This window comes from Durio zibethinus, chromosome 11 (assembly GCF_047325235.1).
Source record: "Durio zibethinus cultivar Kanyao isolate XHJ-2024 chromosome 11, ASM4732523v1, whole genome shotgun sequence".
NCBI classification, from domain to species: Eukaryota; Viridiplantae; Streptophyta; class Magnoliopsida; order Malvales; family Malvaceae; genus Durio; species Durio zibethinus.
This window is the reverse complement of record NC_143172.1, coordinates 20,243,517-20,312,104: the sequence shown is the minus strand read 5'-3', so window position 1 is coordinate 20,312,104 and position 68,588 is coordinate 20,243,517. Positions and strand designations below refer to the sequence as shown.

Below are 68,588 nucleotides of genomic sequence, written 5' to 3'. Positions count from 1 at the left end.
AGTCATTTCTCCTTATCAGAGGCAGTCAATATATAGTTAGGACATTTTTTTTATTTTTTGATCAAATTGACGTATCAAAATAACATATATAATTTCACGGTATCATGTCAGTTTGATCATCTCATTAGTTTACTTATTAGACCCTTAAATGTTGACTTGTCATTTTTTAATTGGATAGTCAATGTTCAACTTAACTCTATCTATTAAGTCATCTTTAACCCTGAGATTGATCTTGGGCAACCTAGATTGCTCAAAACCTCCTATAGTATAGATATAAATAGCATCATCCATATACCATATACCATTTGATTCATTTTGTTTTTCTATACTTTTCCATATTCTCTTTCTTATATACTTCTTTGATTGATTTTTGATTTAAGTGTCGGAATACATACGTTGAGACCACTCCTAACCTTTATCTTTAACCGTTCTCTTTTTTCTTTTCTAATTTCAGGATTTTATCTTTATGAGACAGCTAGGTATAAACATTTAACACACTAGGTAGGAGAAATTATTTTCAGCAATGCTCGCAACAATATGCCACCCAAAAAAAAGGTCACCAAGAAGGAGAACTAGTCGCTGCAGCTAGAACAGAACAGAAACCCAATTTAGCTAAACCAATATAGGCCATGCCAACATGGTGTTGATCATGCTGACATGGCATTTATCATGCTGACATGTCATTGACTTGTTGACGTGTCAATTCGGAATGATGAAATCAATTGTTAAATTATACAAATAGACTCTATACTCATACGAAATTTGAAATTTAATCTCTTTAATAAAAAATATTTTTATTTTTTTGAATTTTTAAATTTTTTAAAAATAATAAATTTTAAAAATATTTTAGTTCCTTTAATATATTAGTTTTTATTATATATAATTAATTATTAATAATATCATATTAATAATATTATTATCATTTATATTAATCTATTATAATATTAGTAATTTAAATTAATATATCAAAGTAATATTATTTTAATTAATATAAATATATAATATAACAAAATTTATAATGAACCAAACCATTGAATATAGTTGTATTTATAATGAATCTGAAATAGACAATGAATGAAATTATCATTTCATCCAACCAAACAAAATAAAATGATTTATTTGATAGAAGGATGAGCTCCAATTGAAGAACAAATTTTGAATCCTAATAAATCGAAAAAAGAAAATAATTTATTTGATAAACCAAAACATTAATATCGTGTATCATAATAAGAACCTACAATTTTTTGGGTCTTCACAAAAAAAAATTTTATTTAAGTAATTATGTTAAACTAAATAATAAGATTAATTTTAAAACCAATACACATTAAATTAATTTAGTAAATTACTTTAATGTATTTAAAATCTTGAACTACATTTGATTATAAAAAAAATTATTTAAATAGGGTTCAATTTAAAAGAATAGAAACATTGTTTTATGGATAATTTTACTCTTATGAGAAGTAATTATAATTCTAATTTATTAGATAAATTAATAAAAAATAATAGTTTTATAAAGTTAGATAGTGACAAATTTGTATCTTATAGTAACAAATTTGTGATTGATTTTTAATAGATAGGTTTAAAATTTTCTTTTTATATGACCATAATATACTATAATTGTGACAGAAAAATGTGATAAAATTAATAACAGATTTATATTTTATGACAAAATATAACAAGAAATAATGACAAAACTAGTAATAGTATTTCATATGAGTGACAAAAAATTATGACAGATTTAGTGACAATATATGAAAATTGTGACTAAATATTATAATAGTTTTTTCAATATTGTAGCAGAATATTATGAGAAAATATTATATCAATTTTTAAAATTTAGTTTTAAAAAACTAAAAAATTTCTAAAAATTCAAAATATTTTTTGTATTAAAAGAATTGAATTTTAAATTTTGTGTGAGTACAGGAATTAAATTTCAAATTTTGTATAAATATTGTGACCATTTGTATAATTTAATAATTAATTTCATCAATCTCAATTGACATGTTAACAAGTTAATATCTCATCATTAAAGTTAATGCCACATCAATATAGTTAATGGTCACGTCAATTAATTTAACGAAAATCAATTAATACTATTATCAATTAGATAAATATTATTAAATTAAATTAGTACGAGGATATGATTTCCTTGATTATATATATACCCAAGTCTTCCAAACTTGCTTGCTTGCCTACAAAATGAGGTCTGAAGCCTGATTTTCTCTTGTCTTCCAACAACCAAGGAAAAATGCCCCTAGATTTTATGGTCATATAATTGACTATATCTTCATGTATTTGGTACGTTAGGAGCTGGCATTAGTTTTTGTTGGATGATCCATATAGCCTGCTAGCTGCTCATGAAAGCGCTACTTAAATGTTAGCTAGCTTTAGGTTGGATGGCTACACATGGACAATGTCCACCATTTTTGCTTTAGTGTCGACGTTTTAACTGCTTAAATAAATTTGTCATATAATTTGCCTTAACTTGGATGCTCCATGTTTCTTTTTTATTTTTTTTATAAAAAAATTCGTAATTTAAAAATAAATTAAAATTTTGTATATATTAAAATTAAAATTTTAAAAGTAATTGTATGAATTGAATTAATCCTCAAGTTTTATTACATTGTTATTTCATAATATATCCCTTGTAAGTTTGAAATAAAAACTTTGGTTTTTTTTTTTTTTTTTGAAGTGATGCATTGTTTTATACTTTTGCTCACAAGTGAATCAATAAAGAAAAGCATTTACTATTTTGGAGAAAAAAAGAATGAAAAAATTGGGATGGATGAAACGTGGGGATCCGTTAAATGTATTAAGTTTTTGCGTGTAAAGATGTATGTATTAGGAAGTTGAAATCACATGGGATGCTGACCTTGAAATTGCAAAGCCTCATCTTCCTTTTTTTTTTTTTTTCTTCCAATTTATTTCCTTTGCTTCCTTTTTAGGTTTTGAAAAGGCTCTTATAACTCAAGCTACCTTTTTTTTTCCATTTACTTGTTCGCTTCCATGGCAGCCCCAATGAAGAAACTTTGTTTTTTCCCATTATACATTTTTCATCACCTAATTACCAAACTTTACCTACAAAGGGGTGATTGATCTAGTATACATAGGATTGGCATCGGGTCGGGTTCGGGGCGGGTTTTGCTCGCCCCAAACCCGACCCGATTTAATATTTTATTAAACTCGAACTCGATTCTACTCGAAAATTTTTTTGATTTTTCATATCCAAACCCGACTCGACCCTGATACCATATAAATCGTATCCGATCCGACTCGACCCGAAATTAATAAAATATTATTTTTTAAATATAAAATATTATTTTTTTAAATATAAATATTTAAAAATATCATTATATAAATATATATAATAAAAAATTAAATAATTAATTAAAAAATAATTTTTTATATAATATCAAGTCGGATCGAATCGAATTTTAAGTAAACCTGACCCTGAATGTTTCCTTATTTTACCCGACCTCGAAATTCGAATTTCAAAAAAAAAAATTGATCCCGTGAGATCGAGTCGGGTCGAAATCCATCGGGACGGGTTAGCTCGCCATTCCTAAGTATACATTTTGGTTTGGTCTTCCAAATTTTGATTGAGAAATTAACTTTTGGACCGAAAGGAAGGATTGGGTTTTCACCAATGTAGAAAGTGAAGGCCCAATTTACTTTTGTGGTTACACGTGGGAATGACTCACCAATATTGGGACAGCAAAAACCAGTAAAATTCGAGAATTGATAGCTTTCTAAGGCAAAACCATTCCACCAAACGACATATCTTGTGACAGATGCAATGTTGAACTAATGAAAATTTTAAAAAAAAAAAGAAAGAAAAATATTGTCTAGATTTTGAAAAGAAGGCAACCGCTAGAGAATCGAGGTTGACCCCATTGAAATTCTTTTTCCCTTAAAAAAATGGGAAATAATAGTAATTGAGTATAATTTGAACTTTGGATGTGTTGATTAAGGGAGTGTTTGTTGCCACAACTAAAGTTATCATGGGCGGTTAGTAGAATCTGAATGATTGATTAATAATAAAGCAATCATTCTCAACCACCCATTACTTTCTTTTCCAAATCCATATGCTTCCAAATTCTAATCCAATATACCCCATCTTCATAATTGCATTAGCACTTTTTTTTTAATAATTAAATCATTATTCTTTTTTATAATATGTAATTTTTGAAAGGAAAACCCAATAATATGAATTACGAAATCGCTTGTTTCGTAGCAATGTGAATTTTTTTTTTTTTTCTAAAGAAAGAAAAGGAGGGAGTAATTAATGGCGTGATTAGCTCTTTGAAGAATATTAAAAAAAAATAAATGGGAAAATAAAAAAATTTGTTACATGTAAGAAAGATATAATAAAGAGAAATAACAAACGTTAGGTCGTCAAATCTAAAAAATAAAATGAATGAAAATTTATTTTTTAAATTTCATAAAATTGTGTGTGGGAGAATCAATGGGGATCACATAAATGGTTAAAAGAAGCACATGATGAGTTATTTGACATTATTAATGCTTCACTACCTGCTGCTACCGAATCCTGTGATCGGCTAATCATCTTCATCATAAACATGGATGCCACTCTCCTGATCTCTTAACACAAACAAAAAAACAAAAGAATAAGATCAGAATCGGTGGACCCATATATGAAATGGGGTCTTACAGAATGAACTTGGACCATCAAATCTGTAATACATGCATTGATAAGAAAAGGTTCTTTTTTTCCCTTTTCTTGGGGTTGAATTTTGAATATATTGGCTACATCAGGGGCCACAAGTTGCCCCCACTTTCACGTGCTTTTGCTTTTGCTCTCTCATTCCACTCTGCAAAGTAGTGATTTTCTTACAAGCTGCCTGGCTGACTGATTTATGTGTTTCTGAACTATCTTGATATATTTTGTACATAGCATACGATTGTTAGCCTTATGCTGACCATTCTGCAATGCAATTCATGGATTCATTCGAGGGTTGGGGATTAGGGAGGCGGTTCGAGAGAAGATGCTGTGGCTGGCTATTCATTTGTTTGTAATCAAATTAGTTCTAAATTTGTGCCATAGCAGCGACAACCATTATGATCAAAATAATGGAGAGGGCTTGAAACTAAAACCGTTAGTAAATGTATTTAGTGACGAATCCATAATTTTTTTTTTGAAAGTGTTTATTTATAATAAAAAATTATAAACAAAATTTTTAAATAATATATTATTATATTATTTCAATTGTTTACAACGAATTCTTATATTAAAAAGAAAAAGACAATTGCACCATTATTAATGCTATCAAATACATTCTCTCACTAAACAATCATTCAACAAGAATAAAAAAAATTATTTCTTAAATCACTCTTTATTAACTTCATCACTTAAAATTTTGAAAATATCCAAAAAATAAAACTTAAAAGTGCGGTGAAAATTTTTCTTTAAAAATTTTTTATTTTTCAATTTTGAGTGTGTCAGCACAAAAGAATTTATCATTACTTTTGGAGCACTTAAAATGTTTGATGTAAAATGGAATGTTTGTGCTCAATATTCAGGTATAGTTCTGCAAGAGCAGTATTTAAGGCTGCCCCAATTGGAAGGACATCCTCGTCAATACAGAAATAAGGGGAGTGTAGTGGATGAATTGAGCCAACTTCCTCATTTCTTATTCCAATGCCTAGCATGAATCCAGGGATTAATTCTTGATAGAAGGCAAAGTCCTCTCCTTCGATACCTTTGTTGCCCCCTCTTGACATTCTCAGGACCAAGCAAAAGGCTACCAGCCTTCTGAACATGTTGATGCAAGACATCATCATTTACAATGGCAGGATACGGCGGGTACTCTTCTTCTGTCATGTCAATTGAAGCATTTCATCTATGTATGGCTGCTTGTCCTTTTATGACCTACAACAAGTTACGATTACATAATCATGCCTAGGCTGAAAAAAAAAAGGGAACATCTTTCACTCGGTTCTTAAGAGCGTTCTTAAGAGCAAACCAATTGACAGACAGCGAAGATCTTAAAAAATTAAGTTGATCAATATAACATAACCTGAAGCACAGACAGTATAGAGAAAAACTAAAGTAACAAACAACATAAAATAAATAATTCCCAGAGCCGAGATCACCAATACATCAGACCAACCAGGAGTAATCTTTTCTTTCTTTCTTTTTTTTTTTTTTAAATAAACAGGGATTAATCTTAATAGACAAGAAATAATTGACTTGAAACAGAGGAACAAGGAGCTTGTACTCTCAATATAAGATATTTTATTTATGGGAATATCATCTCAGCAAAGAAGGAAGAAAAGAAAATAAACCACGAGGGTTACAAGAATCTGTCCACTCCATAATGAAATAAGATATATGCATTATGTTAGTAAGAAAGTTGCCTCAAAGGGTAGGAAAAGCTAAGGACAGAGGACATACGAGGAGTTTTCTTAATCTCAACTGGAAAATCATGATGAACCATCACGGTATCAATCACTAAAACCAAAAGGTAAAAAGACTAAATAAGTCTGTGTACCTCTTTCAACCTCTGTTGGAGTTTATGCAAGCCTTAAGTGGTGAGACTCCTCAAAGTGCCCCCAAATTCAACATATGGCAGAATCACGTTGAATGCAGATCCATCTCTGATAAAAGTAATGGACAACACCTTACAGAAGGCGAAAAAAAAAAAAGCATCAGCATTAGGTTGCATTGGATGCTCTATGTTTTTTAGCCACTACATAGGTATCATTGTTGTATATCGAAATAAATGATAGATGTCAAATTTATCAAAGAATAGGCATGGACCATTCCTCTATAAGTTACTATAAGTCACTATAAGTCACAAACAAACTTGACAATGGATATCCAGGAAAGAAAATGGGAATATTCTTGACTATAGAGAGGATCAGCTTCTCTAGCGGTTAGCTGTTGCAATGCCAAAATTGCAAAGGATGCAGCAAGTATTGGATCTACAGTAGAATGAGGCACTGCAGGATGCCCGCCGACTCCTTCTATTTTGGCTTCAAAGACGCATGTAGCAGCTAACAGCGGCCCTGGAACCAGCGCTACACTTCCTGTGGGTTTTTCATAAATGATGTGCATTCCAAATATTGCTTCAGCATCACCTAGAGCTCCTTCCTTTATCATGCGAGATGCACCTGCACCTCCCTCCTCTGCAGGTTGGAAAAGTAGTCTGACAGTTCCCTTCAGTGGCATATAACGGAAAACTTGAAATTGAATAAGTATTGTGAACTTTAAACACTAATAGTTACATAAGCAAATGGATTTGAAATGTTAAACAAAGACAAATGTGATAAGCGTGCATGATTCTTACAACAAATCTATTCAATTTTTTTAGATGAATTTTTCATTAGCAGTCCTGCAGCATTTAAGATGGGCCATTTCTTCAAATACATATAGAACTTTATCTGATGGACACAGCTCTTATATGTCATATATGTATATATATGTACATGTGTTTTCATGGGAAGGGATGAAAATCAATAATAAGTACGAGTCAACTAGTACGGTATGATGTTGTAAGAAAATTGACTACTTATAACTTTTTTCCTCTTGTAAGTCTCTAGTTAAACCATATTTCTCAAATGGAACCTGTATAACATGGAATTGTATTAAAATGAAACTTGTACGGTATAATATAAACAAGTAGAAACTGTTAAGGATAATAGGAAGAAAAGCTTGTAATAATGAATGACCTAGTATTTGCCATCTTGAGCACATGGATTGGAATTCCCCTTTTGCAGATCAGGAGAAACAAACAAATTAGTCTACCCTGCCTTACCTCTAGCCTGAGGTGATTTACAACCTGGCCAAGTATCATTAATCATTTAAAACCTAACTTCAGTCAGTAAGTGGTTCATTCTTCCATGGTGGTACGTAATTGCCCTTCTTCAAGGCTTTCCTTTGTAATCTTGAGAAAACATAGCTAAGTCAACTACACATCCAATCAGTCGAGAATATAACAAAACAGCGATGAAGATTTCAAATCAAAGCTAACCTTAAGCCTATCTTAGCGTTGATTAAGCAACTTGGCAGCTCCAAGAAGCATGGTGGTGTGAGCATCGTGCCCACATGCGTGCATTTTTCCATCTATTTTGCTCTTATGCTTCCATTCCACAAGCTCCTATAGAAATAATCATGGTAAACAAAACAAAACAGTTGTGATGATCACCTAAATATGGTAAAAAGAAGAAAAGGATTACTTACGGTAGGATCACCTGAATGGGAAGAGCGCCCATGTCAGCCCGAAGAGCAACAACGGGTTTAGACCCAAAGCGAATTTGGGCGACAATGCCGGTTTCGGCAACCGGGCCTGAGTAAGGGATGCCAAGTTGATCAAGTTGTTTGCGGATAAGAGAACTAGTGTTGTGTTCTTGGAAGCGGAGTTCCGGATTTTCATGGATTTGCCTCCTGATTGAAACCAACCAGTCTTTGTCTTGCTGTGCTGAACTTAAGAGTTGATCTCTGTAATCACGGTCATGTCTAAAGTGTATAGCCGACGGGTAGGTAAGGCAGAAAAGCACAGAGACCAAAACATGTGGGACGAAAGCTGTTTGACCCATCTAAGTTGTCTGACTGTCGACTTTCTACAAACAGTCATTCATTTCTGAAAAACAGAAAACCAAAAAAAAAAAAGGTTGTTTCCGCGCTTTGAAGGGAAGGAGAGAAGCCACCTGAAACAATCTCCGTCGAGTTGTTTGTTTTTCGATCGAGAGTTCACCAAGGGGTGGTGGCGCAGTTGGCTAGCGCGTAGGTCTCATAGCTTTAAGAGTTATCCTGAGGTCGAGAGTTCGAGCCTCTCTCACCCCATCGTAAAGATTTTATAGCTGATACGAGTGATCCAGCACCAGCACTGCATTTTCTCCAACGTTGGCTTTAAAGCCTTTTTTGGGGCCTTTACATGGAAACTGCAGTGGTAATTGGGTGTAAATTGTATATGTTGGGTCAATATCTGTTCTATTTGTAGGGTTGATAAAGTGTTGAATTTTTAATTTTGATAATTATAATTCAATTTTTGATAATTTCACTTTAAAAAAATACACGTTGGAGAAGTTCCTCCTGAAGGTCGTACTCGCCATTCTACTTTGGACCATTGAGATTAATTAAAACGTTCTGGTCCATGCTTAGCAGATTTTGTTAAAGAGCTCTTCAGACTAAAATTATTGGTCCTACTTCCGACAGCTCATATTTAAAACTTAGGGTACTTCTAGTTTTCATAATCTCAACACGAGACCCTCACTCTTCTTCTAAGGCGCCATTTGGGAGCCCAATGAAAATGCTCCACCGCATCCGAAAGTACGTTTTACAATTGGGCTCCATGCAGCAGGAGCACTCCCGCACTCACACTGGGTTACCAAATAGAGCCTTAGTGACATTATCACAAGGAATAACAATAGGCTCAAGCTGAACAAAATAATAAGAATGAAACCAGACTAAGGCCAAACCCTTGTAGAGAAACGGAATGGTAATCGCTTATCAGTATGCCCCAATGGCAAAGCTTTCGTGAAGCAACATGCAAAAACCAGAGAGAAAAGCAGTTATATATACTGCATAAACAGATGCTCTGTATCACTAACTAAATAGATCATATACATAAATGTTAGTACTCAAAATCATTGCCGCAGTCCTAACTAGTACAGAGCCTTATATGAGACGAGTCTAATATACGCAACCAAATAAGCAGCATCAAATTACAAGACATTCAATGTGTGAAACAAAACTATAAACAAGATTAACATTACAGCTACCCAAAACATAACAGCAAACTGCTTGTGCAAGCGACCAGCTGAAAACTTCTTCGAGCATCGAGATGGAACCTCTTCACAAACTGAAACAGTGCTCTTTGACCTCAAAACATTGTTTTTGCTTGACTCAGAAAGGGGTTCGTCCATGGTGCCACAAGCAACAGCATCACCGACAATGATATTCTCTTCCATGACTTTTACCTCCTGCAAAGACAACTTATTAAGGTCCAAACATATCTGGATTTGGCAGTGGTTCTATATTATTATCAGTTACAAACTTCTCACCTTTGTAACAACTGGTTTTGGATCATCTTCTTTCTCTTCACTACTCCAGTTATTTGTTGCATTGCCACTGTGAAGTGGGCCAACTTGAAGCTTACGCTGCAGACGTATTCTTCTTGGCGCATTACCCTGTGTCATAGAGTTCTCAGTGTCTAGTGGACTTCGAGCAGGGGGAGACATAATCCTGATTCCAGTGATAGCATTATCGACATTACAAGTTGTATTCGCATTATTGCTCAATTCTCCATTACTATTTAGCACATTATAGGCTGGCCCGGTGCCAGAAAAGTTAACGTTCTGCTTGTGAATTGGAATGGTGCAATCTTGTGCTGTTGCTTTATTCTCTAGAGGAGCCCCTTTATTGGCAGTTATGGTCTGAGGCTGTTCCAAAGGAGAATTATTGTTTTTAGAAAAAAAAAAAAGAAAAGGTTATTCTTAATGCAAAAATGTTCCTAATGCCTGAAGATGCAAATATGAAATTATGCATATCATTCGCATGATCAGAATTCATAAGAGCACTATGAGCCATAACATTTGAATGAATCTTGAAACACTATGATGTTCAATGGGAAAACTAGTACAAATACAGGATAAACAATAACTAACTAGCTGGCTTCTACTCACCAATACTTGCACCACTTCCGCATCTGATTCAGTGCATGATCCACCATCCTTACCAAAGGCCATGGCCTTAGGGGTATCACTTTCGATAGATGAATTCTTCTGACTGCCAGAGTCATCACTGTCGTTGTCATCGGAATTTTTTAGGATAGAATTCAAGAAGTCGGAAATATAGGTATCATTTTCATTTGTGTCATGCTCTAACTCCACCCGACTGAAACTCTTCCCAACATGATCAAACATCCGAGGTGCTTGCTCTGCTTCAATCGGAGAGTGCAACAGAGAAAAGAGTTTGCAGTCCAGTGGCATGACCATGGGATCACAAAAATGATTCAAAGCATATCCAAGTGGATCCACCTGAAATTGAACAACATAAGCACTACAGCAATGATTGCAAAATCTAAGTCTAAATCCAAATCCAAATCCAAATTCAGTTTCATTTCTCACCTCTGTAGGTGCTATTTCTACCATTTGAGCTGTTACACCATAAGCTTCAAAGTCATTGTTGTTGCAGTCTGATATAGGTGCAACAGCGTTAGAAATCACTTCATTGGGCAAAACTACAGGACAAGTTTCATTGCTAATGGGAATTTTTTCAGCTATCCCTTCCACCACAGGAAAGTCTTGAGGCACTCTTATCTCAGACTGCATGTCTTCAGTAGGAGACGATACACCAGGATCAACTTCATCACCATTTATATCTTCAATTCTCTCATCTTGTTTCTTGAATAGACGACAAATTACAAACGCATTCTGCACAAAGGAGAAAACAAAAACAACGAAAATAAGAAAAACTATCATCGAAGAATCAATACATGTGAATCAAGCAACTGCTTCAACACATTATCACAATTGACCCACTGATCATATATACGCATAAACCCTAGTAGTTGTGTACAAAAACAGAACCGTCAACCAAATTAAAAACATGATTTAATGCAAACGGAATCGCATAACTAATCTTGTATCAAAATATCAACCATATCAAGGAATTCATGATGTGAACTAATTTCCACCACCCATATTACCAAATTGGCCTCATTTTCCATGATCATAATAACATGGATAACTAAACAGAACAGAAGTAAGAAAAAGAAAAGAGAAACCTGTCCGGGTTTGGTGCCGTCAAGCTCATCGAGGGTAGTACGGTACTCGTGCATAATCCAATTGGTTCGCTTTCCTCTAGGAGCCCGACCGAAGTAAAACACCAGAGTTTTCTTCATGCCGATCAAGCTGGACCCAGACTTAATCTTGCGATCCGTGCCCGTAGCCTTCCAGTAACCAAGCTGGGTAGCCCTGTTGAGTCTATTGCCGTTGGGGTACTTCCGGTCGAGTGGGCAAAAGAAAAACCACTCCAGGTCACGAGTCCTTATAGCGGACAAATGAGGCAAATCCCATGGCTCACATCTACAAACATCGATTTCACGAATGACTCCAACCTCATCGTTTCTGTCCCCGTTTATCTTTGACCGTAAGTAAAAATTGATCAATTCCACGTCCGTTGGTTGGAACCGGAATCCTATGGGTAGTGAATTCAGTGACAGAACATCCATGATAAAATGTTGTTGACCCAAAAAATGATTGTTTGGGAGATTTTTAGAAAAAATTATAGAAAGGGAAAAGGAGACGAGATTCACAAGGAATCAGTATTTGGCATAGCTCGGTGAAGAGTTCGAAGGGAATGGCAGATGGCCCATAGCTTTTCTTATGCCTTTCAAAGGATATAATAATTATACGAAGGAAAGAGCTTAGAAAGTCGTTATTTTTTATTTCTCAATTTCAATTTCAGACATTTACCCGCGTTTCGACCCGGATATTCTGCGTATTGCTTGTGCTTTTTTACCATTATGCCCGCCGTCCACCCCAAAGAGCGTAGATTCCCTTCCACTCTTCCTCTTTGTTAGTGTCCAATGGCGTAATTTTTCCGAAATCCAAGGGCGGATTCTCCCAAGAGCATTGAGTAATCCAGCGAATAAGATCTTGACATGTGGAAATGGCGTCACACCCAAAAGCGTGGGGTCTACATGGATTACGTAGCAACGTACGAAAGTGCTGTGAAGTGTGAACCCTCCCGATAACCTCCTTAACACAAAGTCTACAACCACTTCCACTTATCTGTTGGGTTTTTTCGATTTTTCCCTCTTTTCGCTTTTTTTAATGCCATGTCTTATGTCAATTAGCTATATTATTAATTATCATTAAAATATATGTCATGTATTAGTTATTAATTTTTTAAAAAAAACATAATCATAAATTATAATAATAATTAAATATTATATTAATATATAAAAATTATTTAATAATTAAGTAATAAATTAAAATATAATTTAATAAAATTAATATAAAATTAAAACAAATTACATATAATAAAATTTAAATCTAAAATTTTAAAATGTTTTTATCATTAAATTAAAGTCTCATTACAATGCATTCATTATTAAACTTATTTTGAAGAACAAAGAAGAAAACAATTTAGATGCCAAAGGTTACCATCATGAACCAGTGGTATATGACTTTTCTGATCTTTTACCCAATTCCACATCTGATTTCCCATTACAAAACTAGGCCTTTTTTTTTTTTTTTTTTTTTTTGGTTTTGGCGGTTTGTTACTTAAACCCAACACAGTTAAGTGTGAACACCGACAAAGGTGTGTGGAAAATTGGAAGAAGACAAGCCCTTGAAAAAGACAAGAGATTTGGGTGGTCAAAGTGAGCTCTTTTACTGTCTCATGATTCCACTTGCATCAACAACAAGAAGATCTTTCATTTAACAAATTCCTCGTTTTTCATAAAAACATAGAAATAACAAAATAATTTTTATCTCAAAAATATATTTTTTTCATTATAAAAGCATTTTTTGAGAAGTTTTTTATTTAGATTTAAAAAAATTTTAAATTAAAAAATAAAAAATATTTTATTATTTAACATTAAATTTGGATCAAAATCAATTTTTGAATACAAAAGTTAGTTTCAACCATAATGATAAAGAAGACCTAAGAAAAACCGTCTCCACCATTGTCTCTCATTGGACGTACATTTCCTTAAAGTCATTTCCAAACAAAAGATGCTAAGGAATCCCATAAAGTTTAACAACCTTAACAATTGTCAGGGTGTATTAGATTTTTAATAGCATTTTGTCCTTACTTTTAAGAGAAAAGACAGGAATTATAAGAGCTCATTAGTCATTAATTCTCATTTATGCTTTTAGGGGAAAAAAAAAACACATAGAAAACATAAGTATACATTGGATTCTTCATCATCACTTTCCATAAAAGAAAACAACAAAAAGGATTAGACGTTATGTTAATCTCTTTCTTACGTTATGATAAATATTAATAAAAGATTAATAAAATAATAATAATAATAAAGTAAAAAAAAATTTTTTTTTAAATAATATATGTATATTTTATTTGAATAATTAAAATTAATAAAAAAAATAAAAAAAATCTTAACAACCATTATTTAATTAAATAATGTAAAGAAAAGAAAATTATTTATTATATTATTTTTTTTATTATAATTTTTGTTTCGACTATAACATTTACATATTTATGTTAACATATTTCATATTTTTAATTTTTTTTTTATTTTTTCATAAAAATGGTTATCGATAAAATTTATGAAATTCATAAAAGTAAGAGAAAAAATTTGAAGACAATAAATTTATTGATAAATAATTTTTTATTTTCTCAATCTAATTTTAGAGTTTAAAATCATACACTTTAATTTAGATAAATTAATAAAGATATAATAGTTATTTTATATTTTAAAATTTTATTATTTTTCTTTCCCTTCCTTTTCCCCCAATTTGGGATAATTAAAAAATGAAAAAAGTTAAAAGAAACTATGACAAGCTAAGCATTCCTTCATTTTCTTTATTTTTGTTTATGTCATATACAAATAAGGAAAATAATTTCTCATTTTCTTTTGTTTTCTTTCCATTCCTTTCCTTTTTCTCTCCCTACCTCAATCCAAACATAAGCTTATAGTAGAGTTTAAGATAATTTTCTTAAATCATTAAATATAATGAATTCTTAAGGCCATTTGGATGAATCATGAAATTAATTTTTATGAGATTAAAAATAATGATGAATGTGAGATTAGTATTATAACAATAAATTAGTTTCTATAATACTAAAATTAAAATTAATAGTTTGATATGTTTCTAGATACAAAATCAATGGTAATAATGAGTTGAAATCTAGTATTAGTAAAAATAAAAAATAATTATTGAAATCATTAGATTAAATTTTGTATAAAATTTTTTTTTTAAATTATTTGGCATTTATAAGAATATTAAGTTATTTTTATGTCAAATAATAATTTTATTAATAAATAATTAAAAATATAAAAAATAGTAGTATATTAACTATGTTTTAAAAAAATATTACATAAATTGATAATAATCTAGATTATAATAATTAATTTTATATGAAAATAATAATTATTTAATTCAAAATAAAATTTTAAAAATAAAAGAATGAAAAAAACTCACAAACAAAAAACAAAAAAAAGGGTATATTTAGAAAAAAGGCTGCGGTGAGAATTAAAAATCCCATCAAACCCCTGAACCCCGCTGGGAAGATTTTGAATGCGAGTGACAATTTTCGAGGTGCAAACACACCATCATTTTATCCGAATGCATTACGGAAGTGCAATTGCATAACAAAAGAGATTAATCTCACCAAAACAAAGTTCCCTTGAGATTCAAATGAAGTCTTAAGGTGCGTTTGGATTGAAACGTGCATCCGTATAAAGGTGTAATTCCTATGAAAAGTTGTACCAACCATAAATTTTAAATCCAAACAAAGTAGTGGTGCAGGATGATTTATGCCGATTTTCCAGTGGAGGTGGGGGTCCGGTGGCTGTTGCTCATAGCAATTGCTTTTTTTTTTTTTGTATCCTTTTCTCTCCTGCAAGCTAATAACTTTAGCACTTTACATCTATTTTTTCATTTATTTATTTTGATTTTTATTTAAAAATTATAAAATAATTTTATCAACTTAATTTCAAATAAAATTTATTATATAATAAATTAATATATATATTTTAATTATTTATTAACAAATTTATTATTTAATTTAAAAATAATTTAATATTTATTAATTTTATAATATATAAAATAATTTAAACTTTTTATTATATACAACTTTAATATACGCCTCGAATGATAATTTTTTTATTTTTACAATTTATTTCATTATCAACACTATTTTTTATCCAAACTCATTCAAAATTTCCGTCCAAAGTTTCGTTACATCTCAGAATTGTCGAGATGTTAACTGGGAACATGGCATTTTTATTGGTGAGAACACCACTGTAAGTCGTGCGTGGTGGGAGAGAAAATAATTTTCCGGTGACCTTTCTTTTTCCACTTCTGTAGGAAACAGGACTGCGTTCTTCACGTACGCTAAAACCGATAGCTTGCTCCAGCCTATATTCTTCAGCCACCCTATGGTCCCAATCTTGGCCTTAATTGCTGTGTTCATCTCTTTGCTCCAACCACGTCGCTTTCCAGATTTGCTGCTGCAAAGTCATTATTCCACAGCATTAACATTATAATATATATATATGATAATCTGCCTAATGGAATTCATCGCAATTTGAGTTAAATCACTTTCTAAAACCACCCAATAGTAGGAGATAAACTATGCTATACCTAGCAGTGTTTGTTTTTCAATAATGGGTGCATTATTTATGCATAGCTCTCCGAAATGAGAATACGATAAAAGATACTCAGAAACATACATATAAGCAACCATTTTGGTTCATTGAACACTCTGAAGATCAAATACCCTGGACCACTGGCATGCCACCTAATTGTAAAAAACTCAGATTTTATTACCAGGATTAAGGAAGCACCACAGTGTTCATTGCAAATAAGAGCCAATACCCGAGACTAAGTTCCATAAGAGTTACCTGAAATTCTTTATGGTCAACAACACCGTTTCCATCAATGTCTGCTTGACCCACAAGTCCCTTGTCTCTTCAACACTTAGTCCATGGGGATGACCAGTAATATTAAGCAGTAGAAAGACAGAACAATGCACTAGCTGGTTATATTCTCCAAACAAGCAACAAGGTAACAAAAATGGAAAGAAATAAGTTTGAGATCCCAATTTGAGGAAAGTTCAATACCTGTCGAAGAGCTTCACAGAAACCTAAGTAGGTAATGTGGTGCTAGACTCCTATTGGGAGCATAAAGATATTCACCTTACGTGCATCTGCATCGGTGTACTGATGAGCAGCATCATATGATGATACAGAGCCCTTGGACCTAAGGAACTTGTAAACGTGCTCGTTTGCTCCCATTCCATCACTGTAGGAAATGAGCAAGAAAAAAAAAACAATCTAGTATTGCTCTACAAGGGTAAGATATCATTGTTTGGTCCAAACTAAAAGAAATGAATGATATATTCACCCGCAAAGCATAATTGGCAAGGATTTAAGATTGTACACCTGATAAAGTTTCCACCTACTAAAAGATTTTGTAGACCTACCAAAATAATTATACAACAGGGATCAAAATATAAGAAAAAGAATAGTGAATAATTTCTGCTTAGATATGAAAGGAAGGATGCTTTTACCCCCTGCAACGCACTATGCAGGAACTTGAATGGTGAGGTAAAAGCAAATGGGTATTTACAATGAGAATTTCTTGGCAAGTATCAGGGGTAGCCAACTCAACATGTAACAATTGCGCAACCCGGTCTCCACAATCATTGAATAACAATTCCCTATAATTAATCACTCTAAAATAGTCCTTATGCACGGCAATCAACCGACCTTTTATCTTCAATAGAAACAAAGTTATAAGTTAGAAAGAATCAACAGAATTAAAATGAAAGAAAATGGAATATTTCATTGCTTAATCTCTAAGTAACCATTTGAAAATGTCTTTCAAAAATGCAACATCAGACCTCACTGCTTCTTATTTTGTACCTTACTGAAACAAATTAACAATGCTTGACATGATAATTCGACATAAGACTGGAATTTCAAATGTCTACAAAGAGTTAGAAAACCATTTTAAGAAAATGAAAAAGGCAAATAAAAAGCAACCTCAACCTGCTTCATTTGTGCATCCAATTTATATTTATTCTTCATTTGTCATTTTTATACTTAATTAGGTAAACATCTAATCTTAGTGAGATTATTTAGTTTGCAAAAACACTTTATCACATTTGATATTGTGGGTTCAAAGGGAGTGAAATTCTTAAGTATATTTGTGAGACCATTAAGGATTTTTGATTTATTGCACTTTTAGCTTTGATAAGCTATTTGTGAGATTTGAGATAATAATGTAATAGTGGATTGTGTTTAGTTAGGATAGTTAAAGGAAAAGACGTAAGTATCTTTGGAAAAGAACTATATCTCCATAAATTCTTATATTTGATTTTTTTTTTTTATCTTGGTTTTTTTATTTTCATTGTCATTTATTTGTAAATTAATTTCATGTATTTTTTTTATATTTGATTAAAATTTATTTTTTTAAAAGAATTTGAAACAATCCAATTTCAAAGCAAAAGCCGACAAGGCTTTGTATCAGTAAGTTTAGTACGTATCGAACCATAGTCTTTAGCATCAAACCATATATCACCAAGACAGCAACGATTTGGAAAAGCTGGGGAAATCATGTTAAAAAAAGAGAGGAACATGGTTTATATATAAAGACCTTTAATTGCAATATGAATATCAAAGAGGCTCATGTAGCTATGTTTATCGCTACTTTCTGCCAAATTAACATATATGTTTTTCAACCTTTTAAAATTGAGCCTTAATTTTTGTTGCAGAATGATTGAAAGCATGCACTTGAGATCCTTGCATAAAAATTTTAAATTTTTTATACTAAATATTAATGACATCAATTTATCAATACATTGATGACGGGTTTGTCCATGGCCGAAGTGGTATGTGTAGGACAGCATGTGTTTTACAATGCTTCTTCTTGATATCTCTCTAATAAGCATTGTCTGTCCGTTCTACACTTACCACCGACCCTTGTTCATCTTTTGGTCCCATTTGCATTATATTTGTCTTGGCTCGACGGAAGGTCAGAGAAATAAATATCCATGTTATGACTATGAAAGCACCTTGTTCCAACTATTGGTTTTCTATTGTAATCTGCCATTTCATAAACGAATTTTAAGAGTATCGAATGTTTTAGCTGAATGATCGACTGCCATTTTTATTAATGCTTCTGTTTTTCCAAGCAATAATCTGCTTTTCTTCCTTGGATTCTTTGACTTATTGTTGATACTTCGGGTTCTTTGACTTACTGTTGATACTTCGTATATCATAAATTGAAGTAGGACTTGTTTGTTTGACATACAAATTTTAACTTAAAAAAAGGAGGCGTATGAGTTCATTTTTCTTTTCTGTATTGAAAGTTGAAACCCTGAGGCTTTTGTTTTATAGTGATGTCTAATAATCATACAATTGCATCCCTAAAATTATTGTTTTAGTGAGCCTTCTAGATAAGATATCTTGGCATTTAGTTAGTAAATTACCAGGTAGGTTGTGGCCTTTAATCAAGTAGCTCAATAATTGAGAAAGGGGGCCCAAAGTGGGTGACTGAGAAACATTTAATCGGCTCAAAATCATTAGCTAGGTGCCCCACCGTGAAATAATGCAAATCTAAAGCACATGAAGCATGTTGTGTTGTTGTCCGTGGTCCAAGTCGGACTTGTGAATTGAGAATATTGTTGCAGGGCAACATAATCCATTTTCCAGGTATTTGTAATCATCTTAAACAAGTCATTTGGGTTGAGTGTTTTTGGTAACGGAAAGGGACAAACGATAAGTTATTCATATTTTGTAATGAAATGCTAGACTGGTATTGGAGGAGGTTGTATATCCTGGTCCGTATATGTTATTACTGCGTCTTGCTTGGAGCTTATCTTTTAGTCCCCCACCTCCCAAAAAGAAAAGATAACTAGCTGGCTTGGAAATTTTCCTTAGCAGAGTCTTATCTCCATCGACGAGCCTGGAAGAATTGCGTACCCCTTTTGAAAAGAATTCACCGCTAAACAAAATGGCCAAAAGAAATTGTTCTTCATCTGTGTTCCCTGCTTCATGTTTTTGGCACTGTTCTGTTTGGCGGTCATGGTCACTTTATCTTCTAGCTTTGATACAGTTCCCAGTTCTCGTTAATGCATCAGCTACAACAAGTGGACCTGTAATTAACGTGACCAAGCACATCTCCTTCACACATTTCAGCCTTGATGATCCTAGAGTAACATCAGATGTGAAGCTTCTAGGGAGTGCGAAGCTTTCGATGGAAAAAGGTGCCGTCCAAATTCCAGATGAATCAGATGCCTTTGATCTGAGACATCTAGCAGGGAGAGCCATTTACTCCTCGCCTGTCCGCCTGCTTGATCCACACACCCGCACCCCGGCATCCTTTCAAACCACCTTTGCTTTTCAATTTAGCAATTCTTCTTACGCAAGCACAGATATGCTTAATCACGGTGGCAGTGGTCTCACATTTATCATAGTCCCTGATGAGTTCACTGTGGGAAGATCTGGACCATGGCTAGGTATGCTCAATGATGCTTGCCAGGAAGATTACAAAGCCGTTGCTATTGAATTTGACACGCGCCAGAATCCTGAATTTGGAGACCCAAATGACAATCATATTGGCATTAATCTTGGTAGCATTGTTTCCACCACAACTATCGATGCATCAGATTTTGGGGTGTTCCTTAACGATGGTTCAGTTCATCGAGCTTGGATTACATATGACGGTCCTCGTAGATGGATGGACATCCACCTCGGATCAGATGGCCATGATAACCTGTCTAAACCTATCTTCTCTGGTCCTCTTGATCTCTCTCCTTATCTGAATGAGTACATGTTTATTGGATTCTCAGCATCGACAGGCAACAAGACCCAGATTCATAACGTACTCTCCTGGAACTTCAGCTCAACTAGCCTAGCTTTTCTTCGCATCCCTTCGGAGGAAACATGTGAGAATAAAATCATCCTCCAGAAATCTGATGCTACTCAAATTACCCAAAAGAGATCTAACAAAGAACCGCAAAGCAGTTTTTTTATTTTCATTGCCGTAGCTGTACTAGCTTTGGCTACTATGATTGGTTTCTTTTTCTGTAGCCGCAGGGGAAGAAATGACAATTCAAAACTTACTGCGCCAGGGAAAACGCAACGGCCCAGCCCTCCCAACAAACCCCGCCGCTTCACGTTTCCTGAAGTTTCATCAGCAACTCGGGGTTTTAGCGAGGCAGAAATACTAGGTAGCGACGCCAGAGGTATTTATTACAGAGGGAAGCTTTCCAATGGCTGTCAAGTGGCTATCAAAAGGCTGTCTGCTCAGTTTCTTAACTCACAGCAAGGCTTGGATAGACGACGGCTTCTCAAAGAAATTGGTGCTATGAGCCGAGTTCGTCACCCAAATTTGGTCCCCATCAGGGGATGGTGTCATGATAACCGCGAAATGATGATTGTGTATGACTTTTATGCCAATGGAAGCCTTGAGAAATGGCTCTTTGGCGTTGGGGTTCTTCCCTGGACACGACGTTTCAAAGTTATCAACGATGTTGCAGAAGCATTAAGCTTCCTGCATTCCAAGCAACTCGCTCACAAGAACATGAAAACAAGCAGCGTCTTTCTTGATGTAAGCTTCCGAGCGGTTCTAGGTGATTTTGGGATGGTGCTATCAGCAACGGATTCAACTAGGTTTGAATCAGCAGTTAGCCAGACAGCTGATGTCTTCGAATTTGGAATCTTTGTGTTAGAAGTGGTTTCGGGACGGGGAAGGTTAGAGCCTGAAGTGAACCAAGAGGAAAGGGATTTGGTAGATTTTGCTTGGAGGATGCATGTGAAGGATGAAAAGGTAAAGGTAGTGGATGGGAGGATGGGCTCACTGGTTAATTTAGAACAAGCCATTCGGGTTTTGGACATTGGGCTACTTTGTACACTAAACGAGTCTAAAGGTAGGCCTACCATGGAGGAAGTGTTGGGGTTTCTGAGCATGGACAGACAAATTCCAGAGCTGCCAGATACTCGACCCGTTGCGTTGTTCCCTTACAACAGTGCCACGGGTCTTTGCTCTGGATATTCTTGCGGCCCATTCAAGTGAATCCATGTGTTTGTGAACTTTTTGATCATTGCATTAAGAAATTGTTAAGCTTTGTTCAGGTTATGAATTTAGAATGGCTTAGTAGGGTGTTCGTAAATGTCACTAGCAATTGAATTTAAGAGATATTCCACAAAGCAGTCACTTCCTGGTTTATATATCATTTACATGTAATAAGGATAAGTTTTAAACTTACAAATAAGATTGGAAAGAACGATCCACTAATCTAATGATTTTCAATTAAAATTTAATTAATATCAAATGAGCATAAAAGTTTTACAAATAAATCACTTAAATAAGCATAATAAAGAGATAAATTAAATTATAAAAAATTTAAAATTAACACATCAAATAAACAAAAAATAAAAAATTATTTTCAAAATAAGAAAAAAATGATAATAAAAACCCAAATATAAAGTTAAAAGAAAATAATCCAGCATGAATGACTCAAAAAAAAAAAAAAAAGACATTATCCTTGTAGGTGGCCCGAGTCTCCCAAAATATGAAATGTCCGAAAAAACTTGTGTTTTGGGCTTAGGAAAATATTGGGTAAGGCCCATAACTGTTTGTTGGAGGATAATGGTAGAGAAAAACCGGAGAGACTTGTAGAAAAAGATTTTGATTTTCCAATTCAAAGGTTTAACTAGGGCTTTACCACTCTTTAAAACCCCTTTGGCCAATAAAAAAAAATTCATAGAAATAGAAATTCGAAGTCCATAGCAAAGAGTGAAATGAATCAGATGTGGAGAGTGAATTCCCTGAGCAAAGCTGTGAGGACTCTTAGATATCTCCAGGAATCCTCCTTCTCAACCGCCGTTATCCGCCAGCATTCTTCTTCCACTCCGCCTCTTTCTTCTCCGCTGTTCACCACCGCCGTCCGCCACCTTCGCACGGGCCGCGACCCTAGCTTCAGGTAGTTTAATATTGTATATTTATTCTCTATTCAAGAACCCAAAAATGATTTCAATTATCATTTGTAGTTACGAGACTACACCTCCAGTCAACTGGGGCATCCGCATCGTACCGGAGAAGAAAGCCTACGTGATAGAACGATTCGGGAAATACTTGAAAACGTTGCCGTCTGGAATACATTTCCTAATCCCACTCGTGGATCGAATTGCCTATGTTCATTCCCTCAAGGAAGAGGCCATTCCTATCCCAGACCAATCCGCTATTACCAAGGACAATGTCAGCATTCTCATAGATGGCGTTCTTTATGTCAAGGTCTTTCTTCCACTCTCTTCTTTTGCCCTTTGCTCAATTTTAAAATCTTTGGTCTATAATTTGCTTTGGAACCTTGTAGATTGTGGACCCCAAGCTTGCCTCTTATGGCGTTGAGAACCCAATCTATGCCGTCATTCAGCTTGCTCAAACCACCATGCGTAGCGAGCTTGGTAAAATTACCCTCGACAAGACCTTCGAAGAGAGAGACACTCTCAACGAAAAGATTGTGGTTCGTTTTCTTTCTTTGATTCTCCCTTTTTTTTTTCATTACATGAATCGCCAAGACATCAAGTAAATTGAGTTTTAGTACAATTCTAACATGGGATAAATGGAAGATAGGTCGAGGCTCTCTACAAATCCTTTGTCTTCTTTAGATGAGCCATAAATATGACTCTGACTTTGTGCCAACAGTTTGGGAGGAGGCATAGTGAATAACTACTCTATTTTCCATTGGTTTGCTTTCACTCAGGGATAAGAATGTTGTTTATGCTTCTGTGAAATATATGCAGCACTTTGGAAATTGGTCATAAACTCTTTCATTTAACATTTGATTAATTTATATCTTTCCACACATTTTATATCTATGTGAAGGCTTAGGTATGCCTTTGATGGTTCCTTTCCAATGATGGCAAGTTCAAAATTATATATTATATAGCTTTTTCACTCGGTAGGGTGGGTAAGTTTATGTACATCAATAAAATTTTCATGATTAAACTATGTGTCAAAGCTTGTTGTGCCTGCTATGACAAGTTTATGCCTGATGTGTTATATTTCTTTTAGTTAGTTTGTTAAATGCCTGTGATAATTTTCCACTGACAAGTGATTCTCTAAGTGCCAAAAATGTTGGAATAATGCCATATTAATCTCATACTCTTATTGCACCATAGAAGTCTCAAAATGAAGCACTCCCATTCCCTTCCTCCTCTCTTAAGAAAGAGGATGATGATTCTTTTGAAATGACATGAGTATTGCAGGAGGCCATCAATGTGGCTGCAAAAGACTGGGGCCTCCAATGTCTCCGTTATGAGATAAGTGAGTATGGTTTAGCCAATATTTCCTTTTTTGGGCATTCTTTATGTTCCCAATACATCCTTTGTATATATTTCACTTCCCTGTCATCCCAGGGGATATATCTCCACCACGTGGAGTGAGGGCAGCTATGGAGATGCAAGCAGAAGCAGAGCGTAAAAAGAGAGCTCAAGTTCTTGAATCTGAAGGTAGTGCAGTAATTTCATTATTTCTTTACCTTTCTTGGGTAAGGTAGTATCTAATGGTATCCTCTTTTAATAGTTTATTTAGATGGCATGATTTATTCATAAAAGTTAATTCTAACAGGAGAAAGACAGGCCAACATAAATATTGCTGATGGTAGGAAAAGTGCTGTGATCTTAGCATCTGAAGCTGCAAAAATGGATCAGGTTAACCGAGCACAAGGTTAGTGAGCATCAACTTGTAAACAGTCATTATTTTAAAAAATGATAGGCCTTTATATGAATTGTAACTAAAGTTTATGTGAGTAATTAATTTTGATTATTTATCTATTTATATTATCATGAACTCTCCTCATATGACAACCCAAACTGATCGAGCAATGATTTTATTAGTGTTCTTGATTCATTTGATTATTCCCTTGATGCCTTCAATTTTTCCTTCTTAACTCATTTATCAGGTGAAGCAGAAGCCATCCTTGCTAGAGCACAAGCTACAGCTAGAGGAATCGCCTTGGTGTCCCAATCCTTGAAGGAAAATGGGGGAGTTGAGGTGAGGTTCTTCCACCTTTGTCATCATGTGTGTGTATAACAGGTGGTAACGTTTAAACCATCCAACATGAAACTATTAGAGGAGGATTCAAACAAGATTTCCTTGTCTATTTTTATGGTATCATGAGTTTCCATTTATAAAATTTCATAAACATGTTGGCTTCATTGTGATGCTTATAAATGTCAATTAGTCTATGCCTAATAGATCTCAATTCCTAGTGTCTGCACTTGTACAATGACTTGATGCTTATTATTTGTCTGGGTTTTGCAGATAGAAGGAATATACTGTACACTTAAGTGTTTTTTTTTATAATCCTCTCTCTTCTTTCTTCTTTGTCTTTTCCAGTTAAAGCTTGGTTCAATTGTTTGTACAACTCTAGTTAGATCTTAGAAGACATTCAGTCTATTCCCTGTATTTTTTTATGCTCTAGGAGAGAATTATTAGTCTCAGAGAGACAGAAAGCCCTTTGTTGAACCTGAGGTGCTGAGCATTTTTTATTTGTGAGTGTTATATGAATCATAAATTGCTAAGGCTGAAGTCATTTGTAGATGAGAGGTACTGATATCATGCTCATTCCTAAGTGACAATAGGACTAAAAAATATGGTCTCTTTTGCAGGCAGCAAGTTTGAGGATTGCAGAGCAGTACGTTCAAGCCTTCAGTAATATTGCCAAGGAGGTAAAAGAGGGATCTCAGACAGTGTTGCGAGTATTAATGTTATCAATGTTTTTTCATTCTATCATGCTGCTTGAACTTGTCCTTTCTGCTCATTTGTTAGGGCACAACAATGTTGCTTCCTAGTTCCGCTGCAAACCCTGCCAACATGATTGCCCAAGCTCTCACTATGTACAAAAGCCTGGTCAGCGATGTTTCTACTGATGGTTCTCATGTTAACCCTTCCCCTGAGCTATCCAGAAGCACAATGGATGCTCCCTCTGCAAAGACTGAAGGTGAAATCCAGAACCCCAGAGCAGCAGTAGCAAGGGACACAAATCATGTAGGCCAAGCAGGATTTTCACTTCAGGGTTCCAAGAAAAATGAATAGAATTGATTTTACCAAAATTCCATTGTTTGCAACCATATTGTGTTTCTGGGTTCTTGTATGGAGAGGCTACTTTGATACTTGTTAAAAGTTTCTGAATCTTTCAAAAAGAGAGGCAAGGATTTAGGGGATTTTAGAATTGATAAAAGGATGCTCATTCATTTGGTAAGAGTTTGACTAACATGTAATACAGGCCGGGATATCTTTTTAAGCATCGAGAATCCAACTAAAGGTTAAAAATTTTTCAGGAAACACCTGTGTTGCCCCTCTATTTGCAGTGAAAAACTATACATAAGATAGGGATACAAGCATTTGATTTGATTTGATTTGATTTCTTATACTTACTTTCTAAACTCTAAATCCAATAAAACTCTATCTTTATTTTTCTCATATAATTTTTCAAGCAACCAACTATCGTTTCTGCAGCAACATGTGAATGTATAAAATCTCTTCTACCTACAACTCTTTCTTCATGAGAAATATTACCAACAGTTCTAGGTGTGTTCATAAAATAAAATGGCAAGGCTTTCAGATTTATGCACAAAAAGAGGGCATGATAGCATGATATGCCTTTTGCATTACCACATGGCTTGCTGTAGTTCTTAGAAATACGCCTAGTAGCCTGTGCGAACGAGACCATAGACTGTGTGAAACCTTTAATGGCTGCCCGGCCAATGTGAAAGACTTGGGTCCTTTTCATTTTTTTTTTAAATGAACTGTTATTTTTTTGTTATTATTCATACCAAGATTTTAGTGACAACATAGATGGCCTGCCACTGTCCGAAAATTATCTCTGCTCCAAAGAGTTCCATAACAAGGAGTGGCAAACAAAATGATAGTAATCGTTTCCCCTCCAAATAAAATGATATCTACAAATTCAATATGTAACATCTTATATAGAAATATCTCTAAAGGATCAACACATTGTATAATTCAATTAGCTAAAGTAACGTAAAATCCCAGTTCTGAAGCATTAACCCAACTAAGATAATTCATAGCCAAATGGAAAAAGCTTGCAAGTCATCACTCACTATACTTTGAATGAACTTGGTCGTATTTGATATCTTAAAGAAAACGAAATTCAGAAAAAGGAAGCTTTTTCGCATGGTCAGCTGGAACTACGTCACTTAGGAGATTCCAATGCGATAGATAAGAGATGAACAGAATAAAATAATGGCCTGGAAATGAAAATTTTAATGCTTAGTTACATAAATGCTCACATCACATACGCCTGTCTCCTGTAACCGTAAAAACTTGAGGAATGAGGATGTCAAAAAGACCCTCTTTGTTCTTGTTGAGGAAAAAAAAAAAAGAAAATCAGATGAGGCCGAACAAAACAGAGAAGCCCAGAACAATGAGCCAAACTATATGCACCAAAAGCAGAGCCTGACCAGGGAAAGATCCATTTCCACCATTATTACCAACCTCACAAAATCCTATTTTGGCAACTTTAGCCCCCGCGCAATGAGCATCGGCGCAGCCGCACCAGTAGGTAACTCCGTCGTCCCCGCAAACAGGATCAGCCCTGAAGCAGTTGACGGGACAGGAATTGGGTCGGGGGGAACTGGCGCATGGATCGGCCTCGGAAGGCAATCGGATGGCTGAGAATTGCTGTTGTGATCTGACGCTGGACGAAGAGGAGAACGGAACGAGGAGCAGCAGCAACAACAGGGACAATGCGGATTCACAGAATGGTATTGGAGACAACACCGCCGCCATGACTGATGTGATTGATTGATCTCAAACTCGGAAAATTGGTTAAAACTTATTAGTCAGAATATTAACAGCGAAGGCGAGCTTTCCTTTGGGTAAATGAAAAGGGAAAGCTCGTCGTGTGTTTCTTTCTTCCCCGACTCAGACAACAGCGAAATTAAGATGGCAGAAGAACAGAGGAATTCAGGAAATCAAGGCCTAACCCTAGCCTCGAAAGCAACGAATTTACTTAACGTACGTAAATGAGAAACGAAGAAAACAATAAAAGGAAAAAGAAAAGAATGAAATCTTTGTCGTCAAACTGTCAAACAAGCGGTTTATTTTTAGCACTTAAAAACTTTGTAGAATAATAATGAAGCTTCTTCCTTTTTCCCAAAAAAATCCAATACAGGTATTCCTATTGATGACGACTGATGATTGATGCCACGTAGAAAATCAATATAATAATAAATTGTTATTTTTTAAAACAATATTTTCACATTTTTAACCGGTAATGTTTGAAGCTGCCCAAGAAGCTCATCAGATTAGCAGCCCAATATTTGAAAAGAATTAGATAAAAATATTAAGAATAAGTTTAGTACATAAAATTATTATAAAATTATTATAGAGTGGGATAAGATTAAATTAAATAATAATATTTTATTTTATATTTAATATTTATAAAGATTAAAATAAAATAATTTATTTATTAGTCAAAATTATTTTTTAAAAATTTATATAATTTAAATTATTGATATAGTTTTTAAGGATATAATAAAATATGTAAATCTAATTTTATAGGTTAAGAATAATTTTTTCTACTTTGAAAAGATTCTATCATTTTTTAAAAATATAAATCAAATATAATATAAAATTATTAATATTGTATCACATTTATTATCTTATACATCAAATATGACTTAAACTTACTAAATAATTTTAAACAAATTTGTGGCTTTTTAAAAAGTAGTTCAAATCTTGACTTTAATATTTAAGGAACCAAACATGATATAACTTGATTTAATAATTATATATATGTGACCAAAAAATAATAATTATATAGCACATGTTATTTTTATATTATATATTATTAATTAATATTAAGGTTAATGTTATAAATAATTTTTTAAATAAGTGAAATATTTAATATGATATTTAAATTTAAAAAAAATTTAATACAATATCTAAATTATAAATTTATTAATTAATATAATATTTATCATTAACGTGGTTAATTTTAAATAATAATACATAATGAATAAACAATCATTCAAGTATCACATTAATTAATATATTCAAATTTTAAATATTATATTAAAAATTTTTAAATTTCAAATATCAATTAAATATTAAATATTTTATTGTAATTTAGGCATCATTAGCCGCATTAATCTTTAATATTATGTGAAATCTATATATGTCTTCTCAATGCAAATACTACAAAACATGCCAAGTGATCTATCTTATAAATCTTAAAGATTAAAAAATCTATGTTTTTTTTTTTATTTTTTTCTAAATATTTGTTAAGGTCTAGACTATATCTTTTAAAAAATTTAAAAGTTGTTGTTACTTTATTTAAAATTAAGTAATAATCTTTTAACTAAATCATAATGATTGAAATCTTAATAATTTTAAATTAAGAAAATGATGAAATTGAATAAAATTTTTTTTATGATAAATATATTATATATTTTTTGATTAAATATGAAAATGACTTTTGTAATATACATTTTTTGTTAGTTTGGAACAAAAAAATAAAATTATTTGTTTGATATTCTAATTTTCATTTTACCATTCATTTTGATATCTCAAATTAATATTATTAGTTAACTTATTAATGTAGTATAAACATCCAATAAGATGTTGACATATATAAAAAAGTTTTATTAACATCATATAATTAATTGTCATGTTAATATTAAAAGAAAATTTTTTTAATTCTAAAAAGTTTTAAATTTTTTAAAAAATCTAAAATATTTAAAACTTATAAAAAATAAAAAGTTTAAAAATATATTTGAAAATTATAAGAATTTAAAAATTATGAAAATTTAAAAATTCAGAAAAATATATAAATTTTAATAAAAAAATCCAAAAACTTAAAATATTCTGAAAAATTAAAAAATGTAAATTTTAATAAAAATAAAATTTTCTTAAGATTCAATAAAAATTCACAAAACATTAAAAAATTAAAAATATATAAAATATAAAATTTCATGAAAAATCTAAAAATTTTTAAAAACTTATGAAAGTTTTTAAATTTTTTGAAAAATTAAACAATTTTAAAAATCTAAAACATTCTAAAAAGTTTTAAAAATTCTGAAAAAATATAATATAAAAACTTAAAATTTTAATAAAAAATATCAAAATTAAAAAAAAAAGAAAAATTTAAGATATATATAACAATTTAAATTGTAAGGTTCAAAAAAATGAAAAAACTTTAGAAATTTTAAAATATTTTTAGATTTTTTTAAAAAATTATAAATTTTTTATTTTAAATTTTTTTAGTTTTTGTTAATTTTGTTTGAATTTTAAGAAAATTTTATTTTTATTAAAATTTTCAATTTTTTGAATTTTTCATAAATTTTTAAATTTTATTTGGATTTTCTATTAAAATTTTGAGATTTTTTGAATTTATTAAGTTTCATAAAATTTTTATTTTTTTAAATATTGAAGTTTTTTTAATTTTTTATAATTTTAAAAATATTTCAGATTTTTTTAATTTTTTAGAATTTTATTTAAATTTTTTTAATGTTAATATGATAATTAATGATGTAACATTGATTAAATTTTTTTAATAAATATCAGTATTTTATTATATTTTTATATTATATTAATAAATTGATTGACAATGTTAATCTCAAATGTTAAAATGAATAACAAAATAAAAGTAAAAATATCAATATGATAATTTTATTATTTGAAATATTAAACTAATAAAAATCATATAATATATGAACAATTTTTATATTTATCCTTATATTTTTCCGAGAGTCTTCCCTCTGTTCTTAAAACTACCGTAAGCCCTTAAATTAGATTATTCTCTCTTGCTCGCTTCATTTTCTCCGTCCCTCTCTCATTTTTTTAGTGAACTATTAAAACAAAAAAGTTGCAATCAAATAATTTTAACTCTGAAGTACCAAACTACCAATGGCCTTTGTAACAGATAGAATCCAGAGGCTAGACCTAAGATGACGCCAACAAATCTAAAAGCCCAACATCCCGAAATGCAACTAGCTGACAAATGGAAAGAAATGAGCGGCCAACTAAGCAAAATTTTATAAAAATAAGGTATTAATTCGGTAAGTTCGATTAAATTTGAATTAAATTATTTAAAATTAAATTAATTAAATTATAATATTTTATTAATTATTAAATAAATTAAATTTTTTTATTTTAAAAATTAATTGATTTTGATTAATTAAAAAATAAAATAAATTATATGTTAAATTCTTATTTTTTTCATATGTAAAATAAATTAAATAAACTATTCAATAGAGACATTTAAATATCAAATTATTAAGTTAAAAACTCTAATAACTTAAAATAAAATAAATAATTTCATATATTTTTAGTTTTATATATAAATTTTATAATATTTTGACTAAAATTTTAATTAATTCGATTTTTGAATCGAATTAATTGAAAATATAAATTTTTTAAAAATTATTTTTGATAATCGATTGAAATTAATTTAATAATCGATCGATTAATTGAATTAAATTAATTCAGTTAATTAATTTGATTAAATATTAATTATGAACATCTCTTGGGAGAGCTCAATTTTAATATATTTTTATTGATTGATTATTATTGATAATTATGTGTAAAAAACTTTTTAATTCTTTAAGTCAGTGCCTTTGGTCCCAGTCGTTCCTTTGTGTGGTGTGACATTGTATTTGACGGGGGAATATTTAGGAGTGAATTGGCCTCGGATGGAAGACGACGACCAGCCAACCAGGGTGGATGATTGAAGAAAGATCTCATCTGGGGTTCAAATCTTGATTTGCAAATTTACCAAATCTCCATTTTGTTCTTGGTGCTATATAAGAAGGGACAAGATCTTAACGGCGGACTAGGCGGGAGCTAAAGAATTTCCACTGCCATATATAATTGCCACAACTAATTACTCCAACCGATATACATCTGATTTCTCACCCTCACCCCGGCATGAAAGGCGCAAGAGAAAACTATGCTGTCCAGTCCATAAGCGAATTGACAAAGTCAAATATAGATAGACCATAAAAGCCTTATTGCCAGGCCTGCAAGGGCTATTGACCCGAGAAATTCTCCTCATTATTGGATTAGAAGGTGCTCTGCCTATATTAAAGGATCCCCTTCAATTGCTTCCATTCCTTGAATCTATAAAAGCATATTGCAGAAACTACAATCCGACCACCTCCAGAGAAAGACTCGCCCAATCATCCCAAAATTTCCGTACGTATAATGGGAGGCTGTGCGAGCAAACCTAAGGAGTATGACATCCCTGAGAAGCCTCAGCTTGGGACCGCTGCTCAGGTAACACCTTGCTAAATTTCTACTTGTACAATTAGAGAATTTACAAGTTAACAGTTCTGTGTAGTTATTTCGTTAATATTCTCCATTGTCGATATATATGAATGCAGGATAACACTAATGGAGGTGAGACTCAGACTGAAAAACCTTTGGTAGATCTTTCTGAATCAGATAAAACGGCTCAAGGCTCTTCCTCTGAGCCAGAGGGCGCTGCTTCTGAACCAGTTTCCGCAGAGACAGTGGCTGAGACCGCCAAACCAACAGAGGAGGACGTTAAAGCCTCCACCAACATTGCTGAGGATAAGGTTGAGGTTACTGATAATACCACAGTACTGCCGGTAAAGGAGGCTGAAGCTGCTCACAATTCAAATGCTGCCCCAAGCAAGGAAGAAGTCAAAAGCGATGCACCTCTCGTCCCTCTGTGATCACAGAAAAAGAAAAGATAGAGCCTAGAGGGTTCATCGTAGTTCAAAAACTGTTACTTTTAGAAGCTTGGATTGTATTTTGTGTCACCCTGATTAGATTTGATGATCAGCTTCAAATCCCCCACTGTTGTTACATTTTTTTAACATGATCTGTAACAATTGAAAATCGGATTATATCCATATATAACATGACCAGTATGGTGGTAATTAATAAACTATTGTTACTATATATTCCAATTAAAACAAGTTCGTTTGAATTTTCTCATGAATCCAATTCCAATGGGAACATTCACAATATTTTGGATGATGTGTGATGCATGTTTGTTATCGCTAGAAATGTGGAGAAACATAAATGATAATCTGTCCATGGACCCATGTGTCGTCCTAGACCTGCAAGCTTTCGCCTCTTTTGAATCGGGCTTGAGCTTAAATACAAAATTTCAACCAAACGACGAGGCGCTTAAATACAAATCAGCATCGCACACTCGTACCTGAGTCCATGTACCATTCAGAGGCAAGGCACGTGAATCCCATCCCCCCAACCCTTTCTTTAACCCCACGCCACCACGATGATACAACATTACTAATCATAGAGGAAAAAATTGAAGCGAGCTTAGGAGGGGCCGTTGAATCCCTATACCCATGCCGCCATTTCTAACAGGTTAACTCTCTGAGCTTGATGAGCATGCGGGTGCCAATCTTTGCAGTGCTGGGTACCATTTATGGTTACCCAATCAATGTAACCGAAAGGGGACGTTTATTTCAAAGTATCATCCTCGATTGAAGACCATAATCTCTCAGGGTTCTAGAATGGGGCAAACTCTGCGACTCCATTTCCTCTTTTGCCCGCATTTCCTTGGGTCGTCAAGCCACTAAGGTTTTTCATTTTTTCCCCTTTCCTTTTAAATAAAACCTGCATTTCTTTTTTTTTTTTGCTTGGTGGAATAACATTTGAGAATTGACAGGCCCGGCTTTGGTCTCTCAATCAGACGTTCCAAGAGAGTTTGAGGCTTTTACAAGATAACAATGCCGCAATCTTAATGGACAACCATGGCTCTTTTAACTTGGGCTTGAGTTCCGTCGACCTTGCTCTCGTAATTTTTCTTCACTTTCTTTGAATTTTGATTTATTAGCTCCAATTTATGATTCTTCCAAGTGTTTGTATTTTTGTGTCAAAAGGTTGAATCTGCCATCAAACATGCGCGTGGAGACTTACCTTTAGCTGCAAACGAAGCAATGCCTCTTATACCTCTGCTGCAGTTTAAAGCTTTGCACCTTAATTTAAAAGCTGCAATCAAGGAAGACTCTGATTGGTATAAACAATTCATGCCGCTCAGTGAAATGGTAATTTCTGCCTTTCAAATGCTCAGTGTTCCATTTTTCTTCCATGTGCATATGCATATTTAGATTTACTTGCTTTTTCTTTTTCAAAAAAAAAAAAAATGCTTGTAGCTTACACAACTGGTTGTAAATCAATCAATAATTAATTTGATTCAGCAAGTTATAGATGAAGATGGTTCTGTTAAAGTTCTGCGGTTTGTTCCTTTTGCCTCAGTTTCGTTCATGAAATGAAATATAGAAAAGAATTTTATTTTTTCCAATTATATCCACTGGTCTTATTCCATCTTAAAACGTATTCTCTTTCAAAGTTCTGCCCTTAAAATAGCACGTGATCAAGTGTGAACACTTGAAAGAAAGGTGAAATTTCTTTAAGTTTAAACATCTTTTTGAATGAAGAGATAAAAATATTATTAAACTCAGCTAAGTCTTAAGCCCTTAAACCAGGCTACTTATCCTATGCAGTATGCTTGCATGAATCCTTTTACCTTCATTCATCTGAATTAAGCTCATACACTCTGGAGATGTTTAGGCCTTATGTGTTTTTAATTACTTCAACTTATATTAAATTTGGTCAAACTCTACCCTACAATCTCTCCTTCTCATACTCAAGGGAAAGGGAATGTTTTTACATGTACTAAATCTTCATTTATCAGGGTGCAAATCTTCATTTATCAGGGTGCAAATCTATCATTATTGGTTTTCACTGTTGCTTTCACATATTTTTTCTGTTAATTATAGTATTGGTTTGGGTTTTCTTTTTTCTACTTGGCTATTTTAACTGTATAAATTGCTTCTCTGTTCAGTTGCATCAAATAATGGACAATCTAATTAGGAATGAAACAAAAGAAGCATCCCTTCTGGTAAGATTCATTCCATTTCCAACATATGTTTTGTCAATCATCATGGAATCATGTTTTTATCCTAACTACCACTGTGTTATTGGCTTAGGAGATGAGTAGTATTGATGGTAGATGGTGTATAAGATCAGGGGCTGATCAAACGACAAGCTTTAAGAGTCTTCTATTGTCCATATGCATAAATTTGTTGCTTAGTTTTGCTTATCAGTGCACATGAAACTATTTCAATGTTTGGTGTCAAATGGTTTAGCCCAGTCTTGTGCCTTAGGTGCTAGAGGCTACTGCTTAGCAGGGTCATACCTGATAAAATTTGTATTATAGAGGTAAAAAAGGATGGGAAAATCACATATTTGGATGAAAGAAGATACTTCCATTAACCTAATCAACAAGCAAGGTTCTAAGATTGTTAATCAGGGACCTTCAGTTTGTTCCTATTTGATGAATCAAGCAGAAAAACCTTATCAAAAAGATTACATTTCCATTTTTCTCCATCCTTATTAATTGCAAAACTTGAATTAAAGAAAATTTAGCTCAACCTTCAATATTGATTATAGAAAATTCAATATGGTACTTAGAAATTTCTTTTCCAAGAATGTTGTTTGGCAGTAATGATGCGTTTGAAAATGCTTGTATGGCGTTTGATGAAGGAAATTGGAAGCCAACTTATGGGATTCTCTGGGGCGTACCAGGTATTCAGTCTTAAATATGTGACCAAGAACAATCAATTGCTTGGTTCTTGGACTGTTTGCTGCTGGTTAACTGAATCTTGCACCAACATGTTTTTTGAAGCCAAGTTTTGCAACTGAGGAACTGCTGGTTATTTGGTGTTTTGTGTAATATCGTCATCTTGTTATAATGAGACTTATTGTGGCTTACTGACTTTGGCAGTGTAAAGTTGTGCTAGGTCATTCAAATGCAATTAATATATCTGAAAGATTGGGAGTACCCAGCATAGTTGTCAATAATGCTCATGAGTTATATGGTGCTACTAGGGCAGAGATTGATGAGGTAATTGGTTACACATAGTATGCTTGTTCTTAGTTAAGTTCTGGTGTCTTCTATTATCAGCTTGTGGATTGTGCATCTATTATTTTCTACTTTGCTTTACTGAAAGTTACTATTATTCAGTTGCACGGTTGTATGAACACCTTGATTTTATGACTGCTTAAGAAGAGCGTTGATCACTGGTCCATCCTTCATAAATATGCCTTCTAATATTTGGTTCATTTCCTAATGCAGGTAATAATAGATATGGAAACATTCAAGAAAAATTTTCAGGAGCTTATCAATGAGTCTCAGTATTATCTGATGTATGTATCTTTTTCTTAAAATTGATTACTTGATGTGAAAGAATGAGCTTCTAATAATTAAAAGCTTTCATGCTCATTGGTATGAAAGGCTATAAGGATAATTGCTCTCGGTCATTAGTCATTACCTTAATTAATTGCTTGGCATCTATAAAAGTTGTGTTCTGATTAGCGAGTCTTTTTATTATTTTTTTTATGACTTCTCTAATGGCTATTTACATATTTATCCTCGCTGAATGAGTCTAATGATTCTAAATTAATATAGAGTAAAGATCCTAATTTATCTCTGTAACCTTATAGAATATTGGTTAATAGAAGTGCTCATTGCCAACCCCATTTTGATTGAAGCATGTCCATTTCTTTTATATTTGCAGGCATTTTAGACAAACACAATTCATTTTTATCTCTGCAATGTTCAATTTTCTCTAGAAACTGTTTTAGTGAGCTTTGTTGTTTGGCTGGTCTACTACTGGAATTTATATCAGACTATCTTAGTATAAGATTTCTAATTATTCTTCTTTTATTTGGTGAAGGCATTTTGCTGTACATTATTTAACCAAGTATCATTTGAATTTTAAATAACCTTGGAGGGTGGATTTTGAAGCAATAATTCTTTTTAGACTAATACATGATTGAAAGTATCCAAAATGAAAATATAACGATGTCAATGGAACCTCATTTTGGTCATCTTTAGATATACTAAACTCTCCAAAATTAAGAATGAATAAACCTGCCTAACCTAAATGAGACTGCTTCTGTCTCTTTCTGAATTCAAGGTCATTGTGCTTTACCTTTTTGTAACATGTTTTGACATTGACATTTTACACTCATTCTCATTCAAATGTACGGTAAAATTCTTATTCTGAATAATTTAGTGACGTGCTTCCTTTTAGAGGAGGCTGGATTTCAATTCTGCATGTTTTTAACCCACATTCTCGTCTGCTATAACTGTTTGATTAGAGGAGGAAAATGTTAAGGTCCATTTGCACTCTCCTCCATCTGATAGGCCCTTAGCCTGGGAATACTGAATGTGGAGGGCAAGAAAAAGTTTGTCATTGCAGCAATTACCCAAGTTAAGTAAAAGTTGCTTGCTCATCATAGTTGATAATATTATAAAATAAGGCTGCTGTTGTTTAAGGAGCTCCAAACCTGTATTGCAAGCCAGTGGATGCTCTATCTGGTGTCTGGGTACTGCTTGTGATTGCAGGCTGTCAAGGGGTCATGAAATGCTATTGCTCACCAGAAGGAAGCTCAAGGATCTGGGCATTCTGATCAAAGATGTATGAAGATGCAAGAACTATCTGAGGCTGCTGCGGTAGCTTGATCTACCCTTCACAAAAAGGTACGGCAGCTTCGCACATCTGCAATGAAACAATCTCAACTCAGTAAAGCATGCAAGCATACACTAGCAAGTAATTACAGGCATGCTACAGCAGTTGAAAATGAGCAGCAAAATACCAATATGAGTTCATCCTCTATTTGAATTATTAAACAACCACAATCAGGTATCCTTTTTAAAGCAGATGAAGTTTTCTTCTGCCGACTTGCAATAGTTGGCTATTTATCTTTTAAACTCTTTATGCCAGAATACTGCTCTATCAAAGCTTAGACCGGTGAAAAGGTCATTGAGTTTTTATTTGTAAATCTTTCATTTGGCATTTATGATGCAACAAAAATTACTGAGCTTCCTAAGGTTGGTTATACAGTGCATGTTTCATCCCTTGGCAAGAGAGCGACAGTTTTAAGAGTGGATGCATATAAAGAAGAAATGGTAGTTCAAGCTGGATACATGAAGCTGAAGTTAAAATTTATTGATATTCAGAGATGAATGGCGAGAATATTATGATTATGGGCACCATTTTAGTGACGCTGTATTATTGATTTTCAGAATTCAAGCTCGTCAATAATCTTTTCTTCCATAATTCTTTAAACAATAGCATAGTGCACACTTGAATGTAAGAATATATCCTTATCAAATGTAGTTTCCTTTTATTATACGGCATTCCTGAAACAAATGTGCATCCTCCGACCATTCAACTTTCCACTAGGTTTGCTCTGTAGGCTGTAAGTACTACGCCTTGCTTGGATGGTACTTTCAAATTAACCATATGTTAGAATAGTTGCTGAATGTAGTGGCTGTACGAGTTACAATGTCCCTCTTGCATTCAATCATTGCATCATGATCTGTGCATTATGTAGGAAAGTGTTATTCACACATTGCAACCATTTTGAAGGTGGAATGACATTGAAGATTATCATTGTCCACCGACATGAAACGAAAGAACCATTTCTGAGTATTTGGAAGCTGAAGTTTGGAATTTCAAGGAAATTAATCAAAAGCTTTGTCAGCAACAACTAAGCATGTCAAGGTGGAGAGTCTATACTCTATACAACATTCTTAGTAGCCAGTTCAGAATAGATAAGATACTCAAGGTATTTGTGTAAAATTATTACATTGATGAAGCAAAAGCTGCTTATTGTTGAAATTTGTTGTTTGGTGATCACTATTTGCTTCTAGCTTGATTGATTTAAACTGTAATTATAAATACTTTAGCAATGCAAGAAATGGATCACTCGCGTATGTTTACTGTTGTTCTAAGAGGTTGTTATGGATTTTTATAGTTTTGTCTTTATAAAATTTTGTACGCTTTTCCACTCATTATGTTTGTCCTTATTTATTTATTTATGATTAAATTGACTCAACTTTGATAATTATTTTTAACAAAATCATGAAATTAAAAAATTTATAAAATAAAATGTTTTAAAAATTAATGATCAAAATTGAACTCGTATAAAAAAACCTTAGATGTGAACGAACAAAATGTGACAGAAAGGGGTAAGTTTGTGTTGGCAGCAATTGATACTCATTCTAATTGAGCTACTATGACTTTCGCAGCAGAATGAATTGAAAGAGTCTTAAAGTATATACATGGTAAGCATCTTAATTTCATGATCAACACTAGAAATTGAGCAGAAACAACACCCTTGTTTATTTGTGGCTAAAGTCTTTGTTCTTAATTGTTTTATTTTGAGGAAATAAAGCTAGAAGCACTAGATTGGAGACGGCTGTAGTGCATGGAGAGTACTCAATCTCGTTCAATTGGAAGTAAGTGTGCCCATCGATTAGGCTTTGGTTTAGTCAACAATCAAGAACATTTTTGTGGCAATTCAATGTGGAAAGCAAACTTGTTTTGAATTTAATATTCTTTTTGAACCATTTTTAATTTTTTTTGATAAAAAAGAATTCTCCTTTAACCATTGTCAATTAAGGATAATTATGCTCATTAGTCATGATTGTAAATGGAATATTACGTTTGATATGCAACTAGGTATATGATATCAAAAAGTTTGGTGAAGTAAAATTCTTCAACAGCAGAACTTCAGAAGAAAACAATGATGACGTCGGTCGCTTGTGGAGGCTTCTACTCAAGTATTTTGTCTTGAATTTGCTTCCTTAAACGGATTAAAATAACCTGAACAACTGTCATAGCACTTATTTGGAGTTGGATACTTCCTTTTCTTACTACTAGAAATCGGTGGATCACACGGCATTATTATATATTGTTTGGTTGTGCATAACTAGCTATTTCTCGACATTATAAACGCTTGCTGCCAAAGGAAGTGATATCCATAACATATATAGAAGAAGAAACCAACCTTTCAATTTTCATTCCTCCTGTGGAACAATTCTCCTTCAATACATCTTTATATGTGAAAAGGCTCAAAATCCATTTCTAGTCATAAAACCTGTTCGTCAATGATGATTATTGTGGAAAACTAAAAGCCATATAAGCCGGTATTATTAACAATATCCTTATTTCTATATGCTGAAATGCAATTCGATTCAATTTGGATTGAACGAATGAACTATAACGACGCCCTATATTACGAAATTAGAGGGATTACAATCAACCTGACTCCCTAATTCCTCGTCCTCGTGGCCACTGTCATCAATAACCCCAACGGCCCACCCAAATTTAAAGGTTGCATCGAGGAAATAAAGCAGGAAAACGAGGGCCATGCAACAGAAAAACATAGGAAGAGGCCCAAAGATCCACAAAAAGAGAGGGAAAGAGAAGTAAAAGGCACGTAGTCCTAGAGACCAAAAATAGCTGCCTCTGTTCACCGTGGTGGCCACATATTCAGCAGGAAGGTGGTGATACCGCAGATGTTGGGACATCTTCTTCACAGGCACATTAATCAGAATGCTTGCATGGCTGTAATACCTGATGGACTGCAGGTTGAGCAAGAACGCCACCAGGAAGCAAACCAAAATTGAGAATAACTTAATGGAAAATGCTTCGTCGCTTCTGTCTCCAAAAACGAACCAGGACGATCTATCACTACTATCGCTCTTCATCAACACGGCGATTAGGGAACTCAGCATGATTGCCGTTGATGCCAACAGGGTCGATGCCATTATGTTGTTCCTCAGCGTTTGCACTGCCAAAACCCCATTTTTGGGCACGTCCTGCACCATAAAAATTAACACCATTAATTAGTTTTTTACATCCATTATTCCCATCCACGAAAGGATTTAATTAGATGTAGTGTATTAATATAAGAATATGAAATCAAGATTCTAGAAAGATGGCAGAGAAAAGACCAAGAATTTTGGTTAAGATAAATACCAACCTCCATCATAGCGCGAACCCAGAAGCGGCGATTGATGGCGTTGACACCGATGACAGTCTTGGTGGGATGTTTTATGATCCGATAGAGAAGCCATAGATGGTAAGCCACCATTAAAAAAATCCCCAATGGGACTAATACGCAATCCAGATATTTTTTCTCGATAGTCATATTGGAGGGGCCGGTATAGTTTCAAAAGAGCGAAAATCAACAAACGGTAGAACGTATAGAGGATTGGGTTAGTCCCCTAAGGCCTTCTAGCGTTCTTCAAAGCCTCAAATAGGAGTGTTTTTGTCTCAAGTGGGAACGGAGAGGGGAAAACAAAGGGACGGATGCGGTCGAGGTTGCGGGTTGTCTTGGCTTTTGCTCGTATTTATGGAAGGAAATGGGAAGAAGTAAGGATCAAGGAAAGAGAAGAGAAAATTAACAGTAGGAGCATTCAAGTGGGACTCTTACGTGGACTGCAGAGCCAACCGCACTTAGCCCACCAAAGTTCCCGTGACCTGCTTTTCTAATTCACTTGAAAGTTGGAACGCTCTAAACCCAAAGCCAAAACATAAGCGTCGGCCGTTGGCCACTTAGCTGTCTAGGTAGGTTGGACTCCGCTTGCAGGGGAAAAGATTTGGCTTTTTTCCTTCTTTATGATAAATGATAAATCTTCTTTTACTTTGGGAAGACTAATTTTACCGAGCATTATTTATATATTCTCTTCATTATAATGACGTTGGTTCATGGCATGCAATTTGAAAAAAAAAAATCCAAAAAATTATATTTTAATTTAAAATTATAATATTTTATTTGATTCGAGTCAAGTTTTTTATTTGATTCAAATATTAAATGTACTATTAATTCAAATCGAATTTCAAGTTAGAAGGTGACAAATTAAAAAAATCAATCAACCAAATTAATTTTTAAATTTTTATAAAATAAAATAATTATTTTATATTTAAATTTATTAAAAATTATATAAAAAATAACATATAAAAAATAAATTTAAAAAATTAATGAACTGAATTGATAAAATTCAAATTAGATTAATTTTTAAAAAATATCAATTTAAATTCAGATCAAATTTTTAAAATTTATAATATTATAAATTATTTAAAAAATAAATTAAATTTAATTTGATTCGAACTATTATCACTTTTAATATTAATTATTAAAATAGTATTATTTTTACATTAAATATATAAAAAAAAAACACGTAACAATCATATAAAACAAATGCTACCATATACTATTTTTTTTTTAGCAACTGCTCTCAAACAACACTTTGCACTATTGTTTGGGCAGCTTAACATTGGACCCAGTTATAGCCTAGAAACATATGGTATTTAATTATTTGTGTATTTATATTTTATAAAATATTGATAATTTAAAATTTTTTATTTTATTTTATATAAAAATTACGTGTTATAATTTATGTTAATAAAAAAATAAAAAATATAATTATTATTTTTATTAAATTCATATATAATTTTTATTAAAATTTTAACCTATATTATTTTTATATCTTTCATATAGATTTGATGTCGAATAATGTTTTAAATTGCCGTTACTAGCTATTAGCAACAAGCATAAGAGTATAATTACACATGCGATGAATCAGAGAGGAGTTCGAGCTCCGTTGCAATCCTTTGTATCCATTAGGTGAAAAATCTCCCAATGAAAGATTGTATAAATTAAACACAGATGGTTCGGTATTAGATAACTCTAGGAAAGCAGGAGCTTGAGCCATTATTTGAGATAGTGAGAAAAAATAATTTTTTGATTTTTCTAGATATATTAAGATGTGTTCAAATATTTTGACTAAATTGTGAGCTTTCAAAAATGGATTATTTTTCACGAAAAAATTCAATATCCACAAGTTAGAAATTTAACTCGATGCCACAATTATTATCTTCATGATTAAGAATCATCAGGTGATTAATCCCGTGATATTCCCTCTGATCTCTGATTGCAAAAAGTTGATAAAAAATCTTGAAGATTAACGCATGCTTCACGTGTTTAAAAAAGGAAATAGATGTGTTGACGCCCTTGTTCGATTTGATAGTAACAATCGTTGTAATAGTTATAGTCATTACGAGATCAATTATGTGATGTATAATGAATCTCTTTTTTTTGTTAAAAATTTAGTCCTCATTGATAAAACTGAATATGCTGTATATAATATTATTTTATAATTCATTCATTCCTGTTTCTTACAAAAAAAAAATAAAAAATTTAGGCATGCGCACTAAAGACATCCTTTTTGTCTCTCTTCAGCAAAATTTAAATCACCCAATCGCTAACATCTTGTCATTAGTTGGCGTACTAAGCATTTATTCATGGATCAATTTATAGTTTATTCCCACTACTTAACTTCTATCTTTCTTTCCCATTTTTAGCAATTACTAATAACTTTAATTTTCATTGATTTTTTTTATATTACACATCTTTTTTTCTTTTTAATTGTTCTTTTTTAAGTTTTAACAGCCACTAAGAAAAATGTATTTAGTCTCACAAATATTGCTGATACCAACCATCATCAACTTCACACTGATCAGTTACCTCATCAAACCAATGCTTGCCACTTAAAACCCAATTTATGGAAGAGAGGAAAATTTTGGATTTTCATCTCATATAAATTCTCCTTTCCAACTTTTCTATGGAAAATGGAGCCAATTCTTTTTTTTATCAGCCATGGATTCCATTGCAATTTTTCTGGAAATTTCACTTGTGGTGCTTCGTTTTGTAATCTACATATATTCTGAGGATAGGGTTGTATTTTAGATTTTAAAATTTTAAGAGACTTGTTTTTTTTCTTTTCTTTTGCTACATTAATTTATTTGAAAATTAAAGTTGGACTGTAGAATGTTTCTAAAACAATATTATAAAAATTGAATTCAAACTCGAAACAGTAAAAAATAATTTCTCTCCATACTTGAATCAACATACGTTAATCAAACATTTATATATATATATATATATATATACATATGTATGTATGTACGTATGAAATGCTTAAGATATTGTTATTTCCCAATTTAGCTATTGCGTGGTTGGTTGGAGGCCGGAGGATATGATCATGAGACCAAAATTACTTATTAAAGAGGTCCAAATATCAAGCAGCTTCTAAAAGAATTGAGCGGTTTGAATTAATTTTGTTTGGAGGGGTGCTATTTGCATCATAACTTCTTCTCTTCATACCTTATTATTATTATAATTTAATTTTTTACTTAATATATCCCAAGCTCAAAACATAAATTTATTAAAAACTCAAATATCTCATCTCCTCCAACTAAAAACCCTAAAAACTTTAAAGAATTAAGCCTTAAGTCTCAATCACTCACTTAATGTTAGATAGCTTAAAGGTAGAGGTAAATTATTTGTTCTTTTTGTTTTTTCATTTAATTTTGTATTTAATTTCATAAGATTTAAGATTTTAAGTTTTAAGATGCATTTAAATATTCAAAAAGTTATTGAAGATTTCCAAAAATAGATATCCGAAATTATTTAAAAATTTTCAAAAATTTATTTTCAAGAATCTTAAAGCATTTTCAAAATTTTTCAAAAGTTTTTGGATATTCATTTTCAAAAATAAATTTTCGATACATTAAAAATATTTGTGGAAGCCATTGCTCATAGCATAACAACTTGGCATCATAAGAAATATTAGCCATGACAATGTCACCAAATTTGATCCCACCATAATGTTTCTTGGCAACAGCTTGTCACTTGTACACCCACTTACAAGATAACCAAATGTTGACAAAAAACATTATGGTGGGACCAAATTTAATGAGATAGAGCTTGACTACCTCATTACTTAAGGTGCAGTAACCAACTTGTATGAGGTTAGAGGTTTTTAATACTGAATTTAAACAGCCCATACTTAAAAAATATCATTAGAGATTCGTTTTGAGATTATAGCAAAGGATATTTAATATTTCATATCAAACATTGATTAAGAGATTGAAATTTATCTTTTTGTATCTAATGCAATAAAGAAATTGAAATAAAAAATTATTTTTAAAAATACATTTTCAAATAATTGTAATGTTTTTCAAAAATATATTTCTAGTTCAATAAAAAAGCTTTTAGAAATGAATTTTCAAAGAAATTTTCAGAAATGAGTTTTGGTAACTTTTGTTCAATTTCGAAAATTAATTTTTGTTGAATAACTACTTTTTTTAAAAAATTATTGAGAAAAAAAGAAGTGTGAAGGATTAAAAGATAATTAATTAATGAATATTTAAATAATTTCATTAAATATTAATTTTTTAAAATGAATTGAAAATTTTTTAAGGTTTAAATAAAAGCACTCTTTTATATTAATGTAATGCTGGAGAGACTGCTCCCAATCAATATAATAGGAAGATTGATCAGGCTCGCAGGTTCTGAAGCCCAACTAATTGGAACATATTTAAAAGAAAAAAAAATATAAAACAAGGTTATTTATACTGATAATAAATTTTTTACGAATCAAGTAAATATATAACATGAAAAATATAAACGTTGTTTAATTTGAAATTTTAAATAATTTTTTTAAATCATTTACACATGCAATAGAAAAAATTACTCTAAAAAAACTTATTTTTTCTTTCAATAATTTTTTGTTTAAATTTTTTATAAAAAAAGTAAAGTATAAAATAAAAAAATTACAGATATTAAAATTTAAATTTTAAAATTATTAAAATATTACCATAATTATATAAATAAAATGAATTAATATCCAGATTCTAATTTTTTCCTCTTCTACCCGAATAATAATATGTCCAAATTTAATAATATTTTACAAATTTAAATTCAAATTTTAATATATACAATTTTTTTTAATCTCGTATTACTATTCTCTTTGTAAAAAGAAAAAAACTCTTTAAAAAATTGGACGAGATTGGGTGAGTGGGCCAAACAATTAGCTCACCTAATCAGTAAGTATTTTGTTTAATTTTATATTTTCTCTGACTCTCTCTTTATATTAAAAAAAAAAGAAAATTGTTTCTCTCTTGGAAATGGGAAAATGGGACCGTTAGTAGCTAAGGAAAAAGAAAAAGTTGCTGAGAAATGGGAAAGAAGGGGACAAACAACTCGGAGAAAAGAACGTTAGACACGTGATTGTGATTAAGTAAATAGCGGAAAAGTAGACGGAGAGGGAGAGGGAGAGAGAGAGAGAGAGAGAAAAAAAAAAAGAAAGTGTGTTGAGTTGAAGTTTTTCTCTTTTAGAGTGAGAAAAAAATAAAAAATCTAAAATTAATTAGTTTTCAGTTTGATTTAAATTGAATTTTTTATTTAATTTGGTTTAAAATTGAATTAAATTTACATTTAAATTTATTTAAATATATTAAAATTTTATATTTCAAATAATATAAAATTAAAAAATTGATTAAATTAAACCATTAAAATTTAACTTAAATTAAATTATATAAAAATTAATTTAAATTCAATTTAAAATTTAAAAATTTATAATATTTTATATTATAAAAAAATCAAAACAATTCAAATTCAATTCAGTTTACTTTTTTTTGCTAAATTAAACGTGAAAGAGAATTTAATGTCCCACGCCAAACAACAAACCACAGTGTGTCCTTTGTGTGCGTGTTGTGTACAAAATACTTTCACTTTTTCTAAGGGCGCGCCGCGTCAACCCAACCCCACTCTGCGGCCCATTACCCATCTTCCACTTAACCCCTTTCTCTATATGTGCTCCCCACCCTCCCCTTGTTTCCCCATTTCTTTCCTTCTACTTACCTCTTATTGGTTGCTGCTGTTTCTTCTTCAAGAGAGAGATCTCTTTGTTTGTTTGTTTGTTTTTTTTTTTTTTTTTTCTCTTTTTGGGTTTCGTTTTCGTTACTTGCACTGTTCCGGTGCCAGGTTAGTTTCGTTTATCTTCTTTTTGTCCTTTTTTTTGTTATTGTTTCCTTTGAGTTTTGTGCCTTTTAATTGTTGGAGAATGAGCAATTTATGCCCATTTTTCAAAACCGTTTGCAATTTGATCGTCTATTTGATTTTTATATGATGGTTTTGGGTTAAGGCTTAGTCCTTTTAGATCGTTGATCTAGACATGGGTTGGGTCGTTTTTATAATTTTGTTCAAGTACAAGACAATACTACTTTTTTAGTGTAGAATTTTGACAACAATATTAGTAGACTAAGCTAGCAAGAGAAAGACCCCGCCAAAGTGTATCAAAATTTTGACCAGTTTTTTGGTATTATGTTGGGCTCTGCAGAAGAACGTTTGTCTCTTACACGGTTGGGAGCTTTGGTGATTTTCCATCACAATAAAAGAATTTTTGGGTCACGTTTGGTCTCAAAGGCAATGGAGGCATACGGCAAAACCATGGCTGCTGCCCCTGCTAATGTTATTTATTTGTCTGCTATTCTGGGCCGTGATGGGCCTATTCCTGTTCACAAATGTGATTGGAAATGCCAAAATGAACATGTTTGTGGCAACATGTATCGCTGCAAACTGACAGGAATCACACACATCTGTGACAAGAACTGTAACCAGAGAATTTTGTATGATAACCATAGTTCCCTTTGCCGGGCAAGCGGCCAGGTCTTTCCCCTTACTCAAGCTGAGGAACAGGCGGTCAGAGGCGTCAGGAGGAAGCTTGATGCTGATAATTCCCCACCCTCTGATAGCTGTGGTTTTAAGCGTAGACGCGATGCACAGTTTCATCCTTCTCCTTTCGAGAGATCTTTCTCTGCTGTTAGTACGATCTGCAGTCAAGTTGGAGATGGCATGGATATGAGCTAGATTATATTAGAAGTTAGATTCCATATATATAGTATCATATTATTAACCTTAAAGACTCCTTTATCTTGTTTCACTTATCTTGTTCCATTGGAACTTATTCCATTTTGCTTCTTCTTATGGGACAAATATGGATAATTGGATAATACACTTGATGATGGTGGATAAGTTGGCATTCTACCTGCCTGTAGGAAAAACTCTTTTATTTCTTATCTTCTCTAATGCCATGTAGTCCTTTCCTAACTTCGTTACGAAACTTGAATTTAATTCAGTTTCTTTCTAACTGTTCTACTTAGATTTATCAACTTTGACAGCTACAGGGTGCCTCTAGGTCCTTAATAGGAGTTGAATTATTATGATTTTCATCTATCTGTTCCTTGGTTATGTTTATTCTAATTGTTAATGTTGTGTGTCTTTTTTTTTTAATTATTTTGTTGAACTTTCATATTTGTGGATGTATGGTGTGATATTTGATTGTTAATGTGTCTCTGAATAAAACTGTTAGTGCAGATTCAATTATAGTTCTTCAGTTTGAAAACTGTATTTCTTTTCGTGGTTTTACTGTTATATTTTGATGTGATTCTATAACTTGTTGCTTTGTGGTTGGACTAGTGAATGCAGGTTGAAGAGGAATGATAGGGCTATTGTCATGTGTTTTTATATTTTAGTTTATTCTTTTCTCTCTTTTTTTTTTCCTGTTAATTTGTTATATAAGATCCTGAAGTATATGTTGATTTTGCAGGCCTTAAAAGTGTGCAATGCAGGAGAATTTAAATATGCTTTTGCTATAGTGAATGAATTTTCCCTTTCTAGGTTTTGTGAATTGAAATGTTCTGACTATTATTTTAATCATTCTCGTGCAGGTAATTTGGTCATCGATTATGTTGGATATCAAAACCATGCATATTACTGCTGATGAACTAGGTTCCGTATTATGCTGGCGGCCTGTTATTAGCAGTCCGGCTTATGAAGGGATTTCACCCATAGAATTCAAGGTGGTTCAACCTTCCTCATATCACACATCATATTGCCATCTTCAGACAGCAACAAGCTAGTGCTACATGCCATTTGTGTACTGTTTGAGTTTTGCACATGGAAAAACCCTTTCATGCTGATGTTTACCAATTTCCTTGTTTTTGCAGCTTTGATGGGGAGAAGAAACCAATGCGGTATCTTTCTGCTTGCCTGCAAGTGAATACATATCGTGTTAGTGCTGCTGTCTTTCCTATTAATAATAGACATATTTTTGAGGTCTGAACCTTGTTTACCAAATTAAAATGGAGTTATTAGCAAGGTGATTGATTCTCTTACCACTTAATTGCTTGGTTAAGCTACTTGCTGTCATATTTATTCTGATAATGAAATAACATTATCGTTTAACTTCTACTAGATCAGTTGCTCAAAACGTTTGGTTTCTATTTGGAACCAATGAAGAAGTGAGATTATCATTTATGGACTGTGAGAATCAGATTGTGCTTATCAGAAGGCTCTTTGTCCTGGCTGAATTAAGTTGCAGGCTAACAAGTTTTTGGGAAAAATAGGCATATTGCTGAGTTTAGCTGGTGACTTGTATCAGTTTAGGTAGCTGAAATGTACAGCTGGGAAGTTGTTGGGGCACTGTTGCTAAGTTTTAGATGGTGAAGTGGATCAGGTTTGGGTTGGTGAGCTGCAGACCGAGGAAGTTGTTATAAGTTGTGCTACCCTGAAACATTGAAGTTTTGTTAAATGCAACTTTGAAGTCCTGCCAAGACTTGTTCCTGTTTGCTCATCCAAATTTTCTTATACTTGGAAGCTGCAGCAACCCAGAGTTTAAGCTGTTTGTATGCTTAATATGTGAAGCAGCAGTGCTCGATGAATTCTCAAATGTATAGCTCTGGTAGTTCTGATTTACCTAGTCTCCTGTTTTGCTGTTGATCACTTAGTTCAGTTGTAACAACCCCTGGCCTCTTTTCTTCTGCTGTCCATAATTGTGATTTACAGCCTTGCAAAAATTGTGACAGTAATTTTATGGTTTAATCATTGTTTATGGGACTGATTCTCGCTCTATTAGCTTTGTGGATTTATATGTAAATTTCATGATCTTTTCATTGCGAGTGTAAATGTCACTTAAGGTGTTTGTTTGTGCTATAGCCTCTGTTGGAGAAAAAATTCTAATGTCATCTTCAGTTCTTTTTCTTGCTTCTATCGTCCATCTCATGCCCCCTAGTTCCTCCATTTTCCAATCATGTCAAGCAAAGTCCTTCCCAAAATATACCAGGATAGCAACTTCCAACTGTAACACTGAAACAAATATAATGAAATAAAATTGTTACTGAAGAAAAGTTGCTTCTCTGCCAAAGGTTACTGAAAGATACGTGCAACTATTTTCAATAATTAAAAAAAGAGCTGCCAAAAAAATTGAACTGTCTGCTTGACAAGTTTGCAACTGCATTTGGGTTTGAATGGATTGTTCATTTAGAAGTTTTGTGGAGTCCGGGTTAGGCTCTTGTCAAAGTGGTGATTGAAATCATGGCAATGTGGTGGCACTAACGAATTATTGAGTTTCCATTTGACATTTTAGGTACATATGTGGAGTTACAAGACGAGAAAATAGTGGAAATTCCAACCTTAAATCTTAATTTTTTTTATAAAAGAAATAATAACATTTAAGTCAAATTCAAATTATTAATTGTGATGTTATTTTAGATTGGTATACAACCAGACCTGCTGATTATTGCTTCACCGTGCTTGTAATGCTCCTGGTTCGCCTTGTTTGCCAATTGCCGAAGCAATGGTTTTTTTTTTTTTTTTTCCTTTTCGCAAAAATGAGATCCACAGAGGGCCAAATAGTTGCACATCCGGCTGTTACAGGATTGCGCGTGAAGCTTGCGTGCAAGTATTACAAGATTGATGCGAAGCGTTTGGAGGTTACTAGTTTAAAAGAGTTTAAATGCTTGATGCTTTTTAAATAAATAAGAATTTGAGTTAAAAGTAGATTAAAAATTTTTTAAAAAGAGATTGCCAAATGAGAATGTCCATGGCCTACTGGGTGTTCACATCCAAGTATACAAAGGATTGATATTATTATTTTGTTTTCTGCAATAATGCTTCGCAAGAAGGTTTCTTCCCCTGGATGATTTCTAATCAAATATCCTCCTACCTCTTCTAATGCCAATCACTACTAATTTTCTAAAGACATGTTGACTCTTCCTGCAATGGGGTGATTCTGCGAAAAACAAATGAGAAAACAGCTCAAATACATCACAACAAATCATTCATCATTTTACCAGTGGTCATCCAATTGTACCAAGGGTGTTGTAGCATATATTATGTTTCACAATTTGATTGCATTTCATAACTAGCGACTTTCAGTATGTTTTACAAGTTGAAGAAAAGAGCATGATGCACAAGGAACAGGACCCTCCTTCTGTCATAAAAAGGAGAAAGCAATTTCTCTTCTTACTGAAACCAACTAAAGGAATATAAATTACCACTAGTGTCTATAATTGGCTGCACATACAAGAAAATTTTGAATATTTATCTTGTCTCTCATTTTTTGGCCTTGGGTTTCTTTGAACCGACTGTTTTCTTTCTTGCCTTTTTGGGCGGCTGTGACTTTCCTCCTCCAGTTTTACCTCTCTTGCGTGATGCAGTCTGCATCAAGAAACCCCTCAGATAAACATATAGATATTCTTGCAATAAGAGCAGATTTTTTTTCTATGGAAAAAAAAAAAGATACACAAAGGTGATCTGAATGCATACAGTTGCTTTCTCAGCTTTCCCTTTGGCTTTCCCATTCATTTGTCCATCAATGCCCTCATTTTGATCAATTTGATGAGGAATTTCCTTGGGCATCTTGTCAACTTCATCTTCAGAATCAAATGAGAAGCCATCTAGTGTACCTATTAATGCAAGATGATCAAATATCAAGGAAGAGCAAATTTTCCATGAAAGTAAATATGTCAAAGGATGAACCATTATCTACATTAGATAGAAGTACGTTCTTGTCAATTGCTTCCAACACAATCATCCCTTTTCCTTTTCCACAAATGAATAAATAAATAATAAATAACTAGTTGAAATAATGGTACCTTCAACCATTGTTTCTGCTTCGTAAACATTGGACTGTGGCTTAAGCTGAATGAAGTCATTCATGATAGCCTCAATCTGAGAATAGAATATGAAATTTACAGATTTAACAGTAATGTTGAGGAAAATATCAAGCATCTCACTGACCAAAGCAAGGTATCAAAGCTAAGTACTAGGACAAACCTTAGCCTCAGACTGACCAAAGCTAACCTGTTAAACAAAAAATCTGTGAAAACAACACCAATAGAATCACAAATATTCAGTGAGAAATGCACGACAGAGTCTACGCACAATGCAAAATGTTCTGGAAGGCACTATTGTTGTTTTGTAAATGGTTCCTGAGAAAATAAGCCATGTAAAACCAATCAAGAGAGATTGTGAAAGATAAGGTCTCCAAGTGGAACAACAATATAACCAAGATTCAAGTAGAAAAAGTACAAGCAGAAATTCCAGAAACTTACTGAATTTCAGCGCAGAACAAGTCCAAGTTATATAGGTACGTATATATATATGTATTCTTTTAAACCTCAAGGTGTCAATATCTTACTAACCACTCGGAGATGATTATTTAAAAGTTCAAACATAACAATAAACAGAGATATCATCTTAAACTAAGAAGTGCATTCGAATAAAGCATGCCTTTTAAGTCCAAGAACATCTCATGATTTTCAGAAGCAGAATCTGAAATTATTATTCGTCCAACAGCCCCTATATCGCCACTCAAATCTATGGAATCCCCTTCACACTCAACAAGTGCCTGCAAAAACCACAAAGCCTTTCGTTAATCACTGGTTTCCTTTGAATGCACACATATGTAATCAAATGCCCAAAATTATTAAGGTCATTCTATAAGATTTAATATCTCCATAACATAAGTTCAAAAAAAAAAAAAAATCTCAATAACATAAAATATATTTGGTCTGCTTGAGGCCTTCCCTTTTTTCACACATATAAAACAGCAAGCAAACCAAAATAAAAGGTTTAGATTTTGAATTACAATAAAAAGTAGACAAAACAAAAATACCATTTACGATTGGTTTCCCCAGGTTGTTTGTAGAGTTCTACTGATTGAAAAAGTAAGCAAATTTGGATTACTTCTGATTATACTACTAGGGGGCAATTAAATCTCCCTTAATTAATATCCTGCACAATATGAAAGTAAAACCTCACAACACTTTCAAGAAACTAAAAGCTGCTGTCCATTGCCAAGACCACCCTTTATTAAGCTCACAGCCAATTCTCTAGGGAAGGCGCATGTAAAGAAGCTATAACTATGAAAAAAGGCTCCCTACCTTTGAACGGTGAACTTTCTCAGACAGCACCAAAGGCAACCTTGAGGTGGAAACCTACATATTACAAATAGATGAAGAACTCAATGAGCCAAAGGATAGAGAGAAACCATCACAGTTGCTACCAACATTCTTACATGAGGTTCAATTGGCTTTTCAGATGCCTCCTCAGCAGTGTCCATAATGCCATCATTTTCTGTATCATAATCAGAAATTGCATGTGAAGCAACTTAGGTAGCTTATCATACGAGCCTTTGCATCAGCTATATTAATTTCTTAAGCCAGCCAAACCCAATACAAGAACCTTAAAAGCAAATTTTACATTTATAAATCCAGTATCATACCTGTTATCTTTGCATCATCATTCACATCCTTCTTTTTGGGAGTCTGGCTCCCACCTTTTAACCCCTTTTTTGGAGATTTTCCTTTAGAAGTCATCTTTCGTGGAGACTTTTGACTTCTTCCAGTCAGAAATGGATCCGTTGCCTCTCCACTCTCTTGAGATAGAGAATGTTTTTCATCTCTTTTAGGAGAACGGCCAGGAGAAGACTCAGAATCTGATGATAACGTCCAAACTGAATGATATGCTGCCTGTTCAACATCTATCCATTTTCATCAGCATCAATACTAACAGTGGCCCTCCAATATCTTATTGGAGAATGTCTCAAATGTATGGAATAAATTTACATTAAAATAGTGCTGATCATACAGTTGAATGAAGGGAAACAGTTTTGTTCTATGAGGGAATGGTTCACTTCTAGAGCAAATTGATCTTAATTTTCGTAAATTCTAAAAAGAGGCCTGAAATCAATTTTTTAAAGTTTGATGACTTTTCCAAGGCAATGCAATATGAAGCTTCTTACATGAGATACCAAGTGTTTATTGGATATTTCTTCTGTAGCAACCTTTCCATCATCCCTATTCCCTGTATCATTACTAAAAGTTCATAGTGCACAAGTTTGTAAAGAACAAGGTCAAATTGAAAGAAATATATAACAAATCTAGACAGAAGAACCAAGGGCTCAGAATCAGAAGTTGATTTTCCTTTTCCCAGAATTTACTTAAGCATCATATCAGTTATTTACTTATTTGGAAACGCCTTTGCATCAGTTCTTAAGATATTGTAGCCTTGTAGGAACATTACTCTTTTACCTTCTGATTTTTCAAAGACATCTATTTTCTTCTTTTTTGAAGAAGTTTGATTTACTTTATCGTGGTTTCTGCTGCTCTTTCCCAATGTAGGTGAACTTTGTTGAAACCTGCCTTCATCATCTGTTTTATCCTCCCTAAGCAGGCTAGCATTTGGTGAAGAATTGGAATCCGAAGATAACGTCAGCACAGAAGTTGGTGCCTGAAAAAAATGAAAATTCCCGCAGCCACTAAGAGAACAATGTAAAGGTACAAGAATAAAGTAAGTTGCTAAAATGATATTATACCATATCTGTTAAATTCTAGATATATTCAAGTTCGGCCTCTCCACCTATTGCTAATTGGTTTTAGGATGGAGGCTTAGCACAGCATCATAGTCAGGTTCTGCTTTTTGTTCCTTTTTGGTCAACTGGTCATGTGGTAATCTCGCCTACATGTGATAGAGGCCTATTAAAGTTATCTCAATCTGTTAAATACTAGATTTACTGAGGTCTTATATTCAAGTTTGGACTCTCCATCTATTGCCAATTGGTATTGGTTTTAGTTTGGATGCTTAAAAAAGGGCTACACAGTTTACAAATAACAAGGTTGAAAGGGAACAATTTGATTGTCAAGCAAATAGCTCTCAAGTAAAAGCAATTTTTGAAGAAATTACAAAGTAAAGCACGTAACTGGTTAACGAAGAAAGAACAACACTCAGCAAAGTTTAAATAATATCAATAAGAGAAGCTAAAGATACCTGAAAAGAACGCAACCAATCTGGAGAATCTTCCCCGGAGCTGTTCATTCCACACCTAATATTCTTCCCTGACATTAGATTATAGAATTTTATAAATTCAGCATTTAAGCTGAGAAAACAAAATAATAATAATAATAATAATAATAAATCAACGCAAATGTTAACAGAGAAACCCTAAAAACACCTCCCAAAAGGTAGAAAACGTTCGCATTAGGAGTTCATAAGCGGTTTAATAAAAAAAAAAAGTGGCAAGATTCAAATAAATCAATGGAAATGTTAACGAAGCCGAGTGTAGATCAAAGAAGTAAAACTGAATACGAAAGAAAAATGGAAAAAGGACAGTACCAGAAAAAGAAAGTGGTGAAATGTGTTGCGGAAGAGGGAAAGACCGATCAGGAGAAGCAGAGGGGGACCAAGGTGGGTTTCTGGTTTATAGGCCCAACGCCCTAAAGAATCAGTTGGCGGGATTTTATTTGAGGGTTGAGACGAGTGGATAGCTTAGGGCTTTCCGGTGACATTTGGGCTGGGAGAATTGGATCAATAACGTGGAAAATCCATGTCTTTTGGTTTAACTAATGGGTTCTGAGTCTTTTGACCATACTGTTTTTGGGCAAAGTGAATCAACCATGAAGGAGATTTCGGCTAAAAGCCCCATTCAAGAATAGAGCCAAACCGAACCCAAAAACAAAATATTTGTCTTATCCATCTCCAACGACAACATCAGGCACACCCTCGTTACAATTTCCAAAGCCTCTTCTTGCTTTGGGGCAGTCAGTCAAATTTTTATACAAAAATTCTAACGAAATGGAGCGAGGAAAAGAGCGAGGAATGATGGTTCCCAGGTTGATACCGCAGCAAAATCCTCTGGAACAATTGCAAGCCAAGTTCAAGGAAGTGGAGAACGGGTTCAGGGCATGGCTAGCCAAGCAGTCCTTGCCAGTTGAGGCGGCTGTGGTAACCACCACCAGCGCTTCTCAGGGTGCTGCTATCGGTGTTTTAATGGGTACCCTCACCAACGATGTCTCCTCCTCTCTTCCAACTCCTCCTCAGGCTTCCCTCAATCCTCAAGCCATGGCTTCTCTCAAGCAAACCCAGGTCTCCTTTTTTTCTTGTTTTCATTCTTATCCACAACCTCGATATTTTCAGAACTGTAATTGCCATATCTCAAACAATAATATTCCTTGTTAATAGTTTTTACTGTAACTTAACCAGCAACACGGCCCAAAGTCAGGGTTTTTATGTTTTTTTTGCGCTTTCTCTCTATTTTGGCTGCTCTGTAAATTAATGTGTTAATGCTGATTGTGTGATTTTGAGGAGGAGCAGGTTCTTGTATAGTGCATGCTAATTGAGTTTATTGTTGTTTACAAAGCATTAGCTCCAACTTACCACCACTGAAGGATTTTCTAAACAGCATCTAATTATTCATCGATAAATGGATTTTGTTGACATATGATAGATGTTTACTTTGATTACAGGCTCTATCAGGTGGTCCCTTGGTACAAGCCCGCAATTTTGCCGTAATGACTGGTGTCAATGCCGGCATATCTTGTGTTATGAAAAGATTGAGAGGGAAGGAGGATGTCCAATCTAGGTGGACCTTTTGGTCACATTTTTCTTTATCTTCATTGATTTTCTTTCTGTTGTTTTATCTCTAGTGGATGTTGCTACTAGTCATAGTTCAATCAGAATACAACATACTAACATATGCTGCAATATGCTCAACAAACCCATTAAAGATACCAACAGATAATGCTATAATGGACTTATTTCTGAACACAAACACACACTACCATTGTTTTTCATCACCTATTCTTATTTGATTCTTCTATTTTATCCTCACTCCTGAACTGAATCTCAATCAGATTGAAATCCCTGTTGAGATGCAAAGAAATCTTTATTTCATTCTTTAATTTCAAATCAATCTTAGCTTGCTAATGTTCTGGTCAAAACAGTTTGTTCCAGAACATGGAAGTGCTATGATGTTATACATGTGTTGGCTTTTTTTTTTTTTTTTGAATTTGTTCAGTTAGGAAGGAGTCTCATTTTCTTTGGTTTAAAAATAGTGCATTTAGATTTATCAACAGAGTATTTGGGAAAGGATGAAGTCTCATGTATCCCTCTGGTTTTTGGTCAAGTCATACTTTGGAAACTGTTTTCTCTTTAATTTTCCTGTAGACTCTAAAGTTGCTGCCTTTTAGGAACTGACTTGATTTTATTGCTATGTGGAGATCATGATCTAGTTTTTATTTTAATTTTTATGCATCTGATGAATAGAAGTTTAACTGTTACAGTTAGAAGGTGATTTATTAACTGATAATTTTTGTGAAGACATTGTTTTGAACTTTCTTATTTCCCTACCAGTTTAGAAACTTGGACGTGCTTTTTTCAATGAAAGTACACACTAGTTTTTCTTCTCTTTTATGCTCTTCTAGATTCCATCTCTTCCCTCACGTTTACGTCCTGCTCTCCTGGTGGCAATCTGCTTTCTGTACCTCCACTCTCCCATCATAAATTAGGATTGCAATACTATTTATGGAGAGCATTATTGGATATTTGTCTGTGGTTATCTGTAGATTGTATGGATCATCCAAGCTTGTTCTTTGAATAAAGAACTATAGACTTCATTAGTTTTTTATATCGGTTGATTTTATACTTTAGGTTCACACCGTTGTTTAAGATAAATATTGTATTATTGCAGCATGGTGGCGGCTTTTGGTTCTGGGGCCATGTTTTCTTTAGTGAGTGGTATGGGTGGCCCAAATCAGGTTGCAAATGCAGTCACTTCTGGACTTTTTTTCGCACTAGTTCAAGGCGGGCTTTTCCAGGTGATCTATTATCTCATTAACCTTTCTGAGATCACTATTTCATTTTCAGCCCATTTCTGGGGATTAACTGCTTTGCAAGCTGTGAAGATGATAGAGCATGCATAAACCAAAAAAGCTGTAAACATGGTGTGCTAAAATTTTGGAATCAATTTTTATTGAAAGTGTCTGTATCCATGAGCTTCTCAAGTAAATCTCCCCTTTCAACAGCTGAATATTCCGATTGGGTACTGCTTTGTAATATTGCTCTAAGGGCCCGTAGTTTCATATCTAACGGCCTTTTTTTTGTGATTATACAGTTAGGGCACAAGTTTTCTCAACCACCTGCTGAGGATGTGTACTATTCCAGAACAAGATCCATTTTGAATAGTCTTGGCCTGCAGAACTACGAGAAGAATTTCAAAAAAGGCTTGTTAACCGATAGCACATTGCCTTTGCTTACTGATAGGTAAGCAGTTGATTTTTTTTTTTTAATCTTAATTTAACTTCATAATTAATATTTTATGGCCTGTGTAGATATATTCTGATGGCCTTTAAATTGCCATGATATGTTTCAGTGCTCTTAGAGATGTGAAAATACCCCCTGGACCGAGGCTACTTATTCTTGATCGTATTCAGAGGTTTGACTTAATCTTTTCCCTGTAGGGTAATTATATATGGCCCTTGACCATTGGATCTCTCTCACCTTCTGGTTAAATATTTGTCTTCAGGGACCCAGAATTGAAAGAGAAGCAAGGAAGCCGTGGGTGAAATTCTATTGCTCACCGTGAAGGAGCATTTTCTTGTATGTCAGAAACTAAAGAATACGGGAGCAGTTTGCATCTTTTTCAGTGAAATGAATTCCTTTGTGTCTCTATTGCCCTTGACATCCAATTTAGATAAACATGCTTGTTAAAATTCTTTAAACAAGTTTGCTCTACCATTAATTTATTGATAAGTTTCTTAAAACATCAGATAAAGATGCTAGATGCATGAGCTTGAATGCAGTGATTTTGGTATTTGCCTCTGCTCTTTTAGCCAAAACATTAATGATTTCCAAGTTTAGCAGGGTTAATGCAGCTGCTATAACCACTTAACCAGTAAGCGTGTTGTTCTTTGGTAGCATCCAAAATGCAGTAAATTTGATATGATAACGAGCGCTGCTGAACCTGGAATCAATGCTGTTTGAGCTCCCCGAAACGGGCAAAACACTTGCTTTTGTTGTGAAATAATATGATTGACTTGGTGGTCAGCAGTACAGGTTTTCTGAAGCTTTTTCTTGGTTGAGTTAAATTGCAACGGCTGATATAAATTTTACTCTTTACCCAAAGCCCAAAGGCCAGGCAAACTAGATATGCCTCTGTTCTTAGTAGAGATGGTGGGTTGATGCTATCCGCCATGTTGTGGGGGTGAACAGGTAGTTTGTCCTTTGTAGTAATAGAGTTGGTACTTAGATGATGTTTAATAAATAAGATCATTGATAAGATAGTATAGTATGGTAGTTATCTTATACCATATTTGATTTATATATAAAAAATAAAAATTATAAGAAAAATTAATATCTTCTTAATATATATAGGATTATTTAATTTTTTTTAAATGAAGAGGATATTTTTTTAATTTATAAGATTTAACTTATATTTTCAATTATATTTTTAAAGTTACATTAATAATTTAAATTATATAATTTTAAAAAAAAAAATTTTTGATAAATAAATAAATTATTTTATTATAATTTTTATATACACCAAAATAAATTAAAATAATATTATTTAATTTAATTTTATTTATAATATTATTTTATTTTACGTTATTATAATTTTATATATCAAATATGATTTTCCGGATAATGATGCGGTGCTGATGGTGAAATGAACTTAACAGGGACTTAATAATAATTGAAGGGTCTGTTCGGTATAAAGTTCATTTCCTTTTCCATGACCTCCTGGACCACTGCAACTTGGCAACCGTCGGTATTCTGGTGCCTTTTGACTGAGTAAATGACCGCGTTTTACAAGAGAAAAATTAAATATTAGACGGCAAAACTCTTATTAACAGTATGGGTCCGGCATAAATAAAGGCCTTGTGGACTCTTTTTGGACCATGGCCTTCCAGAAACGTGCGTAACTGGGAACCACTCTCGCGCTAACAGTAGCTTTGCATTTATCGTTAGGAATTGGATTTGGTTAATGTCTCTATCTTCGTTTTTTATTTTTTTTTTCTTGCAGCTTACTAATTATTGGGAGATAAAGTTTCACTTAAAAAAGTCCATATGACATCTACAAAAGGAGGAAAGGCCCATTCCATTCAATGGGGTTTTAGATTCAACTAGCAGAACCTATACAAACAAACATCAACTTGAAAAACTAAAGATGGTTTCTCAATAAACATGTAAAACAATTGTAGTATAAGGTGAGCAAATCCCAGTTTCAAAATTATATTTTAATATTAAATACACTGATATTATTTTTTTTAATATTTTGAGAGTCAAATAATGATAAATGACAAGGTAGAGATAGTAAAACTGGCTGATACCTCGAGATAAGGGAACAAAGATGAGATTTTATCAAATTTGCACAAGCTTGATGTTCTATGTATCAATTGCAAATGACAATTTTCAATTCTTTTCAACATATGATAAGCTTTTTAATGATTTAAACTCTGTAGTAATTGTATTTTTTTTCTTTCTTTGGGTATGAAAATGACGAGCTTTGTGTTTTCTCAATCTGCTACCACCACAAAGGGAAAAGGACGAAAACTTTTGCTTTTATCATAATCAACTAGATGTTATCAACGTCATATTCAAATCCATTTTATGTGAATTTGGTCATTCCATCGATGTAAAAAAGAATCCAAAAAATGTTCTGAGAATCCAATGCTTGGAATAATTGGCCTCTTCGAGCTTAGATATAATGAGGCTTTAAATAGAAAAATTTTAACTTATGAATAGTAACTCTGTACAGTTACCGTTATAATGTATAGTAAAATTTTTATCTACAGTATCGCTATAGTGACTTGCTACAATGTTTTCCGTAATAGGTGGATCAAGTATGTTTAAAGGTTAAAGAAATTATCCACCGGATACAGTATCAAATTCCCATATTTGATAAAGTTGGTAAAATTTTTCTCTTTGAAAGGTACCAAAAAGACTATATATAGTGAAATGAATGTGATAAAAATGTTTTGACTATTTTATACATTAAATAAAGTGGTGTTTAATAAAAGCTGAAAAATCTTTTAAAAGGTGAAAAGAATAATTTTATACAGTTATTTTTTCAACTAAATCAAATTCAATGCTTTTTACGTCAAACTTTCATGGTCAAGTCGAAACTTAAGTTTAGGTATATATTCACCAAAAGATGTATTATACATATACGTAGAAGTATAATAATAAAAATTTTTTTCGATCAACAGTGTTTTTGTTGACTGTAAGATAGAAGAATTAATTTTCTGGAATAATTTTTTGGTTAAGAATACCGCAGCTTTTTCAAAAAGAAGAATTCTCTTAAGCTTGTTTAGCTTAGAGGAAACATAATTTTCCTTTTCAAAATATTCACATAAATTCAAGAAACTGTTTATCTATTGAAGACTGTATTGATTTTCTTCCAAAGTAAAGAAATCAATATCTTGCTATTTTAGTAGATTTGTTGATAGAAGGCTTTGGAAAGCTATTTCTTTAAAATTTTGAAATTCTTTAGCCTGATTGACTAAGAATTCAGCTAATTTGGTCATCCCTTTTCGAAAGCTAGATTTATTTTCTGAGAGATGGGATTTTCATACTTTGTTTAACAGATTGTAGACTTGTGGTTCAAGTTTAGGGTTGTAAAATCTTTAATCTCTGGGTTAGAGAATTTTGTTCTTTCAAGTAGTTGTTCTGTTGAAGAAACTATTTGAGAGTAACTCATTGGTGTCCATTCGTTTGGATCTTGAGCAAATTGAGAGAATTTTGGTTAAATCCTCATAAAAGAAGGTCGATAACGAGGTTGTTGGTAGAGATATAATCCTTGGTTAGGATTATTATAAAAGTTAAATCTTGAGTTAGGATTTGTAGAGATAAGGGGTTTTAGAGAAGAAAAAGAAGAAGAGAATTTTTTACCTATTTTCTTCTTGATGGTTCTCTATCCACCTGTGTCATGGACTGGTTGTTTTCCTTGATCTATGTGGTCGACTCAAAAAGTCGGCAAGAAGGTTTTTGTCTCCGTTGATGAACTCTACCTGAAAATTATAAGAACAAAGAAAATTATACCATTTAATTCACCTTAGATTATCAGAAAGCTTTCTATTTTGAAAAAAGTTTTTGACTGCTTCGTTATCTATTCGGATAACAAAGATCTTTGGGGTTAAATAGATGTGAAATCGCTGTACACCATTTTTTATGGTTAATAATTCTTTTTCAAAGATAATATAATTTATTTCGTTCGGTTTGAACTTACCGAAATTATAGCCACAAATCAATTCATCTTTTTTATGTAGATTTTTAGCTTTTAAGACACATCCCCAATGTTCATCACTGACATCTGCCTTTAAAATAAGTAAATCACTTTGTTTAGGCGATGAACCTTAGGTATAGTGGTTAAATCTGATTTGATCTGTTTGATAATATCAAAATCGTTAGGTGTTTAGACAAAATCATTATCTTTACGTAATTTACGCAAAAGATAGCTTTCTTTTTTAGAAAGATTTTTGAAAAATTACCTGTCATAATTAAGTATACCTAACAGCTGTTGTAGCTGTTTGACATTATCCAGTTGGTCTGGAAATTCTATAATCTTGGAGATAATATGATCCTGCAAGGTTAGTCCGTTTGCAGAAAGATTAAGACCAAGAAATTCAATTTCGATTTTTTCGAGTTCAACCTTTTTGGGACTCAAAATAATACGATGTAAAATAAATTCTTAAGCGATAATATTAAGATGTTTTATGTGCTCATCTAAAGTATTTGAAAATATTAAAATATCATCAATATATACACAACAAAATTATTTATGTTTGCTGAAAATACTACCTATCCAACGCTAAAAGATTTGAGGTGCGTTGCACAGACCAAAAGGCATAACAATCCATTGGTAATGACCTGCTAGTGCACTAAAAGCAGTAAGGGGTTTAAAAGTATCATTTAGCATGATTTGTCAAAAACTGAATTTATAATCAAATTTAGAAAAGTATTTAGCATTTTTTGCTAAATTAACTAAAACATCTTTACGAGGGATAAAATAGTCATAAAAAATAAGATTTTGGTTTAATTTCTTGTAATTAATAATCATACAGGGTTTTCCTCGTTTTAATCTCAAAATGATTTCTTACCATGAATGTTGGACTGGAATATGGGTTGGTAGTTGATTCTATCAGACCTTTGTCAAGCAATTTTGAAATTTGAACTTCAAATTCATCTATATCCAGTTTGGTATAAATCATGAGTTTTACTCTAATAATCTCTTTTGGAGAATGTAGAGTTAGCTCACAGTATCTGGGATTGCGTTTCCAAAGCTTCAATGGGTCTTCACTGAAGTTTTCCTGTAAAATTCTATAAAGCCAATGTTTTTCATTAATAGCTTTAAATTCATAAATATGTGTTATTTTTGGTTAAAAATCATTATCACAAACATGATTATGCTTGGATAAAAGAGAAACATCTATCGATTTTTTATCAATAGTAAAAGTAAGATAGTCTGGGAAAATAAAAAAGGGTAAATATTTATGTATAAAATTATTTCCTAACAGAATGTCTCCATGCATATTAAAAAAACATAATATTTTAGGTATAATAAATTTTTTATCATTTAAGGCAACAGGAATATTTTTTGCCTTTAGGTTAACAATGGTTTCTTTACCATCGATACTTATTATTATTATAGGATGCTTCATGGGTTGCCATTTTGTTGATGGCAAAGCATTAGGTCGACAACTAGAGATTGTTGCTCCTGTGTCAATCAAAATATTTAAACTATATGGTTTATAATTTTGAAAATAAAAATAACCTTCTATATATGTATAATAACATACCTTGTTGGCAAATGATATTATTTCTGGCACTTGTTGTGTAGAAATATGAAAATTATTTATAGAATGAAACATTTTAATATTTTCATTTCTAGATTTTCTAAAAGAAAAAATGTGTGAGTTAATCACAGAATTAACAGAATGATAATGAGTTTGGTTATCACCTGTACCTTGCTGAGATGGATTATCTCCTGCAAAAATAAAAATTTGAGCATTATCAATATTACGTGATTGGCTCATACTATTAGCTCGTTTGAGCGTTTCTGTACTGTTTGTACTATGAAAACCTGAAAAAGAATTTCGATAAGTAGTACAAAAAGATTGATTACTTGTTATACTATCTATATCATCATCTTGTTGATGATCAAAGATATTTGTGGGAGGTAAAATCAGGTTTGGATTAAAACTGGTTGATTCATTTAAATTTTTAAAGTAAAAATTTTTTCCTGATGAGAAAAATTTTAAACTTGGTACTTTCTGTTTTTCAAAAATATTTGAAAGATCTTCGAGACACCATCATTTTAGGATTGATAAGTTTACGAGATTGACTAGTTTAGGTTTAATTTCTGAATCAAAGTTGTTTGGTTCAAAAATTTCAATAATATTGGAATCTATCGGTTTGATAGAAATATTAGTAGTATTTGTAAATTCATAAACCGCTGACCAATTGATTGAAAGATCATGTGAAGTAGATTCGAAATCAGAAGTGGTTATTTTGATTCGAAGACATAAACATTTTTCAATGTTTTCATCAAAGATAGAAATAAAATAGTTTGGTTTAACTTTAAATAAAACTACTTCTGCTGCTAAATTGGATTGAATTCCACCAATTACAGCGTTAGCAGGTGTCGTAACGTCTAGATCCGGGGATCTGTCGCTAGACATTGATTTTAGGGAGTCGCCACCAATCTTTTTTTATCCAGGTGTGATTGGCCACCTAAGGAATCTGTCCTTTCAGGGAACACCTAAGCTTAAGGGTCCCTAAAAGAATAGGTTCGGGTCTGCTTAACCAGAACAGAGTTCGGGAGTTCGGTTACGTGTGAGGAAGGTTATAGCACCCTCACAACGCCCATCAAAAGATGGTACCAGCTTGAATTTGTGTTATCCAAAAGCCTTAAAATTTTACAAAGTAGTTAGTTGTTGAAAATTATTCTCAATTGACTCTAATACTTTTAGCAGAAAATTGAGAAAATTCCCTCACCTCAAGAGTATGCAAGAAAAACTACTGTTTCACTTGCAGAGGCTCCGTCGTCGGATTATTTAAAGAAAAATCAAGATCAACCAATTAATTAATTATCGAAAATTATTCTCAATTGATTCTAATACTTTTAGCAGAAAATTGAGAAAATTCCCTCACCTCAGGAGTATGCAAGAAAAACTACTGTTTCACTTGCAGAGGCTCCGTCGTCGAATTAATTAAAGAAAAAAAAAATCAAAATCAGCCAAGTAATTAATTATCGGAAATTATTCTCAATTGACTCTAATACTTTTAGCAGAAAATTGAGAAAATTCCCTCACCTCAGGAGTATGCAAGAAAAACTACTGTTTTTACTTGTAGAGGCTCCGTCGTCGGATTAATTAAAGAAAAAAGAAAAAAAAATCAAGATCAAAATCAAAGTCAAAAAAATTCAAAAAAAAAAAAAAAAAAAAAACCTGGAGCGGCTCGGATCGCGGCTCGGCTCGGCTCGGCTCGGCTCGGAGGGGCTGAAACGCGCGGATCAGAAAGCGGGTCGACGCTTCGGGTCGGGTCGGGTTCGGTAAAACGCGCGGATCCTCTTATTAACTTAAAGCCAAAACGACGTTGTTTTGGGAGGGTATAAAGGCACCTTCCTCCATTTTTCAGCAGACCGTTCCTTCCCTCTCTCTCTCTTCTTCCCTTCTTCTCTGCCTTCTCTCTAGAATTTGAAGAACGCCGGTACCGGATTCTGGAAAATTCGCCGGAATCTGGGAATTTCGCCGGAAATTGGCCGGAAGTTGGCCGGATGGTCGTCGGTTTCTGGGATTCTCCGCCGGAAACTGGGTCTGTCGCCGGAAACTTCAAAGTTCGCCGGAATTGTGGCCGGAAAATTCAAAAGTCGCCGGAATTTTCGCCGGAATCTGGAAATTTCCCAAAAATTTCCAGAAAATTTTTTTCGCCAAATTTTTCTAAAAAATTTTTCTCACTGCCAGAACACTCCTAAACTTTTCCTTAGCTCTCTAAACACCCCTATTCTCTCAATCAGTAGCTTTTGCTTCTGTTTTCTCTCTGTTCTTGACTGTTCCAGGGGGGTCCCTTTTATAGGGATTGATCAGGAGTTTCTGATCAATCCCAATTCCTCTTTGGACGGGAATTCAGTCTTTGAATCCAATTGGACTCTTCTGATTGAATTCCCCTTCAGAGTGGGAGTCTTCAACTTTGAATCCTAGCCCTCCAAAATAAAAATTAAAATAAAATTAAAAAAAAAATCTAGATAATTGGAAAGATAAATCAAAAGATAAAAAATTTTCAAATAATATCTGAAAATCAGAAAAAATCAGAACAGATAATTAAAAAAAAAGATAAGAATAATAATATAATAATAATAAATATATAACTATATACATATAAATCTATTCTAATGAAAAAAAAAAAATATATATATACATATATTAATACATAATAATAAATAATAAAATACACAAGAGAGAAAAAAAATAATAAAATAAAAATAAAAAATAAAAAATACGGGTAAAAATTCAATTGGGCCTTGCCCATTTGGGCCAGGCCCAAATGATCTGGGTCAGGCCCAATTGATCCGGGTCAGGCCCAATTGATCCGGGCCCGGACCTGATTGGGTGTCTACAGCTGCCCCTCTTTGCGTATTTTCTGTGAGACAGAAATTGCGCAAAGACGTAGACACCCAGTCAAGACCCGACTCGACATTTTCATTTTTTTTTTTTTTTTTTTTTAGCTCCTCTTGACAGAGGCTCTACGACTTTGAAAAATAAATTGCTCCTCTAAACAGAGGCACCACGACTTTGAAAAGTAAATTGCTCCTCTCAACAGAGGTACCACGACTTTGGAAAGTAAATTGCTCCTCTAAACAGAGGTACCACGACTTTGGAAAGTAAATTGCTCCTCTAAACAGAGGCAACGAACTTTGAAAAGTAAATTGCTCCTCTAAACAGAGGCAACGGAACTTTGAAAAATAAATTGCTCCTCTAAACAGAGGCAACGAACTTTGAAAAAGTAAATTGCTCCTCTAAACAGAGGCACCACGACTTTTGAAAAGTAAATTGCTCCTCTAAACAGAGGCACCACGACTTTTGAAAAGTAAATTGCTCCTCTAAACAGAGGCAACGAACTTGGAAAAGTAAATACTCCTAGACAATCATGTCCGAAGGAGTTGAAAGTTGTGTTTGAAGGGATTTCAGGAGATTATGCCCAAAGGTCTTATAAATCAACCCTGATACCAAGAGACATCCTATTTCGAGGATTAGGAACTTACCTGACAAGTTTCTTCTCAAACTTGCAAAGTCTTTTCATATCTGTCTTTTTCATGTGGGATGTTGGAACACCCTTGCTTCTTGAATTTGTACACTATATTCTCCTGAAAGTAGTGTATGCTGTGCAATGCATATGAATTTCAATGCATGCCATGCAAATGTTGGCCAATTAATTCCTGTTCAATGTATGGTACTCAAGTTTCTCAAGCTCTTTTTTTTTTTTCTTTCTTGGGTGTCAAGCCCTTTGATTCCTCAAGGATCCAATTGCACTGCTCTTCTAAGATCGAACCAGTGTAGCTCTTAATTGTCTCTTCCACTCAGATTCTTCCTTGTTCTGTTTTTCAATACTTTGGAATAAGTTTCATCAATCTATCATCACTTGACCATCATTCAATGAATTTCTCAGCAATAACAAATTTTCAAAACAAGTTTCATCCACCATCATTGGGTCATTACTCTGTCTCAGCATTAACCATTCAAAAACAAACTCTGTCCACTGATTGTCTTCATCATTCAATCATAACTTGCAAGTCATATCGATCAATTAATCACTTTTCCAGATTTGCCCCATCATCTCTTTTAGGTTTCTACCATTTCTTCATCATCTTAGATTTCTTTTCAAATGAATGTAAGATTCTTTTAAGTACATGTTCATTCATTCATTATCATTTCAAATTTTGACAAATACAATGCAATCAAGCATTTTCTCAATTCATTCTAAGGGTGTAACAATAAGAGGACAGAAAGTGAATTATGGTAAAGATAATCAATGGAGATCTATTTTGGTAGAAAATAAATGGGAAAAGAAATAAATTGGATGTCATTGAGGTAAATGGTATGTCCAAATGATGAATATTCAGACAATTTTCAACATTAATCTAGGATTCTTTTTCAAAAACTCATTCATTTACTGTTGAAGTCATCTTGAGCTTGGCGAACTCTGCCCCAGTCTTTGAGGAATCTTCAGATGTCTTTGATCTTTCATTCATGTGAGCCATTTGACCTGGATCTTTTTTTTTTTTTTTTGGGTACCAAAATCACCCTTTCAGGTTTTCAATTTGGATCTCTTTTTTCATTTTTTTCATTTTTTCATTTTCTCATTTTTTCTTCTTTCTTTCTTTTTCTTTTTCTTTTTTTTTCATCATCTTTTTTTTTCATTCTTCCCCTATTATTGATATCCTTCATACATCAAACTTTTAAGGTAATGTAGCATGATTCCATCGCTTCATCATGAGTATGCCTTCGCTCAACATATGATCATTCAAGTTGAGTATTCACACTTGATCCAAATGGACTTTTCAAGGTTGTAATGTAGGTCAAGGTGAAGGGTCATAAAAAAAAATGGATATAATAGGCTCAAAATATGTATTAAAAAGGTTCAAGACCGAAAGATCATTTGATGCAGCTTGGCATTTTGCCCCACATCGTTTCACTGTTTTTTCTTTCCTCACACAAAGGATTCTCATTACTTTGCCCCAAGTCATGTGTGGCATTTATTTTTTTCTTTTGCTTTTCTTTCTCTTTTCATCTTTGAGACCTTTTGTGGTTTTTTTTTTTTTTTTTTTCAAAAATTACCCTCCAGTGTAGAGGGTGATCCTTGGTTGGGGTTCTTCAAAAAAAAATGATAAGCTCAAGGGGGTAACAATAAATGGTTTTTCAAATGGTAAAAGAAAAGATGGCCATTTTTCATCTCAATTGTGAATACCTTTCTTGAACATCATCTATTGAACAGAGCTCATGAACTTGTATAAAATATTGCACACCTTCAAGATATATCTCTTTCATCTCTGGTGATGACTTACCCTCTTTATT

General features: G+C 33.0%; 10 protein-coding genes and 2 pseudogenes across 23 annotated transcripts; 6 read left to right on the top strand and 6 right to left on the bottom strand.

The window, feature by feature from the left end:
• Nucleotides 1-5,420: 5,420 nt before the first annotated feature.
• On the bottom strand, nt 5,421-8,620 carry LOC111289486 (IAA-amino acid hydrolase ILR1-like 3; annotated as a pseudogene). The gene is made up of 5 exons (XR_016346485.1): nt 8,215-8,620; nt 7,995-8,120; nt 6,868-7,180; nt 6,513-6,643; nt 5,421-5,890 (listed from the first exon to the last, which is right to left on the bottom strand). The product of XR_016346485.1 is annotated as an IAA-amino acid hydrolase ILR1-like 3 (transcript).
• A 914-nt stretch (nt 8,621-9,534) lies between these two features.
• LOC111289482 (NAC domain-containing protein 91-like) lies at nt 9,535-12,341 on the bottom strand. Its single transcript, XM_022880569.2, has 5 exons — nt 11,751-12,341; nt 11,092-11,397; nt 10,648-11,001; nt 10,027-10,404; nt 9,535-9,945 (listed from the first exon to the last, which is right to left on the bottom strand). Exons 1-5 carry the CDS (start codon nt 12,195-12,197, stop codon nt 9,688-9,690), a joined length of 1,743 nt encoding a protein of 580 aa, XP_022736304.2. The 5' UTR covers nt 12,198-12,341; the 3' UTR covers nt 9,535-9,687.
• A 3,544-nt stretch (nt 12,342-15,885) lies between these two features.
• Nucleotides 15,886-18,613, bottom strand: LOC111290242 (putative calcium-binding protein At1g02270). Its single transcript, XM_089768732.1, has 7 exons — nt 18,493-18,613; nt 18,319-18,375; nt 18,178-18,267; nt 17,564-17,589; nt 17,231-17,436; nt 17,065-17,139; nt 15,886-16,962 (listed from the first exon to the last, which is right to left on the bottom strand). Exons 1-7 carry the CDS (start codon nt 18,611-18,613, stop codon nt 16,824-16,826), a joined length of 714 nt encoding a protein of 237 aa, XP_089624858.1. The 3' UTR covers nt 15,886-16,823.
• Nucleotides 18,614-19,212: 599 nt separating this feature from the next.
• Nucleotides 19,213-21,804, top strand: LOC111291196 (L-type lectin-domain containing receptor kinase VIII.2-like). Its single transcript, XM_022882827.2, has one exon. It carries the CDS (start codon nt 19,678-19,680, stop codon nt 21,739-21,741), a length of 2,064 nt encoding a protein of 687 aa, XP_022738562.2. The 5' UTR covers nt 19,213-19,677; the 3' UTR covers nt 21,742-21,804.
• Nucleotides 21,805-22,350: 546 nt separating this feature from the next.
• On the top strand, nt 22,351-26,010 carry LOC111291190 (uncharacterized). Its single transcript, XM_022882816.2, has 9 exons — nt 22,351-22,651; nt 22,719-22,962; nt 23,042-23,191; nt 23,937-23,994; nt 24,087-24,179; nt 24,298-24,396; nt 24,632-24,723; nt 25,341-25,400; nt 25,501-26,010. The coding sequence occupies exons 1-9, from the start codon at nt 22,470-22,472 to the stop codon at nt 25,765-25,767; spliced, it is 1,245 nt and encodes a 414-aa protein (XP_022738551.1). The 5' UTR covers nt 22,351-22,469; the 3' UTR covers nt 25,768-26,010.
• Nucleotides 26,011-26,930: 920 nt separating this feature from the next.
• Nucleotides 26,931-27,624, bottom strand: LOC111291191 (uncharacterized). Its single transcript, XM_022882817.2, has one exon. The coding sequence runs from the start codon at nt 27,481-27,483 to the stop codon at nt 27,082-27,084; it is 402 nt and encodes a 133-aa protein (XP_022738552.1). The 5' UTR covers nt 27,484-27,624; the 3' UTR covers nt 26,931-27,081.
• A 3,699-nt stretch (nt 27,625-31,323) lies between these two features.
• On the top strand, nt 31,324-32,601 carry LOC111290241 (uncharacterized). Its single transcript, XM_022881573.2, has 2 exons — nt 31,324-31,971; nt 32,079-32,601. The coding sequence occupies exons 1-2, from the start codon at nt 31,900-31,902 to the stop codon at nt 32,391-32,393; spliced, it is 387 nt and encodes a 128-aa protein (XP_022737308.1). The 5' UTR covers nt 31,324-31,899; the 3' UTR covers nt 32,394-32,601.
• A 90-nt stretch (nt 32,602-32,691) lies between these two features.
• LOC111290979 (uncharacterized) lies at nt 32,692-37,893 on the top strand (annotated as a pseudogene). Its single transcript, XR_016346482.1, has 8 exons — nt 32,692-33,270; nt 33,359-33,487; nt 33,573-33,737; nt 34,538-34,594; nt 35,239-35,280; nt 35,480-35,599; nt 35,831-35,901; nt 37,106-37,893. The product of XR_016346482.1 is annotated as an uncharacterized LOC111290979 (transcript).
• Nucleotides 37,894-39,536: 1,643 nt separating this feature from the next.
• Nucleotides 39,537-41,145, bottom strand: LOC111291132 (TRP-like ion channel protein (Protein of unknown function, DUF599)). The gene is made up of 2 exons (XM_022882729.2): nt 40,534-41,145; nt 39,537-40,369 (listed from the first exon to the last, which is right to left on the bottom strand). Exons 1-2 carry the CDS (start codon nt 40,699-40,701, stop codon nt 39,779-39,781), a joined length of 759 nt encoding a protein of 252 aa, XP_022738464.1. The 5' UTR covers nt 40,702-41,145; the 3' UTR covers nt 39,537-39,778.
• A 5,076-nt stretch (nt 41,146-46,221) lies between these two features.
• LOC111290708 (uncharacterized) lies at nt 46,222-49,392 on the top strand. Of its 9 annotated transcripts, XR_016346479.1 has the most exons (5): nt 46,222-46,383; nt 46,739-47,280; nt 48,129-48,260; nt 48,408-48,559; nt 48,656-49,311. XR_016346479.1 is itself a non-coding variant. In XM_089768245.1 (2 exons), the coding sequence occupies exon 1, from the start codon at nt 46,723-46,725 to the stop codon at nt 47,266-47,268; it is 546 nt and encodes a 181-aa protein (XP_089624371.1). In that variant the 5' UTR covers nt 46,574-46,722; the 3' UTR covers nt 47,269-47,280; nt 48,129-48,260. The 9 variants fall into 9 exon arrangements, 1 of the variants encoding a protein (XP_089624371.1); XR_016346478.1 differs by having other exon boundaries at nt 46,739-48,260; nt 48,661-49,392; XR_016346477.1 differs by having other exon boundaries at nt 46,739-48,260; nt 48,656-49,392.
• Nucleotides 49,393-50,571: 1,179 nt separating this feature from the next.
• Nucleotides 50,572-61,448, bottom strand: BIN4 (double-stranded DNA binding protein). 4 transcript variants are annotated; one of them, XM_089768244.1, is made up of 13 exons: nt 61,408-61,448; nt 54,511-54,578; nt 53,775-53,973; nt 53,486-53,547; nt 52,967-53,213; nt 52,760-52,818; nt 52,626-52,679; nt 51,973-52,090; nt 51,625-51,671; nt 51,517-51,543; nt 51,336-51,411; nt 51,007-51,146; nt 50,572-50,898 (listed from the first exon to the last, which is right to left on the bottom strand). In XM_089768244.1, the coding sequence occupies exons 2-13, from the start codon at nt 54,556-54,558 to the stop codon at nt 50,794-50,796; spliced, it is 1,182 nt and encodes a 393-aa protein (XP_089624370.1). In that variant the 5' UTR covers nt 54,559-54,578; nt 61,408-61,448; the 3' UTR covers nt 50,572-50,793. The 4 variants fall into 4 exon arrangements, with proteins under 4 accessions (XP_089624370.1, XP_022736707.1, XP_022736708.1 ...); XM_022880972.2 differs by lacking the exon at nt 61,408-61,448 and adding an exon at nt 54,856-54,958; XM_022880973.2 differs by lacking the exon at nt 61,408-61,448 and adding an exon at nt 54,695-54,853.
• LOC111289716 (chloroplastic import inner membrane translocase subunit HP30-2-like) lies at nt 55,222-58,291 on the top strand. The gene is made up of 6 exons (XM_022880976.2): nt 55,222-55,605; nt 55,986-56,101; nt 57,209-57,335; nt 57,632-57,780; nt 57,890-57,952; nt 58,043-58,291. Exons 1-6 carry the CDS (start codon nt 55,315-55,317, stop codon nt 58,080-58,082), a joined length of 786 nt encoding a protein of 261 aa, XP_022736711.1. The 5' UTR covers nt 55,222-55,314; the 3' UTR covers nt 58,083-58,291.
• Nucleotides 61,449-68,588: the final 7,140 nt, after the last annotated feature.

Bases quoted from the DNA above. Each gene is read 5' to 3' on its own strand.
- BIN4 (XM_089768244.1), bottom strand. From the start codon at position 54,558: ATGAACAGCTCCGGGGAAGATTCTCCAGATTGGTTGCGTTCTTTTCAG. The intron at 52,819-52,966 runs GTATGATACTGG...ATTATGATACAG, and splicing joins TGATGATGCAAAGATAACAG to AAAATGATGGCATTATGGAC. The intron at 51,544-51,624 runs GTGCGTAGACTC...TTTGTTTAACAG, and splicing joins CTTCCAGAACATTTTGCATT to GTTAGCTTTGGTCAGTCTGA.
- LOC111291190 (XM_022882816.2), top strand. From the start codon at position 22,470: ATGAATCAGATGTGGAGAGTGAATTCCCTGAGCAAAGCTGTGAGGACT. The intron at 24,397-24,631 runs GTTAGTGAGCAT...CTCATTTATCAG, and splicing joins TCAGGTTAACCGAGCACAAG to GTGAAGCAGAAGCCATCCTT. The intron at 25,401-25,500 runs GTAAAAGAGGGA...CTCATTTGTTAG, and splicing joins TCAGTAATATTGCCAAGGAG to GGCACAACAATGTTGCTTCC.
- LOC111291196 (XM_022882827.2), top strand. From the start codon at position 19,678: ATGGCCAAAAGAAATTGTTCTTCATCTGTGTTCCCTGCTTCATGTTTT.
- LOC111289482 (XM_022880569.2), bottom strand. From the start codon at position 12,197: ATGGATGTTCTGTCACTGAATTCACTACCCATAGGATTCCGGTTCCAA. The intron at 11,002-11,091 runs GTGAGAAATGAA...GTTCAATTTCAG, and splicing joins TAGAAATAGCACCTACAGAG to GTGGATCCACTTGGATATGC. The intron at 10,405-10,647 runs GTGAGTAGAAGC...CCTTTGGAACAG, and splicing joins CGGAAGTGGTGCAAGTATTG to CCTCAGACCATAACTGCCAA.
- LOC111291191 (XM_022882817.2), bottom strand. From the start codon at position 27,483: ATGGCGGCGGTGTTGTCTCCAATACCATTCTGTGAATCCGCATTGTCC.
- LOC111290708 (XM_089768245.1), top strand. From the start codon at position 46,723: ATGTTGGGCTCTGCAGAAGAACGTTTGTCTCTTACACGGTTGGGAGCT.
- LOC111291132 (XM_022882729.2), bottom strand. From the start codon at position 40,701: ATGACTATCGAGAAAAAATATCTGGATTGCGTATTAGTCCCATTGGGG. The intron at 40,370-40,533 runs GTTGGTATTTAT...TTTATGGTGCAG, and splicing joins GGGTTCGCGCTATGATGGAG to GACGTGCCCAAAAATGGGGT.
- LOC111289716 (XM_022880976.2), top strand. From the start codon at position 55,315: ATGGAGCGAGGAAAAGAGCGAGGAATGATGGTTCCCAGGTTGATACCG. The intron at 57,336-57,631 runs GTGATCTATTAT...GTGATTATACAG, and splicing joins TTCAAGGCGGGCTTTTCCAG to TTAGGGCACAAGTTTTCTCA. The intron at 57,781-57,889 runs GTAAGCAGTTGA...GATATGTTTCAG, and splicing joins TTGCCTTTGCTTACTGATAG to TGCTCTTAGAGATGTGAAAA.
- LOC111290241 (XM_022881573.2), top strand. From the start codon at position 31,900: ATGGGAGGCTGTGCGAGCAAACCTAAGGAGTATGACATCCCTGAGAAG. The intron at 31,972-32,078 runs GTAACACCTTGC...ATATGAATGCAG, and splicing joins AGCTTGGGACCGCTGCTCAG to GATAACACTAATGGAGGTGA.
- LOC111290242 (XM_089768732.1), bottom strand. From the start codon at position 18,613: ATGCTTATTAGAGAGATATCAAGAAGAAGCATTGTAAAACACATGCTG. The intron at 18,376-18,492 runs GTATAAAAAATT...TTAATTTGGCAG, and splicing joins ATTGATGTCATTAATATTTA to AAAGTAGCGATAAACATAGC. The intron at 16,963-17,064 runs GTGAATATATCA...CATTTCCTACAG, and splicing joins TTGCCAATTATGCTTTGCGG to TGATGGAATGGGAGCAAACG.